The sequence below is a fragment of the Peromyscus californicus genome, unplaced genomic scaffold (assembly GCF_007827085.1).
Source record: "Peromyscus californicus insignis strain IS unplaced genomic scaffold, ASM782708v3 Scaffold_3__1_contigs__length_106647218, whole genome shotgun sequence".
Taxonomy (NCBI): domain Eukaryota; kingdom Metazoa; phylum Chordata; class Mammalia; order Rodentia; family Cricetidae; genus Peromyscus; species Peromyscus californicus.
Genome location: NW_026294551.1, coordinates 52,802,053 through 52,867,358, shown reverse-complemented (window position 1 = coordinate 52,867,358; position 65,306 = coordinate 52,802,053). Strand labels below are relative to the sequence as shown.

The following is a 65,306-nucleotide window of genomic DNA, read 5'->3' as shown; positions in this document are numbered from 1 at the left end:
GCTCCCATTTGGATGTTTCTCAGGTATAACAGGTGGGCTTTACTTTATTTTGTGTGTGGCGGTGGTGGGGCGGGGCTGGTGCCAGCAGAGACCAGAAGAGGGCACCATATCCCCTAGAGCCAGAGTTACGGGCAGGTGTGAGTTGCCTGATGTGTGGTTACTGGGAAGTGAACTTGGGTTGTCTGGAAGAGCAGCAAGTACTCTTATGTGCTAAGTTAGCTCTCTAGCCTTGGTGTTTAAATGCATAGAAAGTGGAATCAGAAAGCTGGGCAGTGGTGGCGTGCACCTTTAATCTCAGCACTCAGGAGGCAAAGGCAGGTGGATCTCTGAATTCAAGGCCAGCCTATAGAGCTACAGAACTGGTTCCAGGACAGCTAGGGCTGCATAAATAAACCCTGTCTTGAAAACAACAACAACAACAACAACAAAAGATTTAAGGTCCTTGTCACCAAATGTGATAACTGAGTTCAGTCCCAAGGACCCATGTTGTAGAAGGGAAGAACTGATTGCCACGCAGTTGTCCTCTGACCTTCAAATGGGTACCATGGTACACTTGTATGCACATGCATGCACACACACATACACAAAATAAATGAGTTCATTATAATAAACAAATAAATAGTGCTCAGCGGGCAGAGTGCTGCTGTGCACAGGCCTGAGAGCCTAAGTTAAACCCCTTTGTCCCACAAGGTGGCAGAAAAGACCTTTGGCCATGTGCCTGCCCTTGCATTCCTACACAAACACACAGACACACAGATATACATACAGACACAGATACACACATAGACACAGATACACACACACACAGACACACACAGATACACACACACAGACACACATACAGACACACACAGATAGACTCACACACAGACACAGATACACACATACGCACACACACAGACACACATACAGACACACATAGACTCACACACACACAGACACGCACATACAGAGACACACAGACATGCAGACACACAGACACATACAGATAGACACACAGACATACAGACACATACAGATAGACACACACAGACACACAGACACACAAATGAATGAATAAAATTTAAAAGACTGTGGAAAGGAGGGGATGCCTAGAGGGCTTGCCTAGCATGCATGAATCTCCAGCACTATGAACTATGGGCATGATGACACATCCTATAATCCCAGAGCAAGAAGCTGAAGGTCATACCTGACTACATAGCCAGGTCAAGGCCAGCCTGGGCTACATGAAACTGTCTTTTTTGTTGTTGTTGTTTTTTGTTTTGTTTTAGAGTGTTGGAGAAGCCAGGAGGTGGTGGTGCACACCTTTGATCCCAGCACTTGGGAGGCAGAGGCAGGTGGATCTCTGTGAGTTTGAGGCCAGCCTGGTCTACAGAATGAGTTCCAAGACGGTCAAGATTGTTACACAGAGAAACTCTGTCTAGGGAAAAAAAAAGTGTTGGAGAGGTAGAGGGTTCAGAGAGGAAACGATGAGAGTCGGGAAGGAGGAAAGAGCCTGGGAAGTTGGGAGAAGGGAATGACTAGTAGCGGATGGAAAAGGAAGGGAAGGGAGACACAGAAAACAGGGAAGCTCTGTGTGTGTGGGTCTTTTACGGAGACCTGGGCTGGTTTACAATGGGGCCCATTGGAGCTCTCCTAATCTTTGCTCTTTATCTTGGGGAGGTGATCCTGCAGACTTTTGTTGGGTAAACCCTGTATCTAGGTAAGGAGGCAAGAGACTGGCCTGCAGGAGAAACCCACGGTATTCCCCAGACCTGCCTCCAGCTCCCCATCACTGTTCAGGTTCACTTTGCTTCCAGCTCCTGGGTGGGAGGCGGAGCTTCACCCTGAGTTCCAGAAACATCCCCTCCTCCTCTCCGCCCTTCCTTCCTTTTTTTCAGAACATTTCTTTATTTTTCACTAAGTCTTTCCCAGAGGACATAACTAAGCTTGTCACTACCCCACTCCCCATAAAGGGTTAGTACACTCACTGCCAGAAAGCAGACACGAACAGTTTCCAGGACTGGAACCAACCTTAACTGGCAAAGAACAAGTTCTCTGAATTATCGTAAAAATGTTTAAGTAAAAAAAAAAAAAAAAGAAAGAAAGGAGCAAAGGGGCAATGGTGGTGTCAGAATGAAAAGACCATTCACTGTCATGTCATACATTCAATCTTGGCTTTATTAACAAAATGGAAACAGGGTTACTATCATACAAAATGTTCACTACTGCACAACGTATGCACCTGTTCCAAGCCCACCCCCAGCCCCTAATGCTTCCAACTCAACTACTTCCCAGCCTGTTGGGCCTGTCAACGAAGGAGCACGTAGATCTTCTCTTTGATCCAGTCTTTGTTATAAGGCTGGTAGTCTATGTATCAGCTCAGTAAACAAGACAACTGAGATCTGCCAGATCGTTGATAAAGTCAAACAACTGACTGATATCGTATGCGATGGAGGGCCTGTTGGGATTTCTCTTCAGATGTTCTTCGTACATTTTACAAACACCTTCCATGAACTCATTCACTCAACACTACCAACCAATCGGTCTCTGCCCTTTCTTGTGTTTTATTTGTGTGTTTGGGACAGATGCAGAGTACTGAACCAATAATCTAAGTTTCAAGACAGTGTCACTCTGTTGCCTAGGCTAGCTTGGAATTCAAGTCAGTCCTCCCCCGCCTCAGCCTCCAGAGTACTGGGATTCAGCTGTGAGTCACCATACCCATCACAGCACAATTAATGATTCGTGTCTTCATTGATCTATGTTTTGTTAGATTATCTTGTTTTTAGTACATTATTATTGCTGTTGTTGTTGTTGTTGTTGGTGGTGGTGGGGTGTGTGTGTGTGTGTGTGTGTGTGTGTGTGTGTGCACCATGGCACACTTGTGGAAGTCAGAAGACAACCGTCAGTGTTGATTCTTTCCTTCCAGGGCAGGATCCAGGTTGTTTGGCTTGCACAGAAGGAATTGCTTTACCTACTGAGCCATCTTGCCAGCCTGTTTTTCGTTTTAGAAGTGTATCTCCAGGTTGGGGTCAGGTTGGTAGAGTTGATAGCATGTATGAATCCCTAAATTCCATCCCCAGCACGTTTTAAAACAGGCAGTGTGTCACAGGCCTGAAATCCCAACATTCCATTCAGGAGGTGGAGGTAGGCTCAGCCTAACTCTATTTGGTGACATAGCCTTGTCCCAAAACACATAGTGGAGCACTCAGTACACAGAGGCGGGCAGGATCATCTTATCTCACCTGCTTATGATCCCATTCATGGTCTCCCCCGTCCCATCTAATTTCCAACCACAATGAATACTAATGTGGCCACGACTATTTTCTACTCAGTTCCTTCGGGAGCTTGGTCTGTGTCGTGACTGTGACTCTGTCTATATTTATAACTACCTGTGGAAGCAGGGTCGCTGAGTCATAGGGTGCTGCCTACTGTGATTCCATACTGTCCTGCCAGCTTTCTTCAGAAAGGCTGTCCCAGTCTCTCAGCAGCGCAGGAGGGCTCTGTCACCATTGTCCTCTTCTTCAGCATCCCCCAGGGTTGGCACAGTCTGGAGTATGACGGCTTGAGCTGAGCCCCAGCTGTGCTGCTCACTAACTTGGTGCCCTTTGGGAAGTGACCTGAGCTCCTCTTTTTGCTTTATTTACCTAGCTGGTAAAATGAGAAGGGCGATAATAATAGTAGCTGCATCTTCCGGCCCTAGTGAAGGTGAATGATCCATATTCACAGAGTGCAGAGAACGGGCCCAGTGGCAAAGCTAATTTGGTTTTCAAAGTAGATTTACTGAGATATAATTGACATTGAGCTGGGTGCTGGCAGCTAATCCCAGCACTCCGGAGGCAGAGGCAGGCCGATCTCTGAGTTTGAGACCAGCCTGGTCTACAGAGTGAGTTCCAGGACGGCCAGAGCTACACAGAGAAGCCCTGCCTCAACAGCATAGATATAATTGACATTGAAGCCATCACGTAAAGTATATAGTATACAGTTTGGGGTTATGACATAGGTATATGCCAGTGACCAGCTCCATAATCAAGGTGACGAACACGTTGATCACCCTAAAAGCTTCCTTAAAAGAATATATTTTATGTTTATAAGCATCTTGGGTGCATGTATGTAAGTGTAGCATGTGTACAGCCAGTGCCCAAAGAGGCCAGAAGAGGGCATCAGCTACCCTGGAACTGGGAGTTACAGCTAGCTGTGAGCCTGTCTGATGATGCTGGGAACTGAACTCCTCCATCTTTGGCAAGAACAGTACAGGCTACTCTCTCTTAATCCACAAGCCACTTCTCCAGCCCAATTTCTTTTTTTTTTTCTTTTTTCAAGACAGGGTTTCTCTGTGTAATTTTGGTGCCTGTCCTGGATCTCGCTCTGTAGACCAGGCTGGCCTCAAACTCACAGAGATCCACCTGGCTCTGCCTCCCGAGTACTGGGATCAAAGGCGTGTGCCACCACCGCCTGGCCAGCCCAATTTTTTTATTTTCTGTTTTCTTTTGAGACAGGGCCTCACATATCCCAGGCAGGCCTTGAATTTGCTATGTAGTTTAGTATAACATTGAATTTCTGATCCTTCTGCCTCACCTCCCAAATACTGGAATCACAGGCATATGTCATCACGTTTAGTTGACTGCATTCCTTCTTATTATTGGACAGTATTTTTTTTACTACATTTATGTATTTATCCTGGCATCTTTGTGTGCACATGAGCCTACCGTAGCGCACCATTTGAAGGTCAGAGGACAATTTATGGTAGTTAGTCTTCTCTTTCTACAAATGTGGGTTTTGGGGCTCAAGCTTGAGTCATTAGGCTTGATGGCAAGCACCCGTACCCACTAAACCATTTCTCCAGCCCATGAATAGTATTCTAATATATGAATATTTATTCACATATTTCACAATTTGCTTTCCCAGTCTCTAGTTGGGCTTATTACAAGTAAAGCTGTGAGAAGCATTTCTGCAGTTATTTGGATGGACATATGCTTTCATTTCTTCAGTGAAAAGCTGAGTTATGTGATAGGCATATGTGTAACCCTAGGAAAATTCCCAGCTGTTTGCAAAGCGGCTGGACCACTCCCCATCCCCACAGCATCATGTGAATTTCAGTTTCTTCACACCCTTACGGCTGTCATGTGGTCAAACTTTTACAGGCTTTAGTCAAAAAGGACTTCATAAAACTTTAATCAAATACATGAGAAATTGTTCATATTTCTTTTTTAAAAAATATTGGGGCTGGGGATTTAGCTCAGTGGTAGAATGCTTGCCTAGCAAGCACAAGGCCCTGGGTTTGGTCCTCCGCTCCGGAAAATTAGAAAAAAAAATTTTATTATTATTTATTTATGTGTACATGTGTATTTGTCCATATATGTGCATGTATCTAAGATTAGGGCCATCCCCTGAATCTGGAGTTACAAGTAGTTGTAAGTTGCCTGATGTAGGTGCTGGGAATTGAACTCGGGTCCACTGCAAGAACAGTACATGTTCTTAACCACTGAGCCATCTCTCCAGCCCTCATATTTCTAATATTTAGAGGTACAGTAGAAGCCAGGCATGGTGGCACACACCTTTAATCCCAGTATTTGTGAGGCAGAGGCTGGTGGACCTTGGAGTTTGAGGCCAGCCTGGGCTACAAAGCTATTTTTAGGCACTCAGAGATAGATACCTAGTGAGATCTTAAAAAAAAAAATCCCTTGATGGAGGTGGGGGTGGGTGGGGTGGGGTGGTACACGCCTTTAATTCCAGCATAGGCAGCTGGATCTCTGTGAGTTGGAGGCCTGCCTGGTCTACAGAGTGAGTTCCAGAACAGCCAAGGCTACACAGCGAAACCCTGTCTCAAAAAAACCAAAAACCAAAAAAAAAAAAATCCCCAAAAGCATCTAGGGAAGGTGGTATCTCCCTACGTTTTCTCTTGTTAGTAACACTTGTTAGTAATAGCTTAAACACCCTTTTGGGAGAAGGTGCTGGGGCTCAAACCCAAGGCCTTGCACGTACTAGTATGTGCTCTACCCGTGAGCTATGTCCACAGACTTTGTTTTTCTTTTTTCTTTTTCTTCTCTTTTTTTTTTTTTTTAAAGATTTATCTATTTATTATATATACAACATTCTATATGCCTGCAGGCCAGAAGAGGGCACCGGATCTCATTACGGATGGTTGTGAGCCACCATGTAGCTGCTGGGAATTGAACTCAGGACCTCTGGAAGAGCAGCCAGTGCTCTTAACTGCTGAACCATCTCTCCAGGCCTTGTTTTTCTTAAAACAAGGTCTTGCTTTGTGGCTCAGGCTGGTCTTTGATTGACTATGTACCGGAGACTGACTTTGAACTTGCATGACGGCTCAGGATTGTAATCCAAGCACTTGGGAAGCTGAGGCAGGAGGATCACTGAGAGTTTGAGGCTAGCCTGGCTTACATAGTTCTAGGCTAGCCTGAGCTACAGTGTGAGAAGCTGTCTCAAGTAAACAGACAACAAACAAACAAAAACCCTAACAAAACACCAAACCCCAGCCCAAACTCAAACCGTTCTAGCATTTTTTCTCTGATGCTGTGCTAATCACGATAACAGCACCTTGAAGGAGGAGAGACTCATTTGACTTACTCACAGTCCATCATCGAGAGACACCAGGACAGGAGCTGGAAGAGAGGCCCTGGAGAAGTGCTGCTAGCTGCCTTGCCCTTCCGCTTGCTCAGCTTATTTTCTTATAGCACCCAGGGCCAGCTGCCTAGGTGTGGTCCTGCTCACAGTGGGCTGGGCCATTCTACACCAGTCATTCATCAAGAAAATGTCCCCACAGACTTGCCAGTGGACAATCTGATGGAGGAAACCCCTCAATTAAGATTCACTCTTTCCAGATAACGCTAGTTTATGTCAAGTTGAGAAAAACAAACAAACAAACAAAAAAAGTCCATAAATTAACCAGCTCTCCTGAGGGTGCATACACACACACACACACACACACACACACACACACACACACACACACACACACACACTCCAAGAGGGTTAGGTATGTACTTCAGTTGGTAGAGTTATTGTCCATCATTCCTGAAGCCTTGGGTTTGATTCTCAGTACCACATAAAGCTGGATGTGGTGGCCCATTCATGAAATCTCAGCAATCAACAAATAGAGGCGGAAGGGTACAGAATTCAAGGCCATTTTTGGCTACATAATGAGTTAGAGGTCAGTCTTGATGGGTGTGGTGGTACGTGCTTATAATTCCACATTTGGGAGGCTGTGAGTTCCAGGCTTGTCTGAATCAACTAGTAAGACCCTGCCCCAAAAACTATAGGGCTAGATCGGTGACTCAGTTAAGAGTGCTTGATTTCCTCGAACTCTTGTGCCAGAGGCAGGTGGATCTCTGTAAGTTCGAGGCCAGCCTGGTCTACAAAGAGAGTTCTAGGACAGCCAGTGATGTTACACAGAGAAACCCTGTCTCAAAAAAACCAACCAAACAAAACAACAAATGAACCAACAACACTTTAGCAGCCTGGCCTAAATAAGACCCTATCTAAAAATAGAACCAAAAAAAAAAAACTTTTTTCTTTTATACTGTTGTCCTGTTTTATAGTTGGTACTGTTGATATATTAAAATATTAGTGATTCGGGGCTGGAGAGATGGCTCAGCAGTTAAGAGCACTGGCTGTTCTTGCAGAGGACCTGGGTTTGGTTCCTGTCACCCACAAGGCAGCTCACAGACATTGGAAACTCCAGCTCCAGAGGATCTGATGCCCTCTTCTGACCTCCTTGGGCATGAGACAGGCACATGGTATATGTGGTGTATACATGGAGACAAAATGCTTACACTCATAAAATAAATAAAATCTGAAAGTTTCTTATTGTGTTAGTGATTTATTTTTGGGTTTGGTAGGTTGATCTTGTATAGCAACCTTGCTGAATACACCTGCTGGTTCTAATGGTCTTTCTATCAATTTTATTTAGTTTCTTTTCTATTTATTAAGTTTTATTATTAGTTTGTGTTTATGTGCCTGCATATGCACGTGCACTCGGCGTGTGAGCACACACACCCACACACCACACACCCATACACACACACTGGAGCCTGTATGCACATGGTTTCTCTTTGTAGCCCTGGTTGTTCTGGAATTTGCTCTGTAGACTAGGCTGGCCTTGAACTCATAGAGATCCACGTGCCTCTGCCTTCTCAGTGCTGGGATTAAAGGGGTGCCACCACCATCCAGCAAGATTTCTTTTTTTTTTTTTTTTTTTTTTTGTTTTTGTTTTTCGAGACAAGGTTTCTCTGCGTAGCTTTGCGCCTCTCCTGGAACTCACTTGGTAGCCCAGGCTGGCCTCGAACTCACAGAGATCCGCCTGGCTCTGCCTCCCGAGTGCTGGGATTAAAGGCGTGCGCCACCACTGCCCGGCAAGATTTCTTTTTTTAAAGACAGAGTCCTACTGTGTAGCCCTTGATGGTACAGAGGTCCATCTTCCTGAGTGCAAAATAGATCAAAGCATGTACCACCACACCTGGCTGTTTATTTTATTGATTTTTTAATGTGTACGGATGTTTTGACTGCATATATGTCTGTGCGGCACGTGCATTCAGTGGCCTCAGAAGCCAAAACAAGGCTTTAGATCCCCTGGAACTGGAATTATTGACAGTCGTGAGCCACACTGTGAATGCTGGATTCAAACCTGGATCCTCTGGAAGAGCACAAACTCATTCCTCCAGTCCTCTCCTGCTTTTTGACAAATTTCCAACTATGGTACATTCCAGCTACCCATCCATTTGAATTCTTGGGTTCTTGCATTTAACTGTTTACTAGAGAGAGGGAAAAAATCCACAGTGATGTTCACTGGTAACACTAGAGTAGTAGTTCTTTTTTTTGTTTTTTCTAGATAGGGTTTCTCTGTGTAGCCCTGGCTGTCCTGGAACTCACTCTGTAGACCAGGCTGGTCTCAAACTCACAGAGATCCACCTGCCTCTGCCTCCCAAGTGCTGGGATTAAAGGCATGCACCACTGCCACCTGGTGACTTTATTTATTTTTTAAATATTTATTTATTTATTTATTTATTTATTGAGACTATATAGTCCTGGCTGGTCTGGAATTTGCAGTGTAGCCCAGGCTGGCCCTGAATTCACAGAGATCCTCTTTGGCTACATTCCCCAGCTCTTCTATTAGTTTTTCTAAAGTTTTTAGTTAGTTTGTTTCGTTCTTTACTTTCTGTCTCTAAAACATGCTATGCACGCTCTGTACTACTAAAGTGCTCTCTGTTTCTTGGGTATTCTAATCCATTTATCCCACTCACCTTCCTCTGTCCAGCTAACAAACTCTGTCACCAGTGAGTATCACTGTGCTTTTCACCCCCTCCCTCTGGTATACCCGAAGGAAACCACTGACTGAAAGAACACAAGAACCCAGATGGATAGCTAGAGTGTGCCACAGTTGGTACCTCTGCCTCCCAAGATGAAACAATAAAGGTGTGAGCCACCACTTCCAGCTTAGTGTCATCCTGAGGTGTGGCAGAGGGGTCTGGTGACATCTAATCTCACTAACATCATTAGATCTCAGGATGCTGTTAAATATACGATACCACCCACAACAGCAAAGACTTTCTAGCTCCTAATATCAACATTGGTAACAAGGAAATCCCTTTTTGCCTGATGGCTTGAGCCTGTAATCCCAGCACCAGAAAGGCAAGTGGCAAGAATGCTGTGGTAAGTTTGGGGCCATCTTACCCTACATAACGAGCGCCTGGCCAGCCAGGCATGCATGGTAAGATCCTGTGGCACACACCTTTAATCCCAGCACTTGGGAGGCAGAGGCAGGCGGATCTTTGTGAGTTCGAGGCCAGCCTGGTCTAGAGAGCGAGATCCAGGAAAGGCACAAAGCTGCACAGAGAAACCCTGTCTCGGAAAAACCTAAAAAAAAAAAAAAAAAAAAAAAAAAACCACCAAAAAAGCCAGGCATGGTGGTTCATACCTGTAATTCTAGCACTTGGAAGCAGGAGAGTCATGAAGTCCAGGCTGCCCTGGCCCACGAAACACGACCATGTCTCAAAAGAAAGTAAACAAAAGAAAACAAAACAAACATAATCCTGCTTCAAATCGATGACTGAATTCCAAAGAGGTGATCAACACTGGGCCTTTGCTCTTGCTCTCCTTACTTATATGATTCCCTCATGACTGACTCATTAACAGTCAGTTGCTCAGAAAGTCTCCCCGATCTCACTGGAGATTGGACCCAACCTTATACATTACCTTATTTCATTGCCTTCAAAACAAGCAGCAGTTTATGGCTTTATTGCCTTGCTTCCTCCTTTATTTCTGGTAGAAAATAAACCAGATGAGCACAGTGTCCTTATCTGTCTTGTCTACCAGTATATCCCCAGGGTTAATTACAGTGCCCAGTACATTTATAGGCACTCAGAAATCACAGAAGGGGCAGTGGATGAAGATTGTTTTCAGAATTCACTCATTGGTAATACAAATCTAGACACGTCTATACTTTACAGTGCAGCAGGGAACTTGATACTCAATCCATAAACACACAAAAGTAGTTTCAGACTATGATAAGAGTCTTGAAAGGAAAGTACAGGTAACCAGGGGAGCCCTGGGCAGATGACCTGACTCAGCGTGGGTGGGGTAGTCAGGCCAGGCTTCCTAGAAGAGAGTTGAACCAAATGCTGAAGGATGACTGTTAGCTGGGTAAGGAAGGTGGGTGGGGTAAATGGATGAGGGCACTCAAGCATAGAGAACAAAGGGTGCTGTCGTGGGGTAGAACATGCACAATACGTTTTGGGGACAGAGAGAAGGTCAGTATAGCTGAGGGAGAAGGTAGATCTGTCAGTAGTCGGGAGTGCCACTTGGGTGGTGTAGCTCAGTGGCAAGAACACTTGCGTGAGGCACTTGGGTTCAACCACAACAATGGAGAAAAAGAAAATCGGCCTCTGACTGATTTTTATTTTTAATATTTATTTCGTTATTTTTATGTGTATGCATCTGAGTGTATGTGGGAGCCGGAGGAGGTCAGAAGAGGCATTGGAACTTGGCATGGTGACACACTCCTCCTTCTTTTTTTTTTTTTTTTTGAGACAGGGTTTCTCTGTGTAGCCCTGACTGACTTGAAACTTACTCTGTAGACCAGGCTGGCCTCGAATTTATAACTCAGAGATCCAGCTGCCTCTGCCTCCCAGAGTGCTAGGACTAAAGGCATGTGCCACCACTACCTGGTAAACTCCAGCTCCTTTAATCCCAGTACTCAGTTGACAGAGGCGGGAGGATTCTTGTGAGTTCAAAGCCAGCCTGGTCTATATAGTCAGGACAGCTAGGGCTACAAAGACCTTGTCTCAAAAAGCTGAAAAAGTAAAATAATAATAATGATGATGATGATGAAGATGATTCTAGGAGAGGTGGTGGCGCACGCCTTTAATCCCAGCACTCAGGAGGCAGAGGCAGGCGGATCTCTGTGAGTTCGAGACCAGCCTGGTCTACAGAGTAAGTTCCAGGACAGCCAGAGAAACCCTGTCTCGAAAAGAAACAACAACAACAACAACAAAAAAAAAAAAAAAAAAAAAAGGAGGGAGGAGGAGGAGGAGGAGGAGGAGGAGGAGGAGGAAGAGGAGGCGTCAATGGATTACCTAGAACTGGAGTAACAGAGGACTGTGAATCACCATGTGGATGTTGGAGACTGAACTCTGGTACTCTGAAAGAACAGTAAACTCTCTTAATTCCTCAGCTATCTCTTAAGCCCCCCCACTGAGTGGCCTTTTGAAAAGAATGGCAAGATTTAAGTATACAGAAAGAGTACTCTGGGGAGTGAATTTAGGAAAGAGCAGAATCAGGGAGAGTGGTCTGGGGGCAGGTGTAGTCTCCAGGTAATAGCAGCTCGGCCTGTGGCTGTGACAATGATTGCTGGATATACAAACAAGGGGTAATGAGAAACATGGACTTCCAGAGCTGGTAGCCACTGCTCTTCTGGAAGGCTGGCTTTAAACTGTCTGTTCACCTCCCTCAGTCTTCCAAGAGCATGCACCAACCATATCCAATCAGGAAAGCAACCTTTAAAAAAAAAAATCTCGCCGGGAAAGCAACCTTTAAAAAAAAAAAATCTCGCCGGGCGGTGGTGGCGCACGTCTTTAATCCCAGCACTCGGGAGGCAGAGCCAGGCGGATCTCTGTGAGTTCGAGGCCAGCCTGGTCTACAAAGCGAGTTCCAGGAAAGGCGCAAAACTACACAAAGAAACCCTGTCTCGAAAAAAAAAAAAAAAAAAAAATCTCGGCTGTGCATAGGAGTTCACCTCTGTAATTGAAGCATTCCAGAGGCAGAGCCAGGTGACTTTCTTGTAAGGTCCAGGCTAGCCTAGTCTACATAGTGAGATCCTGTCTCAAAATTAACCAACCAACCATCCAAAACCAAAATAAACCACCCCACAAAACCAAAATCAAAAGGTCAAAAATGGACACAAATAAGAGCGTTCACAAAGGTCTGCATTTTATACAAAGGCAGGTTAATTAGCTGAACAAGAAGGATCTTTAAATATGTTTATTGGATAAATGAGGGGCGGATTAACAGAGAAATGTGTAAGGGGAAGGATGTGGGAAAGGTAAAGGGACTGACTAAAAGATAACAAGGAAGCCGGGCAGTGTGGGGGCAAGCCTTCAGCACTCTGAGAGGCAGAGGCAGGCAGATCTCTGTGAGTTCAGGGCCAGCCTGGTCTCCAGAGCGAGTTCCAGGACAGCCAGGGCTACACAGAGAAACCCTGTCTCGAACTCCCACCCCCACCCTACCCTCGCCCCAGATCAATAAATAATAGCAAGAGTAAGAAAGTTGAGTGACGGTCTGAGAGGGGGAAGGGGGTCGCAGGAGAGGCAGCCTGGGAGAAAGAGGTAAAAAGGGTTGGGGAGGCGGTGACAGGCACATCGGGTCATGGGACTACAGGATCTGGAGGGTGGACCCATGGACTGAAAGTCGGGGAGGAGGTAACCATACAGAAGGGAGGAATGAGAAGCCTGGAAGTCGCGTTGGGAGGAGGGATGGGGTCAAAGTTTGGGAAAGCAGGAAGGAATGTAAGGTTGAGACAGGGCTCTTAAGGGGTGAGCCAAAGACCACCTTGGGGAGTCAGATGCTAGAGTGGGTGGGAGGGGGCGTAGAGGGGCACACAGATAGGCCCCTGGAAGCTCAGAATGAGGAGGGAAATGTGTGGTTGGGGAAGCAGTTGAGGAGAGTGGAGGGCAGGTTTGAAATGACACCGGGAGGGGAATGTTGGGCGTGGCAGAGACTCTGCCCTAGGCCTTGCCCAACTCCGCGCCCTTGCAAAGGCTCTCAGTGCTTTCTCCCTTCAGGCAGAAGGAGCCTTGATGTTGGAGGAGACACTGACAGGCAGCTCAGGTATTAAATCCTGTTACCTAGGGCTGGGATGGCATGTGGGCGGTTAGAGAGCCGTAACTACGCGGAGGGCTTGAGCAGTGACCCAGAGGGTCGCTAGACCACATCTCTGCAGCAGAAATTCCTTGAAGGTTGTAGCGCGGGTGATTTTACCGTCCTGGGTTAGGACCCCTGAAGACGGGGCAGGCCATGGTAGGAGACTGAAGAAAAAGGAGCTAGGAGTGGAGGTGAAAGTCGGGCTAGACAAACAGTGCGCGCACAGTGCGCGCCGAAACCCGCAGGGAAAGGGTGGCAAGGGGCCTTCCCAGGGGCGTCTATGGGGACGGGCTCCGCAGCAACCGGGGCGCACCTGTATGGAGAAGAGAGGAAGGGGCCACCCGGAGCCTGCAGGGGACTGCGACCCCAGGGACTTGTGCGAAACCTTCGCCTACTTCCCATCAGCAGTTAGGGCCAGGCAAATGAAGGGGCGTGACACTGGCGCTCAGGTTTCTTCCTCTTCACCTGGACAAGGAGGGGGTGGGGGCCCAGACTTCCGGTTCAGGTGAGTGTCCCTTCGGTGACGTCAGGTCACCCTCGATTGCCCCTCTGGTCCCGCCCCGGCTCCCGCGCTCCCGTTGCCTGCGGGGGCGCGTCCCCGACGCCCTACATATACTCAGGTGCGCCGCACCTGCTCGCCCGCACCTGCCGCCTCCCGGCCCAGCTCTTCTCTGCCGTGCACCGCAGCCCGGGGCCCGGGGCCCGCACTCTTCCTGGGGGCCACGCCCGAACGGCCCCTCCGCTCCTCTGGGTCGTCTCTGAGCACGCCGGAGGGAACCCCGCCTGGCCTTCGGGGGCCTCTTTTGTCTGGAACCAGTCCTTCGGGCGAAGCCGGTTCCCTGTGCTGTGAGAGTGTCGCTTCACCGGAGGGGACGATTTGTGTTTACCTCGGTTAACAAGATTTGCAGTTAACCGTCCGAAAGCAAATCTTTTTCCTATCTCTAGGTGACTTAAATCTCCATCCAGTTTTTGTTGTTTTGTCTTTGTGTTGCTTCCCAGATTTTGTTTTACTGTCGGGTCGCCCTCCCGGCGCGTCCCATCTTTTCTGAGACGGAAATGGCCAATGCGGGCCTGCAGCTGCTGGGCTTTTCGATGGCCGTGCTTGGCTGGGTGGGCCTGATAGTGAGCACTGCCATTCCGCAGTGGAGGATGAGCTCGTATGTGGGCAGCATCGTCACAGCCCAGGCCATGTACAAGGGGCTCTGGATGGAGTGCTCCACGCAGAGCACTGGCTTGTCAAGCTGCAAATCCTACGACTCGGTGCTCGCCCTGCCGGGTAAGGCCGTGAGACCGACGGAGCGGACGTGCCCGGAGTCAAGGTGGCGGGGTTAGGTGTGGGGCTGGGCTGAGGCCGCACGGCCTGGAGCCCGGGGTTGCCAGGGAGGAGGAAGTGGACACCTTGAGCCCAGTCGGTGGGACCGGGAGACAGAGGGCCTGGGATCTGGCAGTGGCACGTGGGCCCACACCCCTCTGCCCGGCTTGAAGGGGGGAGTCCTGGGAAAAGGCACCCCTCACCCCCGGCCCTGGGCAGTCCATGGGTCTCTGTCTTCTCCTGCTTCTTTCTCCGGGACAAAGGGGGACCCGGACGGAGGTGCCTAGGGCCGCAGAATCGTGCCCTCGTTAGACGTGGGACCGTACTTGTGGCTTCTAATCTTATCCGCCGATTAGCTGAAGCCACAAACCCGGTGGCCTCGATAGCGGGGGCAGAGCTAAGACACGCGCCCGTCGGTGTGGCTCAAACGAGGGCCTGGCCGCCACCTGCACTTCCCTTTCGCCCCCTTTCTCCCTTCCCCCTACCTGGCGCGGTTTCATCGAAACCTCGGCGCCCCGGGCGGGTTCTGGAGCGCGGGGCGGGGCGGGGCGCTGGATGGCCGCGGTGGCGGGGTGGGGGCGGGAACTGTCTGCCCAAGGTCTGTCTTGGACCGAGGGGGCCCCAGGCTGGCGGTGGAGCCCAACTGGCACACTGCGGTCCCGGGGTTAGTCGGCGCTGTGTGCAGCACTTCGGCAGGCGCCATCCTAAGGCTACCATTTCCGCATTGACCTTCTCCTTCCTCCTCCTCTGCAGCGGCCTTACAGGCCACTCGAGCCCTAATGGTGGTGTCCATAGTGTTGGGCTTCATCGCCATGTTGGTCGCCACGATGGGCATGAAGTGTACAAACTGTGGGGGAGATGACAAAGTGAAGAAGGCCCGTATAGCCATGACTGGAGGCATCATTTTCATCGTGACAGGTGAGCCACAGGTCCAAGGTGGGACCAAGGGCTCTCTTCCTCCCAGATCACTGCCGAGGTCTTGGTTTGGACACCCAATACCAGAATCTTTCTTTTTCTAGGTCTTGCTGCCTTGGTAGCATGCTCCTGGATTGGACATGACATTATCACAGAGTTTTATAACCCCTATACACCCACGAATGCGAAGTAAGTCTTCTAGGGAGACAAATCCGTAGCCTTGGGACAGGGAGGAGGACATCAGACCCGAGTTTTGACTCCAACCCTTTCTCTCCACAGGTACGAGTTTGGTCCTGCCATCTTTATTGGCTGGGCAGGGTCTGCTCTGGCCCTCCTGGGAGGTGCCCTGCTCTCCTGCTCCTGTCCTGGTAGTGAAAACAGCACTGTATACCGTGCACCCCGCTCCTACCCCAAGTCAAATTCTGCCAAGGAATATGTGTGAGCTGCTGGGGTGCTCAGCCTGCGTGCGAGGTGTGGGACAAAGGCCTCCTGGTCACTCCGTCCCTGAACACCATGTACGGTTGGGGGGGGGGGTGCATCTAGGGGAGGGGAGGGCTTGGGAGAAGACAAAACATGGGGGTGTGCTTTTGTACAGTAATAAAAATTAAGTTTTGGAAATCAGGTGTCTTTCCAAGCCTCATTTCTTCACACTCAGATCCTTCCTTGAACAGGAGTTGGCACTATAGCGCCAGCAGGGCCCCTAGGCCTCTAGTCCCCATTTTGTTAGGCCTAATGCCTTGACTGTAGACTCAGGGTATTATCTATTCTCCCCTAAACTCTTTATCCTGTGTGGCCAAATGCTATATGGGTTTGTGTGTGTAGGTCAGAGGACAGCTTTGTGGAGTGGGTTCTCTCCTTCCACCTTTCTGTGGGCTCCAGGGATTGAACTCAGGTCATCAGGCTTGTGGCAAGTACCTTTACCTGCTGAGCTATCTCACCAGCCCCAACCCCCAACATCTACTCTTTAAGGAGTTACCAAGGAGCTTTTTCAATTTATATATGTACACATACATCTCTTTTATTAGAAATGGCATGGGAAGAGGGGGTTCTTATCCTCTTGCTATACACTATGCTCTCACCACACTTCTTTGCCCCAATTATATGGTACTCCTTGGCTCACAGGACAGGCCCTCCACAGACACAGCAAAACAGGGAGGGAGGGACCAGGTGAGGTCCCTGGCGAACAGGACGGTTCTGAGCCACAGTCTTCCTATTCCATTTGTCTAGTCAAACGTCTAGGTCATCATCTGGATCTTCTTGGTCCACGTCATCAAAAGCATCTGGCTCATAGAAGATGTGGCTAGTTGTCTGGCCTGGTCCAGGGCGGAGCAGAGCTTGCTGTCTGAGGAAGGAAGATGTGATGATGATGAGGGTAGGTGATGAGTCAGGTCTGGAGAGTGCCTTCTAGGCGACAGTGATACTCGCTTAGGTGACCCATCCCATGTCTCTGTGTCATTTTCTCGGTCTAAGTTCCAAGGCTCTTGAGAGCTCAAGCACCACTAGGTCCTGCGATGGGGATTGTCTTGTACCGCTCTAACAAAACCCAACTCCTGAGCAGCTGGAAGGCAAGGATTCCTCAGCCCTGGTTTCCATCCACCCACACCAGGCACAGAGCAGGAGCAGCTCCTGAGCCCTGGCAATCAGCGCTTGCCACACCCACAGACGTTAGCTTTGGCACTGGGGCCTGGAGAAGGGCCGTCTCCCCATCTGGTCCGGCTCAGCCAGGCCCCTAGCTCTACTGGAGAGAAGCACAGAGAGGTCCTCTATCATTGTGGGAATCCTGTATAGGTGGGTAGGGAGCCACTCCCTAGACTTGTCTCTGGAGGTGGACTTCAGCCCCTATAAAATCTTGAGGTTAATCAATAACCTGTCATCACCCCACCTTTCTGTGACCCAGATGCTGAGATCCCAGCCCAACCTTACTTTTCAGAGCTGAACTGGAAAGGCAGAGTGAGGCTGTCTCTGGCTTCTCTTTCTTTCTTGGATAAGTGAAGGTTAAAGGTCAAATGAGTCGTGGGATCCACCTGTAGGTAAAAGTGCTGTTGCTGATCAGTTCTACTTTTCAACCCCAGACCCCCAACATCTCTACGTTTTTTGTGTTTTTTTTTCCCCTTCTGAGACAGAGTTTCTCTGTGCAGGCCCGGCTGTCCTAGATCTGCCTGCCTCTACCGTCTGGCACTTTTTTTTCCTTTATAATTTTTATTTTATGTTCACTGGTGTTTTGCCCGCATATATGACTGTGAGGGTGTCAGAAGTGTGCATTGCCACTGCCTGGCTAATCTCCAGCTTTACTTTTTCCCTTGCCAGACTCTAGGCTCACACCCTTGTTCTGGCCCTGCTACTTTTAGATACCTGGGTTGTGTGAGGATCTGGGTGTAGTTCAGAATGGAGGGGAAGCCGCTCACGGAGATCCAGGCTGAAGTCAGGAAGAATGGAGAACCACCAAGTCTAGGGAAGAAAACATATACCCTCATTTATTTGCTATAAGACAGCATCCTTAACTGGTTATTAACAGGGTCTTTAAGTTTTTGGAGACAGATCTCTCTAGCCCTGGTTGTCATGGAACTCACTATGTAGACCAGGTGAGGCTCAAACTCAGATGTGGCTGCTTCTGCTTCCCAAGTGCTGGGATTAAAGGTGTGTGCCGCCATGGCTGGCTAGTTTATGGGTTCTTGAGTTGAGCAACCCTGAGTTCAAATCCTGGGTATTTCACTTGGTGTTTATTTAACTTAGGCAAGTGACTAATTTTAACATCTCTAGATTTTATTTTCCAGTCTAAAAAAACAAAGATAAAACAATCACTTCACAGGGTATCTGAGGACTGAATGAGGAAAGTGACAGAAATCACAGGGGATGCAGCTCAACGACTGTGTGTGTGTGCTGAGCATGTTTAAGGATTTAGGTCTGATCCTCCAAGCACCACAACGTATAAACAGGATGCTAGGCCTGGAGCTTCACGTCTTTTTTTTTTTAAGATTTACTTATTATGTATACAGTATTCTGCCTGCATACATCCCTGCAGGCCAGAAGAGGGCACCAGATCTCCTTACAGGTGGTTGTGAGCCACCAAATGGTTGCTGGGAATTGAACTCAGGACCTCTGGAAGAGCAGTCAGTGCTCTTAACTGTCTCTCCAGCCCTGGTGGTACATGTCTTTAACCTCAGAACTTGGGAGGCAGAGGCAGGTGGATCTCTGTAGGTTCAAAGTCTTTAAAAAAAAAAAAATCCAGTTCTAGGCTAGTCAGGGCTAGCTACAGAGTCAGACCCTGACCCAAACAAAATGAAATCAAACAAATCAACAACACACAAGTAATTAGATCAGCTTTCCTTGCTTCTCCTGAGACAGAATCTCAGGTTTCACATAGACCAGGCTGTCCTAGAGCTTACTAGGTACGCTGGAACTGCCGCTTCTCCTTCCTCCACCTGTAAGTGGACATCAGTTTGTACCGCTCTCCTGGTCATGCCCCCTGTCCTGTAAGTGACATCAGTTTGTATTGCTCCCCGTCTGTCATGCTCCCTGTCCTGGCTAGTTTCATGTCAACTTGACAGAAGCTAGTCATCTGAAGGGACAGAACTTCCATTGAGAAAATTCCTCTGTCTGATCCAGCTGTAGGGTATTTCCTTAATTAGTGATTGATGTGAGAGGGCCCAGCTCACTGTGGGTGGGGATCCCTTGTGTGGGTGGGGTCCCTCGTGGGCTGGTGGTCCTGGATGTTAACAGCAGACTGAACAAGCCATGAGGAGCAAGCCAGTAAGCAGCACCCCTCCATGGCCTCTGCATTAGCTCCTGCTTCCAGGTTCTTTGCCCTGTTCTGAGTTCCTGGCCTGACCTCCTTCAATGATGGACTACAACATGGAAGTGTGAGCCAAATAAATCCTCTCTTCCCCAACTTGCTTTTGGTCATGGTGTTTCATCACAGCAATAGAAACTCTGGCTAAACAGTGGCCCTTCTCTGATCCTAATCTCTAGTCTTCTCTGTTGTCTTTCCTGACCTGGTAAGTTGCACGTTGGTGGGGCCTTCGACAGAGGATGGAGGCTGAAGTCTGGCCCATTTTACCACTCAGAGTCACCTCTGTGTGAGCAAGGGTGCTCAGCGCTCCAGTGGGGCCGGGACCATGAAGATCTTCATGGATCAGGCCCAGCACACGTGCCTGCTCTACTACGGAGTCAGCACCTGGAGAGGACAAGAAATGAGATCATGAAGACACAAAGTAGCATTGAGCTGAAGACCTTGGAGTAAACAGTGAAGCTAAGAAAGGAGAGGGCCACATCCTATCACAATTAGACCTACCTCGGCCAATCTTACTATCCCACCATACTGCTCTGTGCCTTTACTAGCCCACAATTAATTATCCAATTCAGATCTGATCAAGGGACCACTGACTTCTATCTTTCAGCACGACATGAATACTTTTAGCATGTCTGGAAACTTTGCAGCCTCATCAATTACTGAGCTGCTTGTATGTTGTGGTTATCAGGTAGTGTCTTCCTTTCTCTCTGGGAACATTAACAGTGTGATACACTCTGCCAAACACTTTGGCACATTTTATTTTTTACATTTATGGGTGTTTATGTATACATGTGTATGTTCCATGGTGTGCATGTGCCATGGCATGCTTGTGGAGATCACAGGCTAATTTTTGGAAATCTTTTCTTCTTCCAACATGTGGAACTCAAGCGTTGAATAAAGGTCCTCAGACTTGGTAGGAAGCATCTTTACCCACTAAGTTGTCATGCTGGCTGGCCCAATTTGGCACATTTTATTTATTTATTTACTCATTTATTTTTGAGACAAGGCCTCACTAGATAGCCTTGGCTGGCATGGATCTCAATATATAGACCAGGCTGGTCTTGAACTCATAAGAGATCAGCCTACCCCTGCTAGGATTCAAAGTGTGTATCTTTCCACAGTCAGGTCTAATTTCTAAAAAAATGAGTTGTTTTGATTGATGTGTGTGGGTGTCCAGAGGCCAGAAGAGGGTGAAGAGCTTCACTTCCAGCCAGGTTTACTTCTTCGTGTCTTTTATGAGAACAAGCCTCTATAAGGCAATGGCCCAGTTGTAAGGTCAGTCTTGATTTTTCCATTATTTAAAACTGTACTTGAGGGGCTGGAGAGATGGCTCAGAGGTTAAGAGCACTGACTGTTCTTCAAGAGGTCCTGAGTTCAATTCCCAGCAACCACATGGTGGCTCACAACCATCTATAATGAAATCTGATGCCCTCTTCTGGCCTGCAGGCCAACATGCAAACAGAACACTGTATACATACTAAATAAAATTTACAAAAAGAAAAGAAAAAGAAATTCAAAAACAAAAACAACTGCACTTGACATTGCCCTATGTTTGTATTTGTAAAATAAGTGAATGAGGAGCTGGAGATGGAGCTCAGTTATTAAGCATGCCTGCCTGGTATACAAGCAGCAGCATATACACTCACTGTGCATGGTGGTACAGGCCTACACTTAGCCTCAGGAGGCAATGGCAGGAGATCAGAAGCTCAAGGTCGATCCAACCTCTTCGCCCAGCCAGATCCTGTACATCCGTCACCAGGATCTAGCTGCACTGAGACCATTACAGCAAACCATAACTGACCAAAATGCAGAGAACAAGTGACTGTGTGGTGGCCGCCCCCAACTGACTTATCTACAACACAACTCCTGAACCTGAGGCTCAGGGATCATCTTGGAAGAGGGACCGAAAGATTGTAAGAGCCGGAGAAAAAGGAAGTTCTTTTCTTTTTAAAGATTTATTTACCCCTGTATTTTATGTCTATGAGTGCTCTGTCTTCATGCACACCAGAAGAGGGCATCACATCCCATTACTGATGGTTGTGAGCCACCATGTGGGTGCTGGGAATTGAACTCAGGGCGTCTGGAAGAGCAGCGACTGCTCTTAACCGCTGAGCCATCTCTCAAGTCCTCTCTCTCAGATTTCATCTTCTAGCAATGTCAGAGAAGCTATACCCGTCAAGTCTCGTTAACATGGCTGCCTAAACAAGACCCAAACAAAGGAGACATCAGACATGCTAACATGGAAGAGGAAAAAAATTTCACAGGGCCTCTAGACAAACAACTACAGGCAACCAGGAATCCTGAGTGGGAGAAACAATCTTCCCAAGGGAAAAGCCCCCCAGTTTGTTACAGAATACCAAGTGGTCAGCCTTGAAATCATACACATATAAGTAACATTATATGAACTGAACAGCCTATAGTTATATAATTAGGAATATAGATCTATGTAACAATAATTAAAGAAAAAGAAGCCATGAATTTGAGGTGCGCATGGAAGGGAAATATGACTTAACTACATTTTTAAAAAAATTATTCAAATAATAAAAAAAAAAAAGAAACCTTTAATCCCAGAGCTGGGGAGGCAGACGTAGGCAGAGTTCTGTGAGTTCAAGGCTAGCCTCGTCTACAGAGAGAATTCTAGGATAGCCATGGATACACAGAGAAACCCTGTCTCAAAAAACCAAAACCAAAACTCAAAAACAGTAACAACAAAAAACCAAAACCAACCAAGCAAACAAAAGAAACCGTCTCAGTACACTGAGACTTAATGTAGAAAAAGAGCACATAATGTATAAAGATGTAATTTGTGACAACATAAAATTCTCAGGAAAAAAAAAGTTGTTTGAGGTCATCTTTGGCTACATACCAGGTGAGGGCAGCGTTGATTCTTCTGGCCATAAGGAATATATGAGACCTTACATTCAAAGAAGGTGGAGACCTAGAGACGGAACCACCCACAGAACAACAGGTACATAAAGAGAACAAAGCAGAACAGTGACGGGCTGGAGAGGTGCTCTGCAGGGAAGAGCACTGGTTGTTCTTCAGAGGACCTGAGCTCCATTCCCAGCAACCTCTTGGTGTCTTACAACCAACCACCCGTAACTTCACTTACACGGGATCCAGTGCCCTATTTTTGGCCTCTGCAGGCACCCGGCACCCACAATGTGCAGCACAGACAGACAGACCAAAAAAAAAAAAAAAAATCACATAAAGAAAATTAAAACAAAACCCTTGTACCTCTCTTACCTGGGTGTGGTGGTACAGTTCTAGCACCAAGGCTGGAGAGATGGCTCAGCATTTAAGGGGTCTTACTTCCCAATCCTAAGGACCAGATCTGGATCCCAGCACCCATGTAATAAGCCCAGTGTCCTGGTACACGCTTTAACCCCAGCTCCAAGGGGGACAGCTGGGGATTGCTAGCTTCCAGCCTAGGTGATAACATTCTAGTTGTCCCAGGTTCAGGGAGAGACTCTTCTTCAAAGAAACAGACAAAGAGTAACAGAGAAGGCAACCAATTCCCTCTTCTGGCCTCTATTTGCAGAGGTACATGAACCTGCATACACACATATGCATATAATCACAGGCATGGGTATGTATACTCGCAAAGATACAAGTTTTTTCTTTGCTTTTGTTTTTCAAGACAGGGTTTGTGTAGCCCTGGCTGTCCTGGAACTTGCTGTATACACCAGACTGGCCTCAAACTCACAGAGATCGCCTATCTCTGCTTTCCAAGTGCTGGATTAAAAGGCATGGGCCACCACTGCCCGGCCCCTTGTTTTTCTTTTTTGAGACAGGGTCTCACCATGTAGCTCTGGCTGTCCTAGAACTCACTATGTAGACCAGGCTGTCCTCAAACTCAGAGATCCACCTGCCTCCGCCTCCTGAGTGCTGGGATTAAAGGTGTGCCCCACCATGTCAAGCTAGACACAACACAGTCTTTTTTTTTTTTTTCCGAGACAGGGTTTCTCTGTGTAGCTTTGCGCCTTTCCTGGGACTCACTTGGTAGCCCAGGCTGGCCTCGAACTCACAGAGATCCGCCTGCCTCTGCCTCCCAAGTGCTGGGATTAAAGGCGTGCGCCACCACCGCCCGGCTAACAACACAGTCTTAAAACAACAAATCTCCAACAATCAACACTCCATCTCCCAATTCTCCCTAAAAAGTTCAGGAGATGGTAGAATATGGGACTGGAGATCCCTAGTACCTCTTGTTGGAGTGGAAAGGAAGGGGTGATGTTCTTTGGCGAGAGCTCTATGAGGGCACCTAACGAAAGGAGGAAGCTCACCTGGGGAGACACGTGGCTGGCTCAGAGCATGCAGGGTTTGACAGAGTGTGACACAGGGAAGGTGAAGCAAGAGCCAGCTCAGAGAATCCAGAGCAATGGTGACAGGGCCAGGATCCGTCCTTCTGCACATGGCCCTTAAGGTCCCCAGAGGTCCTTCAGGGACAGCTTCACCAGGTTTTGACCAGTTAAGAGGGTCTTTAAAGAGGTCATGGTAAACCAGGCTAGAAAGGGAGAACAGAAGACATGTTACAACCTTGAACTTCTTCCTGATTTATTTTTTCAGACAGGGTTTCTCTGTGTAACAGCCCTGGATATCCTGGAACTCACTCTGTAGATCAGGCTGGTCTCAAACTCACAGAGATCCACCTGCCTCTGCCTCCTGAGTGCTGGGATTAAAGGCGTATGCCACCCCACCACCTGCCTCTTCCTGATTTTTGGAAATTTCCCCCCCCTCAATTCTCACCAACACCTTAAATATTAGTGAAAGCTAATTACTGAAAGGATTTAGTAACTGACGGCAGACTTTGGTGTCTCATAACCTAATTCTAAGGTTGACTTTGGACCTCGTCCAGGGTCACCTAACTAGGAATTCTACCCTTTAAAGTCCTTTTTGACATTTGTTCTAACTCCTCTTCTGGGGGTTAGAGAGTTGGCTTAGTAATTAAGAGTGTGTATACTGTTCTTGAAGAGGACTGGAGTTCAGTCCCTAGTAGATTCACAACTGCCTATTACTGGACTTTCAGGGGAATCTGATGCCTTTTTCTCACTTCCATGGGCATTCACACTCGTGCACATATCCGCACACATACACATTATTAAAAAAGAAATCTTGGTGGGACAGTGGTGACTTATGCTTTTAACCCCAGCACTCAGGAGGCTGAGATAGACAGCTCTCTGTGAGCTCAAGGTCTGCCTGGTATATACAGCAAGTTTCAGGCCAGCCAAGGCTATGTTTTTTGAGACTCTGCCTCAAAAAACAAACCCAACCCTAACAACAAAAACACTCCCCCCCCCCCCCCCCCCCCCCCCCCCGCCCCCGGGGTCCTGCCACACGGAAGAGCTCTGTCATTTCCATTGTTTTCTACGATTTACTAGAGCAGGAAACCAGCTAGTCTCATCCACTGTTCTAGCACCAGTGTCTGAGCATAGCTCTTGGTTTTGCTCAGTACAGACTGACCTAGTGAGTGAACCTGGATACTGCACTAACTTTCCTAACTAGTCTCCACTTCCAGGCTGCCTTGTTTTGTTACATTCCCTCCATGGTAACCAATGGACTAGTGTTTCGAAGAGGCATGGTGTGACTAACTCTCCTCCCAACTGTTCTTGGCATAACATCTAAACCTCTATTGTGCTCTGTAAGACCTTTTTACAGTCAGGGACCTCTTTATCTACCTGACCTCTCATGCCTTGTCATATGTTATTCTGGTGTTCCCTTTGCCTTTAGGGCAAGTCCATTAGTACCCTGCAGTTAGTGCTGATGCAAGCCTGGATTCTATGACTGAATTATGCACCATTCAGAATAACCCAAAGGGCAGAGTTTATTTATTCTACCATCCAGTAGGTCCTCTAGTGCTAAGACACACTGTCCACCTTTTTACTCCCATTACTCTCAACTTCTGGGACCCTTTCTTGATTGTCTTAGCTGTCACCAATCCTCATCTCCACAGTTCCCATCAGCTCCCAACTGCCTAGAGCTCCAGCTTCAGGTAATCTGATGCTCCTAAAGATCAACTCGCTCCTTCAACTGCTGCTATTACTAGTTTTGGGGTTCAAAAGTGCTATGTGGTCAAGGATGACCTCAAATTGCTGACCTGCCTGTCTAAACTTTCCAAGTGCTGGGATGACAGATGTATACCCACACAGGTTTATATCATGCTAGGGATCAAACCCAAGGCTTTGAGCATGCCAGGGAAGCACTCCCATACCATACCAGCTGAGCCGTCTCTAGTCCCTAAAGTAAATTTATAATTTATTTATTTATATTTTTATTTGATATGCATTGGTGTTCTGCCTGCATGTATGTCTGTGTAACTGTGTTGGGTTCCCTGGAACTGGAGCTACAGTTGTGAGCTAACATATATATGCTGAGAATTGAACTCAGGCCATCTGGAAGAGCAGTCAGTGCTCTTAACCGCTGAGCCATCTCTCCAGCCCTATAAATTTATAATTTTAAAAAGCTTATCTCACTTTTAATTATGTATATATGTGAGTATGTGATTATGTGCAAGTGAGTATAGGTAACCAAGAAAACCAGAAGAGGACACCAGATACCCATGAGCTGGAAATACAGGTGGCTGTGAGCAGCCCTAAGCAGGTGCTAGGAACAAAATTCAGGTCCTCTGCAAGGGTAGAAGGCACTCTTACTTGCCAAGTCATCCCTCTAGTCCCTGTGATTTATTATCATTAATCTTACTATTATTATTGTTTTATTTTCTTTTTCTTTCTTTTTTTTTTTTTTTTTTTTTTTTTTGGTCTTTCAAGACAGGGTTTCTCTGTGTAGTTTTGTGCCTTTCCTGGAACTCACTCTGTAGACCAGGCTGCCCTTGAACTCACAGAGATCCGCCTGCCTCTGCCTCCCGAGTGCTGGGATTACAGGCGTGCGCCACCACCGCCCGGCTTTTTTTTTTTGGTTTTATCTGAGATTTTTTTTTTACAGAAATCTAAAAATTAATTTTTTTTAAAATTAAAAAAAATTAGCCGGGTGGTGGTGGTGCACGCCTTTAATCCCAGCACTTGGGAGGCAGAGCCAGGCGGATCTCTGTGAGTTCGAGGCCAGCCTGGACTACCAAGTGAGTTCCAGGAAAGGCGCAAAGCTACACAGAGAAACCCTGTCTCAAAAAACCAAAAAAAAAAAAAAAAAAAAAAATTAAAAAAATTTTGCCAAGTGTGGTGGCACATGCTTTTGATACTAGCACTCAGGAGGCAGAGGCAGGTGGATCTCTGTGAGTTTGAGGCCAGCCTGGGCTACAAAGAAAAACCTTGTCTTGAAAAACCAAAAACTAGCCATAACTGTCCCATTAGAAATCTGAAGATCATTTTTGCTATAAACACTGCCTCATCACTTGATTCTACACGTAATGAAAATGGGATGAAAGACTTGGTACTTCTGTCTTCATACTGTATCATTCTCTTTGTAGACATGTTGGTCATTTGAAAATCATATTGTCCTGAAGGGCTAGAGAGATGGCTCAGTAGTTAAGAGCACTTGTTGCTTTTGCAGAGGGTCCTGATTTGATGGTGGCTCAAATCATGTATAACTCCAGTTCCAGAGGATTCAACACCCTCTTCTGATTTCTGCAGGCGCTAAAGCATGCCCATGGTACACATATATACAGATAGACAAAACACTCATATACATAAGATCAAAAAAAAAAAAATCCAAAAAAAATTTAAAGTCATTTTGTCTTTTTAGCATATAGCCATGAAAGCAGTCTCAGGATACCATCATTTAAAATTTTAGATTTATCTTATTTGTTTTACATTTATTATTTATTTAGAAACAGGGTCTCACTATTGCTATGGAATGTCTTTTTGCATGCTGTGAATATGTGTTGCTGATTGGTTGATAAATAAAGCTGCATTGGCCTATGGCAAGGCAGCTTAGAGGCAGGCAGGAAATCCTAGAGAAGAAAGGAGAGGACAGAGAGAGACAGCCGCTGGGGTAGTAGAGCAAGACGCCAGCAGACCGGTAACGCCATGGCTCTGTGGCAAAACATTGATTAACAGAAATGGGTTATTTTAGGATGAAAGAGCTAGCTTGCTAGAAGCCTGCCATAAGCCATACAGTTTGAAAATAATATTAAGCCTCTAAATTATTATTCTGTAAGTGGTTGTTGGACCACAAAGGTGGGGGTGGGAGTGTGGGGTGTGTGTCCCCACTGGCCAGAGAAACATTTCAGCTACACACCATGTAGACCTGACTGGCCTGGAACACACAAAGATCTCCCTGTATTTGCCTTTTGAGTGCAGGGATTACAGGTGTGTACTGCCACAGTGGCCTTACAACATTGTTTTATTAAAGATATTTTATAAATTCAATGTGGCTTGTAACATAATCACAGCACTCAGAGGATGAGACAGGATTGATAAAGAGTTGGAGGCTATTGTGAGATCACATTTTTTTTTTTCAACAACTAAATTTTCTTTTCTGAGGATTGAAAAAATAAAAAGGAAAACGTTTTGTGTCCAAAGGTTAATTTACCCTATTACACTTTGGAGTTAGTACGCTCTTTTATCTTTTTCTTGTGTTTTCAACTCAATTCTAGCGTCTATAGTCCTAAGCCTTATAATAAGACCCAGAACAAAGCAACTGCAAGGATATTTATGAAAGATGACGGCATCACTATAAGAGAAACTGCGGTTTCTTGATTGACTATTTATTAACCTGCAAACATTAAAGCCAGAATGCTTATGTACAGGAAAATATCTTTACAGTCTACTCCAGAAAATATGAGTCTACTGCTCTGTTTTGTTTAGTGAGCTATGGTCTCATGATGTTCCTCTTCATCACTGTTGTATCCCTTTTCTCCAGTCAAGTCGGCCAGTTGAGGCTAAAGTCTCTACAACTTCGATAGTCTTGTTTATAATTTCTAGTGTTCCAAGTCATACGATCCCATTTCCACACAATCCGAGAGTCTGCGCTTTCGCTGAATAGACGCTCCTTATCAACTGTGGTCGGAATGAAACCCGTTGTAATTTCTACTTACCGGCTGTTGATATCAGAGCCAAAACCTTCGCGAAACTCTTCTTCACTCACTTCACAGCCCAGAACGTGGATTTGCTCCCCACTAAAGCAAAGATGATGGGGATATGTTGAAGAGTCGGGGCACCAGTGCCCTTCCCCGCAAGGACCAAGAGAAGCCGCAGGAAAACTCACCGAAGTGCAGATTTCTTGATAAGAGCCTTTAGGAGACTTCGCCCCTCCCACTCCACGGAATCTGTAGAGAGCCAAGCAGGTGTTAAATCCGACAGAGCCCTTAGGTCTCCGGCTTCATAATCCACCGCGACTTCCACCCCTAGCCAGGCAGCCTCAAGCCTTCCGCCCCTTCAGCCAGGCCCGAGGCTCCCCCCACGTGCCTCTACTCCTCACCTCGAACAAGCACCAAGCCACCGAGGGCCAACAGCGAGTCCAGCATCTCGGACGCTTTCGGACGCTTTCTGATGTCGTCACGGCCGAGGAGGCGGGGCACTTACGATTGCTCCTCCCCCCCCCTCCATTAAAGGCCCGCAAAGTCTGGAACGAGGGGTTTTTTTCCTTTTTATGTTCCGAGGTCTCAGCGGGGCTCCCTCGGAGGGGGCGCTCCAGAGTCTCTGTACCCAGTCGTAGAGAAGACATCCTCAGTCAGTTCTTGCCCCACGACTGGGGTGAGAAGGGCCGTTGGAACAGTTGTCGGTGCGATGGAGATAGGGGTCGCGCGAGCCCCACTCCCCCAGACAGTCCGAACCCGGGGGCCAATGACGTCACTCGGCCCCGCCCACAGCGCGGGAGGCTGGCTCCGGGTCCCGCCCAGCAGTAACCTTGCGCGCGTGCGCAACGCTGCATCCCTGGGTCTGGACTCCCTCCGCTTTCCCTAACTCTACCCTCCTTCATTAGAACGAGTTGCGGGCCCAGCCATCCCGGGGAAGTGACTACACGTCACTACCGGAAGTGCTGTCAGAGGGGAAGAGGAGGAGGGAAGCGAGGAGGAGGGAGCCCTTTGGGCGGTAAAATGGCGCCTGTCAGAGTGGGAAGCCCAGCTGCAGGACCTGCAGCCCCGCTCCTTAGCGGCTAAGAGACCCCGACCGCGGGGAGGGGGAGGCCACTCCGGCCCAGCGCTCCGCGCCCTTCGGCTCCCCCTCCCCCTCCTCCCCTGTTCCTGCGCTCAGAGGCCCCAAGAGTCCCCAAGAGTCGTCGTGGCCCAGCGCGCGCCGCTGCCCCCGCCCGCCCCCTTCCCGGGGCAGACCCCTAGCGCGCCTGCGCAGAGGGCCACCCTTCGCTTCCCCCTTCCCCTCCCATCTCCCTCCCTCCCTTCTCCCTAGCCCCCTCCCCCAGTGCCCCCTCCCCCAATTCTCCATCCCCTTCCCTCCTGGTCTCGGAGGACCCCGTCCTAGCCCGACCTGTTTCGGCCTGCAGCCCACGCGAAGCCGTCGCTGCCACTGCCCGCTCATGTGGGCCCCTGCGGGCTGCCCACGCCAGTCCCCCAGCTCCCGGTTCCGCGGGGCTTTCCCTTCGCTGGGGGTGGCTTTCTGAGCCACCCACTCCGTGCCCATCTCTGCAGCCTCTCCTGCCGCTCGGGGCCCCCGTTCCCCCTCCCGGCGGCGGGGGGCTGCCCCCGGGGGGCTGGCGGAGCTGGGCCGCGGGGGCCCCGGGGCCGGCGGTGCCGGGGTCATCGGGATGATGCGGACGCAGTGTCTGCTGGGGCTGCGCACGTTCGTGGCCTTCGCCGCCAAGCTCTGGAGCTTCTTTATTTACCTTTTGCGGAGGCAGATCCGCACGGTGAGTTTGTGTGCGTGCTGGCAGTGGTGGGGATCTCTGTCCGCGGTGCTCATGAAATTTTGGATAGTGTTGGGCCTCTGTTTGGGGCCTAGGAACGGAGTCTTGGTCAGAGCTTTACCCGCTGGAGAAGTAGGACACCTTTAAGCAGGGGTTAGACCCTTATAAAAGAACCAAGGTCTGTAGTGCTTTTGGTTTCTTTTTTTCATCTGCCTAGGTGGGATAGGATTTGTTTGGCAGCTCTTGGGGGCTAGAATGTTGCTCTCCTTAAGAAAGCTGGAGTTGTTGCTAAAGAAAGCAAGAGGCGGGGAACACCTGTTTGTTGGTAGCCAGAACTGTTGATGTGGGCTCTGGAAAGACCCTGCTGTTGAAAGAGCCAGGCTCCTTTGTCAGTGGTGGCTGTGTGTAGGAGGGCATATGTAGCAGGGATGGGAGCCTGGGGGGAAGAAAGCCTTGGTCGTGAAGGAACTCCTCCAAAAAGGCTCTGGAAACCTATGGCGTGTGTAAATGGGTTTGTTGAGACCCTAGGACTGAAAAAGATGCTTTTATAATGGGCATTTTTAGTTGTAAGAGGCAGCACATTAAGTTGGGTGTCTCGTTAGAAGATCTAGCTGTTAGCTGGAGAGCTTGCATCGGAAGGTGGGCATGTTTCTCCAGGAGACTCTAGCAATTATGAAGGGATACCTGGAGTGTAGAGACTGTTTGGATGAACCCAGGCATCTCTGGGTTCTCACCCTCAAGCTTTTCTCCAAGGTAAAATTTATTTCAGCTAACATCACTTGATCCATGTGCCCTTATGTTTTCATCACCCCTTTGAGCAAATCTTCTCAAGTCAGGTTCTGGGGAAGATGAGTGAGCTGGCTGTAATCTTTGGCAGCCTAGGTCAAAGAGAATTCTCAGAAAGACTTTGGTGCTTGTAGTAGACTTGACTGATTTCTTCCACTTCCTGGTTTAGGGTGAGGATTATTCTGGGTGGTGGTGGTTGTAAGCACACCTAGTCTAAGAGCAGTAGGATTCATGAAAGATTTGGGGTGTGCAAGGCTGACATAGTATGGGCCTAACTCCTGTGATTTTATGTGTTGATTTCTGCTGCTTATCCTTTCTTTCTGACCTTGTCCCGAGAATCCTCCCTCTTCTAACAGCTCATTTCTTTCTTTCTTGTTTTGAGTGTAGGGAGTAGTGCTCTAGTCCATGTATTGGAAGATTAGTTACTTCCTAAATTGCTCTTTGTACATCATTGACCCCACAGCCTTTTGTCCTGCCTTCCTTCCAGTCTGCTTCCAGTCTGCTTTCTTCCCCACGCCCTTTCTGGCCGATACTTGGAGCATTCCCTACATGCCCAGCATGTGCAACCCGAGATAGCAGGGCAGGACACCCGAGCTGTTGCAGCCCTCGTCACAGGCTCAGGGAGAAAAGAAGGGCAGATGCCTTGGGATTAAAGAAGAGAGGGCCTTTTGGTTTTCAAGTAGGGAATGTGTGGCTTAGGGCCTAGGAATGGACTGGAGAGCGTTTGTATGGTAGAAGAAAAGAACAGTGGGACTTGCCAGACTACATAGAAGCCCTGGGGGTTAGGAAATAGCTTCTAGAGACGCCTTGGAGAAGCAGAGCTGGAAAGCTTGAGTGATGTCCTTGTCCCCTTTCCCCTTTCCCCCACAGTCCTTACTCCACTTTGGCCTTCTCTATAGCCTGTGCGGTTGGCAAGCAGGACTTGACACTGCCTCTCCATTGCCCTGGGTACCAGGGTAAAAAGGCTCTTCAGAGATTCACTACAACTTGTGACTTGGCTAGTAGAAACAGAAGTGGACAGGTGGCTGGTTAAAATAGTCCTCATGGCCCCTAGCCAGAGGAACTTAGCTGACCTGACAAGCCCTGGATTCCCTCATCACTGTTGCCCTCGGTGATCCAAGGACTTCCTTTCCTGATTCCTAGTCTCTGCCCACAAGGGTCTGGGGTTCTTGGTTCCCAGTGAGAGATGAGGGGAATGGCCGTGGAGAGCCCCTGAGGTGAGGGTGGGGAGCCTGCATGTTTCTTTGTGCAGTGTGGCGGGATATGGTGTTAAGAGGACACAGGCTGCTATTAACTCATTATCCTTGCTGCAGTTTTTGAGGTACTGAAAAAATAGGCATGATTGAGAGGAAATTCATGTTCTCATGGAGTTTTCATTTTCATTAGGGAGATAAGTCTAGCTGTGCAGTCCTAGGCATGAAGATGTTTAGTCTTTGTTACCTATCTTACCATTTGTTAAACAAGGATAACTACATTATTACCTAAATTTTGTTTTATGGTGCTGGGCATTGAACCTAGAGTCTCTTGCCTGTTAGACAAGTGCTCTACCATTGAACTTCACCTTTATCACTATTAGGATTATACATTAGGTCCTGAATCTTTTCTTTTTTTTAAAGATTTATTTATTATGTACACAGTGTTCTGCCTGCATGTATGTCTGCAGGTCAGAAGAGGGCACCAGATCTCATTATAGATGGTTGTGAGCCACCATGTGGTTGCTGGGAATTGAACTCAGGACCTCTGGAAGAGCTCAGTGCTCTTAACCTCTGAGCCATCTCTCCAGCCCTAGGTCCTGAATCTTATATGGTAAATGTTTAGTATTTGCTATTATTATTGTCGGGAAAGTTTTCCTTATAAAGTGTTCTAATTTTTTTCTCTTGTTATTCTTAGGTAATTCAGTATCAGACTGTTCGATATGATATCCTCCCCTTATCTCCTTTGTCCCGGAACCGACTAGGTGAGTATGTTGGATGGGAAGACCGTCCTGAAGGTGAAGTAGGCTCCAGCTTTGGGCTCCAGGTCATTGGTGTAATTTCTTCCCATTGTGGTTCAGCCCAGGTGAAGAAGAAGATCCTGGTGCTGGATCTGGATGAAACACTGATTCACTCTCACCATGATGGGGTCCTGAGGCCTACAGTGAGGCCTGGAACACCTCCTGATTTCATCCTCAAGGTGTGTGGAGATGGGGAAATACTTACACCTCCCACTGTGTCCAGACATAAACTCTCTTTCCCAGTTTTAAGGTCAGGGCTTGGTAAGACCTGGCACCAGGATCAGCCAGAAGGAGAAAAGCAGGTGGTGGCATGGGGGGCAAGGTCTGCGGTGGTGCTGAGGACTTGCTCATCTTTTCCCTGTTCTTCTGCAGGTAGTCATAGACAAACATCCTGTCCGGTTTTTTGTACATAAGAGGCCCCATGTGGATTTCTTCTTAGAAGTGGTGAGTGTGCATGAGCTAATGGGAGTTCCCTGGTGAGAGAGTGGTTCTGGGCTCTGAGTCTTCAGGGAAACTGGAGAAAAGGGTGAGAAGTTGGCGTAGTAGTCAGGGTTCTCTAGAGGAACAGACCCAACAGAATATAAACATATAGATATATATATTATTCAGCTTACAATAAAATAGTAGTGAGCTGTCTCATATCTGAGAGGCTAAGAACCTGGCAGATGCTCAGTTCTTGAGGCTGGTGCTGAAAACTTGGAAGGTTCCTGAAGAGCTGCTGGTCCTTAGTCCAACGCTTCAAATGTTGGCTGTAACATTAGTGAAAAAGCAGCACAGCAGCAGGGTAAATCAGCACAGTGGCAGGAGGGAGGGTCAGACGACCAAGAGGCAAATAATCTTCTTCTGTCATGCTTTCTTACCTGGGCTGCTACCAGAAGGTTCTACCAACTCTCAAGGTGGGTCTGCCTATATCACTTAAAGCAGTCAGGACAGTTCTTTAATTGAGCACCCTATTTGGTGGTTCTAACAGGTTAGAACCTGTGGCAAGGTGACATTAAAACCAAAGTCATAGTCCATCCCTTGTCACTTGACAAAATAACGTGTCACTTTAAAAAGTGTAATCTTGGGCAGGAGAGATGGATGGATAGTGGTGGATAGTATTTGTTACTCTTTCAGAGGACCTGGTGTGTACAAGTACCCACATAAACATAATTTGAAAAAATAGAAAAAAATCAGAGGCTATAACCTTATGCAGGGACAGATACTTATATGCAAATAAATAAATTTTAAAAACCATAACTTTATTCCCCTGAGTCTCATACTTATTTCATAATATAAAATATAACTTTAAAAGTCCCCTAGTCTTTAAAAAATTCAACCACTTAAAAGTTCAAAGTCTCAGCCAGATGGTGGTGGAGGATAACCATAATCCCAGAACTCAGGAGGCAGAGGCAGGCAGATCTCTGTGAGTTTCCAGGCCAGCCTGGTCTACAAAGCGAGTTCCAGGTCAGCTAGAGCTGTTACACAGAGAAACCCTGTCTCAGAAAAAAAAAAGAGAAAAGAAAAAAAAAAAATTCTCTGAGGGCTATGGATGTAGATAGCCTATGGATGTAGATAGCCTACACCTATGGATGTAGATAGCCATAATTTGATACAAATTGCTGTTCCATCCATTTGGCTCTCTAAAAAAAAAAAAATAAATAGTTCAAAGTCTCTTTAAAATATTCAGTCTGTTAACTGTGTTAACTGTGGCTTCCTGTAAAATCGAAAACAAGTTACTAACCCCCCCACCCCCACTCCGCTCTCCAGACAGGCTATCCTAGAACTCTCTCTGTAGAGCAGGCTGGCCTCCAACTCATAGAGATCTGCCTGCCTCTAACCAACACCTCCACCCCACCCTGCTCAGATTAAAGGCATGTGCCACCATTGCCTGACACAAGTTACTTTCTTACTACTAATGAGAGAAGAACCAGGGCAGTTGCAATCAAATCATAGCAAAACCAACATCAGTGGTGTAAATCAAGTCTTCAGCTCAGTGTCTGACATTTGGGACTCACTTTGGTCTCCAGGGCTCCAGGGAACTTGGGCAGCTTCACCTCTCCAGTTCTGCCATTGGTAGCACACACAGCTGGTCTCATAGGCACAGGCCAGCTCTGCTGCACATCTGCCACTGCCGTCTGTGGTCATCTCACGGTCCTGGCATATACAATATGCTAGGGTCTCTGTGGCAGCTGAGGTTGCACTTTACCAGTTGCCTCCTAGCCTCTTTTTAGGAACTGACTCCCATGGTACCAAGCCTTAGCCTCACTTCATGACCTTTCAGTCCTGGAGTTTCCAGTGACTAAGGCTGTACTTTCACCAATGGCCTCTCCTGGCCTTTCACAGTGCCAAGCCTCAACTCTTCTCCATGACCCCTTTAATTCTGTAGCCTTCATGCCACCCAAACCAGTAGTACGGTGTGGGACTTTGAAATCTATACCAAGTTTGGCTGCCAGTTTTAGATGTAGCCTTAATTAAACCATAACTTATAACTTCTAGACCATAACTTCTGTGTACCAACCCTGAGGAAATACTTGAGATTTCACCTCAGTGATGCTGGTCTCCTCTTCATCACAGTTGATTCTCCATCCCTAGCTAAGCAGCATCCATTGTTCCATTGAAGCACAGGTTTCTCATCCACAGACTGCTGTTGTGTGAGACAGGGTCTCTCTGTGTAGTCGTAGCTGTCCTGGAACTCATTCTATAGACCAGGCTGGGCTCAAACTCACAGAGGTCCACCTGCCGCTGCCTCTCTGCCTCTGCCTCCTCAGCGCTGGGACAAAAGATGGGTGTGTGCCACCATGCCTGGCTTTGGTTCATAGATTCTCTGTGCAGCTCTGGAGCCTGTCCTGGAACTCACTCTGTAGACCAGGCTTTCCTGGAACTCACTCTGTAGACCAGGCTGGCCTCGAACTCACAGAGATCCGCCTGGCTCTGCCTCCCGAGTGCTGGGATCGAAGGTGTGCGCCACCACCCGGCCCATAGATTCTTCTTTTTAAAAGAGTTGTTTTATTTTTATTTTATGTATATATGTGAGTGCCTGCATGTATGTCTATATACCACATGAATGCCTGGTGCCCGTGGAGGCCTGGTGCCCGTGGAGGCCTGGTGCTGGAGCACCTAGAACTGGAGTTACAGGCAGTTAGTTGTGAACTGTCTGATGTGAGTGCTGTGTCCACAGATTGTGATTATTAATCCAGAATAGCAGAGTAGCACATAAATGGCCGGGTAGTCTTGGTTTCCCTCTGAAACTTCACAGGCCAGGCTTCCAGCCTTTGCATAGTTCTCAGCATTGTCTTTTTATTTATTTATTAAGGTTTGTTTATTCATGTATTTTATGTGTACACCAGAAGAAGGAATCTGATCCTGTTACAGATGGTTGTGAGCCACCATGTGGTTGCTGGGAATTGAACTCTGGACCCCTGGAAGATCAGTCAAGTGCTTTTAACCACTGAGCCATCTCTCCAGCCCCTCAGCATTATCTTCTAAGCTCTGCCCAGAACAGCCCATTAAGCAATAAGCATTCAGTGGCTTTTGTCCCAGCTCAAAAGTTTCAAATGCTTCCACAGTCCTCCCCCAGATCAACATGGTCAGCTCTGTCACAGAAGGATCCTATTTTCTGCTGCAAATTTGTAATAGGGTTCTCTAGAGGAACAGAACTGATACGATGAATATGTGTTAAAAGAATTTATTATTCAGTTTACGTTAAGATAGTAATGGATTGTCTCATATCTGCAAGGCTAAGAACCTAGTAGACGCTGTCTTTGTGGTTGGAGAAGTGGACAACGTGGTAGTTGTCAGTCCACTGAGGGCAGTGCTACCCCAGGGCAGGTTGTGCCATGTTGGGTAAGAAAACACACTGAGCCAGGCGGTGGTGGCGCACGCCTTTAATCCCCGCACTCGGGAGACAGAGGCAGGCGGATCTCTGTGAGTTCGAGGCCCGCCTGGTGTACAGAGCGAGATCTAGAATAGGCTCCAAAGCTACACAGAGAAACCCTGTCTCGAAAAAACCAATCAACCAACCAAACAAACAAACAAAAAACCACACTGAGCAAGCCATGGAAAACAAGCCGGTAAGCAGTGTTCCTCTGTGGTATCTGCTTCAGTTCCCGCCTTGACTTGCCTCAGTGATGGAGTGTGATCTCGGAGTTATTAGATGAAATAAATCCTTTCTTCCCCCGGTTGGTTTTGGTCAGTGTTTAATTATAGCAACAGAGTAGCAAACTAGGACAGTGGGTAAGGGCAGTTTTGTGAAGGAGGATCTATAGGGAGGTAAGGGAATGGCTTTGAGTAGCTGGGGTTCTTTTGTTACAGTGATAGAACTCTATTCTTTCACAGGCATCCTGCACTTCTGGGTTTATATCTTTGAATCTTGAGGGTGGTGGTTGCCTCAAACTGAGTTTGAAGATTGGCAGAGGGTCCAGATATTTTGCATTTTCACAGACATTTGATGTTACTTGAAGGTCAAAAGGACTAGTCTTAAAAAGAACCATTATGTCTAAATAAACGATTACTTTGTATGACATCTCTATTCCTCTCCAATCTACTTCAGGTAAGCCAGTGGTATGAGCTCGTGGTGTTTACAGCAAGCATGGAAATTTATGGCTCTGCTGTGGCAGATAAACTGGACAATAGCAGAAGCATTCTTAAGAGGAGATACTATAGACAGGTAAGGAGCCAGAATCAGGTCTGAGAGGCAGGTGGCCTGGGTCCTGGGTGGGGGTGGGGTGGGCATGGGGTGGGAGGTGCTCCATTGCCAGAATCAGGTCTGAGAGGCAGGTGGCCTGGGTCCTGGGTGGGGGTGGGGTGGGCATGGGGTGGGAGGTGCTCCATTGCCAGAATCAGGTCTGAGAGGCAGGTGACCTGGGTCCTGGCTGGGGGTGGGGTGGGCATGGGTGGGGGGTGCTCCATTGCCAGAATCAGGTCTGAGAGGCAGGTGACCTGGGTCCTGGCTGGGGGTGGGCATGGGATGGGGTGTGCTCCATTGCCCTTTGCCTTTCAGCACTGCACTTTGGAGTTGGGCAGCTACATCAAAGACCTCTCTGTGGTCCACAGTGACCTCTCCAGCATTGTGATCCTGGATAACTCCCCCGGGGCTTATAGGAGCCACCCAGGTACGGGCAGAGGTGGTGAGTCTGGCAGGACCAGGAAGTGGTGCTGAGGACTTTGAGTTTTGTTTCTTTTTTCTGAGACAGGGTCTCCTTATAGAACCAGACTGGCCTGACCTGACTTTGTTTTAGTGGTTCTGGGGATGGAGCCCAGGGCCTCTCACTAAATCCTAGGCAAGCACTATGCTGTTTAGCTCTACCCCTAGCTCCTTGACTCCTTGAGGGGTGGAATGCAAGGAGCTAGGAGGCAGAAGACCCCGGTCCTAGTCCTAGAGTTTGGACTCCTACTGAATTACAAGTCTGAATGTGAGTTGTTTCTCATCAAATGAGGTCGCCACACTTAGGTGTCTGTCCTATAAATGGAACTTTCCTATCAAATTCGATTCAAGTGAGGCACAGTGGCAGTGTGACCAGAACTCTAGCCTCATACTGTTGTGAAGTCTATTCATAATTCAGTTTGACATTTAGAGAGAAGTAAGTGTTTTACTTGGTTGGTGACTTTTGGTGGGTGAGGTATATGGGTTTTTAAGTAATAATATTAGGGACAAATTCACAGGCTTTCTTGAATTCTTCACCTCTTCTCAACTGTAATTTTACCCACCCTAGACAATGCCATCCCTATCAAATCCTGGTTCAGTGACCCCAGTGACACAGCGCTTCTCAACCTCCTCCCAATGCTGGATGCCCTCAGGTAAGGGAAGTCACCTGTATGTAGGTACTTCCTGATCTTTTTTTTTCTTGTTTTTTTTTTTTTTTTTTTCGGGACAGGGTTTCTCTGTGTAGTTTTGGTTCCTGTCTTGGATTTCACTCTGTAGACCAGGCTGGCCTCGAACTCACAGAAATCTGCCTGCTTCTGTCTCCCGAGTGCTGGGATTAAAGGCGTTCACCACCACCGCCCTGCATTTTTTCCTCTTTTTAAAAGTTTTTTTGAGACAGATTCTTTCTCTGTAGCCTCTGCTGGCCTGGAACTTAGTTTCCTGGCTTAGCTTCCCAATTGCTAGCTGGGGTTACAGGTGTACCACCATATCTAGCAACACTTGAGTGGCCAAACTAAGGAGCTAGGGGGAGTTTCAAAATAATTAGAAAAAAAAAAAGCCCTTCAGGACTTCAGGCCGGGTCTTTTTAACTAACTCCAGAGCTCGATGTTTGTGGTCATTTGGCTTCTATCCAGTTGAGCCTGTGTCACTGTTGGAAGTGGTTTTGAGCCCCCCAACTCCATTGTGAAGATATCAACTGTTAAGGTGCTCCACCAATGCAAGTTCCTGTCATTCCAGGTTCACTGCTGATGTCCGTTCCGTGCTGAGCCGAAACCTGCACCAACACAGGCTCTGGTGACGGCTGCCCCCCCTCCACCTGAGCTGGGGTGGGGGGGAAAGGGAGGGAGAACTCTTGGGATGCCGTCTGTTGCCCTGTCCAATGTGAGGACTGCCCGGGCAGGGTCTGCCCCTCCTACCCCTCTCTGCCCTCGGAGCCCTGCACTCCACTAATGGAGTCTGGATGGACACATGGGCCAGACGGAAGCAGCCTCACTCTTCGTGTTCACACTCCATGGACATGCCGGCCTGGACAGGGGAGGCCTTGGAGAGCTCAGCTGTCTGGTGGAGAAGGCAGGAGTGGCCTGAGTGACAGACGTGTCATCCCAGAGGCTCAACAGAAGCCAAGTCAACTTTGTTGTGATTTGATTTTTTAAAAACTCTTGTACAAAACCGATCTAATTCTTCACTCCTGCTCCAAGGGCTGGGCTGTGGGTGGGAGCCTGGGATTTTGGGCCACCGGATCTTCCTCAAACTTGTCCTTCCCTTACTTTTCCTCATTTTTTCTTCCCCCAAACTCCCTGATACCTGTAATCAACTTTCTCTTTTCTTTCTTCCTCTTTTAAACCATGCATTATAACTTTGAAACCAAAGTTGCCATAGGTCCTTCTCTGATGTTTTTGAAAGCAGAGGGAACTTGTTCACATCCGCCCTGCCCCAGAATCAGGGGGAAGATGCTGTTTGAGTTGTGGGGAAGTGGGATTCAGTAGAGATAATGTAGTTTGGCAGGAAAAGCCCCAGGGATAGGATGGGGGCTCTGAGGAACAGTGGAACAGTAGGACATAGAAGGCTGAAGATGAGAAGCCTGGATCCTCCAAAGAGCTCAGACAGCAGGAGGAAGGCAGGGCTTGGTCTGGGAGGCTGACGTGGACAGGCTAAGAGGGCGCTGCCTATGGGCCATTGGCACTCCTGCGGTAAGCTTGGGGCGGAACACTACCGCCTCCCTGACACCGCCTCTACAGAGCCGGACCTACTTTCTGGTACCCGCCACGTGATGCTCCGCCTTTTCTGAGATCACATGATTTTGTATGCGCCATCTCAAAATGTGTTCCTCCGCATTGGCGTAGTCCCTATCTTTTGGACTTTGTAGTTCCTATTGGTCCACTGAACCCCGATCCCTGGGCGTTCTGTACGTGTCTGCAAACCTCTTTCCTTTCTGCCCTTTGATTGTGGGGTCTGTATCCACGTCTTGGGTACTATTTTGTTTTGGTGTCAACGGCCGCCTTCAGCGTAGCAACCCGTTTCGTGAATACCTTGACTTGTAATTGTTTGCTTTCCCCTACGTAATTTACGAAAAGAACTGGAAACCCAAATCGCATGACGGCCACCTGCTACCCCATTTCGTCCTCAACTGCGTGCTGCGAGGCTACCGGAGAAAGGATTTTCAGTTGATTTGAAACGACTGTAACCTTCGCTGCGATGTCATCAGCGTAACCCACAAATTGATTCCAAAGCGGTTACGCTGAAGGCGTGAGAGGGCCGGGCAGCGGGTGGCGCTACGCCAACGGCGTTAGCAAGCTGAGCTAGTGGCGTACTTCAGCAGGCGGGGCCGCTCCGGATGGTCGGGGGCGGGGTTGGTGAATAGGGAAGTGGCGCAAATTGGTGGATCGCTCCGCTGAGTCTGTTCATCGAAGCCGCCGCCACCTCCGCCGCCGCCCCCTGTCCCGGCCCCCCCCCTGGGTTTCCTCAGCCCAGCTCGGTCCAGCCCGGTTCTCGGGAGAATGAAGTTCGTGTACAAAGAGGAGCATCCGTTCGAGAAGCGCCGCTCTGAGGGCGAGAAAATCCGAAAGAAATACCCAGACCGGGTCCCGGTAAGGACTGTATCCAGGGCCGAGGCTCAGGGTGCTGACGCTGACGCCACAAGCTAGGCTTGAGTCTGGGAAAGCGGAGGTCAGCCTCTAGTCTGTCGTGGGCTTAGGAATCTGAAACTGCTGTCTCTAATACCGGGGATGAGAAGCTCGTAGAAGTAGAGCTGGGACTGAGATGTGGACGGGAGAGAGAGGGAGAGACCTTGGCGTTTGTCAGAATGGAGGCCTTGGGGAGCTTGACAACCAGGACTTCCATGGCCATCCTCTCAGCTACTTAGATTTAAGGTAGAGTTTGACCCAAACAAGTCATCCTGATTCTCTGATGAAAATAGTTATTATGATGTGCCGTTCTGTGATCAGTACTTAAATATTTAGGTAAGCCAGTGAGGCCAGGATCTCTGGACTCAGTGCTGCGTGCACCACGTATATAAGAATAAAGAGAAACGAGGTTGCAGTGGGTTTCAGGACAGGGAATATCTTGACTTCTTCATCCATGTGGCTGTATTTTTGGCGTTTTCTCATTCTTTTCTTCTTCTTTTCATCAGGTGATAGTGGAAAAAGCCCCCAAAGCTCGGATAGGAGATTTGGACAAAAAGAAATACCTGGTGCCTTCTGATCTTACAGGTGGGAACGAGATGCCCGATGCAGGTTTCCTTCTGTGGGTGGGAATGCCATCTCTGTGGGAGGAGGCTTCACCTGGCAGCTGTTTTCTGGAGCACTGATGACCTCTGTGACTTTCTTGCATCTCCTGTTTTTGGCAGTTGGTCAGTTCTACTTCTTGATCCGGAAGCGAATTCATCTCCGTGCTGAGGATGCCTTGTTTTTCTTTGTCAACAACGTCATCCCACCCACCAGTGCCACGATGGGTCAGCTGTACCAGGTATAGTGCCTTGGGAGTAACGGGAGTGCGTGGAGAGGGGTCCCGGCCAGCTGGGATAGAAGGAAGCAAAGGTCAGCAGTCCCTGCACTAGCTGTCCTACTAGCTTTAAAATGTCGCTGTGGTCCTGAGTGGTTGGGATTTTAACAGCAGTGGGAGGAGAGAGCGAGCACTAGTTGGGAGTAGCTGGGGTTTTTGTTGTTATTTTCGAGACAGAGTTTCTCTGTGTGGCCCTGGCTGTCCTGGAACTCACTCTAGACCAGGCTGGCCTTGAACTCACAGCCTGCCCCTGCCTCCCAAGTGCTGGGATCAAAAGTGTGTGCCACCACCCACCGCCCGGCTTGGAGTAGCTGTTTTGATTGGGATTCTACTACCCAAGTCTCTTTCCCTCATCCAAGATGTCATAACAATTTGAGACAAGGTTCCTCTGTGTAGCCCTGGCTGTCCTGGAGCTCACTCTGTAGACCAGGCTGGCCTTGAACTCAGAGATTTGCCTGCCTCTGCCTCCAGAGTGCTGGAATTTAAGGCGTGTTTTGCCACATCTGGTTGAAGTTCCCACCTTGAACAACAGATGCATAGCGGTGCACACTTCCAATCCTTTAAGTCAGGAGGCAGAAGCCTGTCTCAATACAATCATCGTTGCTTCTGCACACAGTTTTAATCCCCTCACTCAGAAGGCAGAGGCTGGTGGGTCTCAGAAGCTGTCTCGGGCAGTCAGAGATACATATCGAGACCCTGTCTCAAAACAAACAACGTAAAACCACGGAACACACCTTCAGTCTTAGCACTCTGGAAGTAGAGGCAGGCAGATCTCTGTAAGTTTGAGACCAGTGTGGTCTACATAGGGAGTTAGAGGCCAGCTGGAGTTACATAGTGACACCCTATCTCAAAAGCAAAAGCCCCAGGGAACCCAAACACACACCAAAAATAAAATAAATGAAAACAAGCAAATAAACACTAAGGGCTGAGGCAGTAGTATCTTGAGTTGGAAATCATCTTGGCTACATAGTGAGTTTGAGGTCAACTTTTTTTTGTTTTTTGTTTTTGTTTTTTTTTTTGAGACAGGGTTTCTCTGTGTAGCTTTGTGCCTTTCCTGGAACTCACTTGGTAGTCCAGGCTGGCGAGGTCAGCCTTTCTTAAAGGAGAGAGGAAAATAAGAATGAATGGCTCTTCTTTATTCCTTTAGTATTAGGGTAGTTACCTTACAGATGATCTATTATATTTTAATATATTTCAAGTATATTTTGAATCAGGTTCTTAAGTTGCCTTGGTAGCCCCTAACTTTCAGTCCTTTCCAGAAGCTGGAATTACCAGACCATGCTTAAAAGAATGAGTCTTGAGGAATGTCTTGGTGGTAAATAGTTCAGGTAAATAAATCCAAGTTGTCATTAAACCCTTTTTGGTTTCATTTTAGGAACACCACGAAGAAGACTTCTTTCTATACATTGCCTACAGTGATGAAAGCGTCTACGGTCTGTGAAGCTGCCGTCCCTGAGGTGGGGGTTCCATTCTACAGAGAGAGGTGGCGCTCCTTCCTTGACATCCACTTCCTCCTTCAGGCGAAAACACCATCTCCCTTCTTCAGGACCTGCACTTACATGTTTGAGACTGTTTCTCCAGTCCCTCTCAGCCAGAGGGGTAATGGTGGACACAGTCTCTGTACATCTCCTCTCTCCCCCCTTTTGTCTGCCCTCCATTCCCACTCTGCTTTAGACTTCTTGATTGTCAATCTCTGTCACATCCGTTGATTGTTTTGGTTTCTATTCCCTTTCTAACTGCCCCGCAGGCTCAGAACCCCAACAACCCCTTCCTTTCACTGCCTTCTTTTTGGGGGGTAGATGGAAGGGATTGACATTGTCGGGGGAGGTAGGAGGCACATCAATAAAAAAGAAACCACCGAGCTGAATTGAATTGCCCTGTGTCATTCCACCTCCTGTCTGTCTCAAGTGTCATGAACATCTATGGTGGGAAAGGGAATGGGGATAGGTCAGAGAAACAGAAACACTTTGTTGCTATTTCCCTCTTTGGAAAAAGGTATCTTTTAAATGAGTGGAATAATGTGACCATTATCTCAAGAAACTTGGATTTTATATGTGTATATATTGGGTTTCGATGTAAACAAAGGGGTGGTAGGTTTTACTGGGTTGCTGTGGACAAAGTTTGAAAGTACTTTAGGTAAGCAGATCCAAATTTGTTACTTTGTACTAAAGAAGAGACGTTCCTGTTTGGGAGGTGCTGAAAGAACTGTCTTTAACTGGCTGTCACTTGCAGAGCTTGTGCCAGTGTATGGGATCCTGTAAAGTGGAATTTGAGAGAGGGCAAATACTGGGAGAAGGGTGCCATTATCAGTAGGAGAACTTCATCTCCCAGCAGCCATGTCTCCTCCTGGCCGGAAGTGGGGCGGTTCCCTGAGGGATAAAAAGGTACAAAACGAGGCAGTATGGTGGCCGAGAGTTCTAATCCCTTCTTCGTCTACTGTCTTAGTCCCGCCCAGCCTACACTTCCCGGGATTCAGTGCGCACTCTTCCGCTCTACCCCTCCGGCTCCTGAGCTCCCCACCACTCCCCTGGTGGGGCGGGGGGAGCCTGTTTATTGCGCCTGCGCCAGTCCGTGGCTTACTGGGAACTGAAGTTCCGGAGGATCTTGCAATCCTCTTCCGCTGCCCCTGCACAGACTACAAATCCCTTGGTGCACTGCGCGGCGGAGCCGGCGGGGAGGGGGAGAAGGGAGGGAGGAGAGAGGAGGAGGAGGAGGAGGAGGAGGAGGAGGGAGCAGGCGGCCGGCGGTGCGGGGGGAGGGGGCCCGGTCCGGGAGTGCGGGAGGCAGTGGTAGAGGGAGGTGGCGGTAGCGGACTGGAGTCTCAACCGCGCCAAGGCGGACACTTCGGCGAAGCGAGGCAGTAGGAACACGGAGCGCCCAAGGCAGCACCGGGAATCCCGGCTTAGAGGAGGGGGTCGCCGGACCGGGTGGAGGGGAGGGGGCGATGCTGGAAGCCATGGCGGAGCCCAGTCCCGAAGGTAAGCCGCTCCACAGGCACAGAGGGCAGGGAGAGGGTGAGGATTTAATTGGCAAAGTTGGAGGTCGAGCCCCGGCACCCAGCGGGGGAGTGCGGGAAGAGGGGTCGGGGGCCTGGCTCTTGAGGTTCCCGGGAGAGCGCCGAGTTGAGATACCTTGGAGAAAGAGGAGTGGGAGCCTGGGTCGGGAGAGTTAGACATCGGGCGCGGTGTGGATGGCGGTGGTGGGGTGTCCGGGGATAGGCGCTGGCAACCCAGCTTCGGGGGCTAGGGGCTGGAAAGGCCTCGGAGTGCTTGGCGCTCCGTAGCCGAGAGGCTGGGGGGAATCTGGTTGCCGGAGAGTAGTTGGGAGAGCCCGACGAGGATTGAGTGAGGGGCCCGGTAGTTGGCCGAGGTGGGGGAGTTTGTGACGGTGGCGCTGGAGCGCCTAGTAGTTGCCGCCAGAGATAGCTTGGTGATTGTTAGAGGGGTGGGCAGGTAGTTGTGGGGAGAGCAGAGAGTCTGGGTATTGTCTCCGGTAGAGCCCGATCCCGAGGGCCAGTTGTGGGGCCAGAGAGCTGGGGAGCAGGGCTAGCCCGGTACTTGTAGGGGCGGCGGGGCGAGGTGTGGGGGGTTAAGACCGGCAACTTGCGCGGCGGGAGCGGCGGCGGCGGCGGGGGGGGGGGGGTGGTTGGTCGGTCGGCTAGGGCCGGAGCTTGCGAGTTGTGGAGCGTATTGGGGGGCGGCGGCGGCAGCAGGGGGCTGCCCTGGAGTGTCTGGATGGGGGCCGGGGGCTGGAGTTGAGGGGTCCGTAGCCTAGGGACTCGCCGAGTACGGGGGCGGGCGGGGGGCGGCCGGAGAAGCTCGGAACTGGGCCCGGGGGCCCGGCGGGGAGCCCGGAGAGCTCGAGACGGGGAGGGGCCAAGGCCCCGGATGGGGGCGGAGGGACAGCGAAATTGTGGGGAGCGCGGCGGCGGCGGCGGCGGGGGGGGGGGGGGGGCAGGCGGGGCCGCGTCCGGGTCGCAGCTCGCCGCCTGTCCCGGACGCGAAGTAATGTTGGGAGAGTGTGCCCGTGTGTGTGTCGGGTGGGGGTAAGGGGCGCGCCCGGCCTCGTGTTCGAGGAGAAGCGGCCGGAGGGCGGGGAGCGGGTCAGCGTGGTCCTCCCGGAGCCCGGGGGCGGGCGGCGTGGAGGGCCCCGGGCAGTGGAGCGCGGCCGGTAGGAACTCCGGGCGCGTGTGAAGGACGGGGGCGGGCGGCGGCCCGGGCTCGCCCCGGGAGCGGTATGGCGGGGTGGGGCGCCAAGAGAGCCGAGTTGACTGGAGAGCGGGGAGGGGGCGGGGCGCTGGGCCTCGGGCGGGGGGGAGGGGAGCGCTATAGCGAGGCCGGGGAGGGCGCCGCGCCCGGGCTCCGCCCCTCGGGGCGGAAGGGGGAGCAGGGGCGGGTCCGGCACGGCTGGGGGCTGGCTGGCGGGGCCGGGCCACCGCGCGGTGGATGGGATGAGGTCGGGACCGCCAAGGTTCAGAGGTAGGATTTTCCAGACTCTTTTTTTCCTAGTGCCTTGACTCAGCTTTTATTGATTTCTTTCGCAGATCCACCTCCGACTCTTAAGGCAGAGACTCAGGTGAGCTGTCCCGTGCCTTTGACTAGTACACTGCCTGACAATTTGGGAGCCGGGTTGTTGGGAATGCCTCTCTTTAACCATTCGTGCCTGCCTTCCATTTGACCCACGTTTCCTTCCTTTTAGCCACCAGAGAAGCGGCGGAGGACAATTGAGGATTTCAACAAATTCTGCAGTTTTGTCTTGGCCTATGCGGGTTACATTCCTCCTAGCAAAGAGGTAGGAAACTGAAAAATAGCCGACTTGAGTCAGAGTGAATTACTTTATAGGAAGATCCTACTATAATATGTAAGAGTAAGAATTGGAAGCTTTTAGAGGGCTGTGGTGGGAAAGCTGGTGTGGAAGGATGAAATATGGCAGCTGGCTTGAACAGCAGTAACACAAATTTGGAGTGTTGGTCAGGCTTTTGTTTTAGGGGTCTTGAGTTGCTGTTCGTGGAAAGTTTTCAGGTAAATTGTAAGGAGATAAGTATGCTAGCAAACGAGATACAGAAACTGTTAAAGGAGTAGGCAGGAGGACTGGGGTGAAGGCAGACTTAGAGTACATGGCAGATCTGGGTAGGGACATGTCTAGTTCCTGGTTTTTGTGCTGGACATGTGTCAGGGCTGAGCTGTCCCTAGACTCCTGCTGACCCTAGTCTCTTCCTCCTTTTAAGGAAAGCGATTGGCCAGCTTCTGGCTCGAGCTCTCCATTGCGGGGTGAGAGTGCAGCAGATAGTGATGGCTGGGACTCAGCCCCCTCGGACCTTCGAACTATCCAGACTTTTGTTAAGAAAGCAAAGTCATCAAAGAGAAGGGCAGCTCAAGCAGGTCCTACCCAGCCAGGACCCCCAAGGTCCACTTTTTCTCGTCTGCAGGCCCCCGACAGTGCCACTCTGCTCGAGAAGATGAAGCTGAAGGACTCTCTGTTTGATCTGGATGGGCCCAAAGTGGCATCTCCACTGTCTCCCACATCCCTGACGCATACCTCCCGGTCCCCTGCTGCTCTCACCTCAGTGCCGCTTTCCCAGGGGCACCTTTCTCAGCCTCGAAAGAAGGACCGAAAGAACAGAAAGTTGGGACCAGGAGGTGGGGCCGGCTTTGGGGTGCTTCGGAGGCCTCGGCCGGCTCCTGGGGATGGGGAAAAGCGGTCTCGGATCAAGAAGAGCAAGAAGCGGAAGTTGAAAAAGGCGGATCGTGGGGATAGACTCCCACCTCCTGGCCCTCCTAGGGCACCTCCCAGTGATACAGACTCTGAAGAGGAGGAGGAAGAGGAGGAGGAGGAGGAGGATGAAGAAGAGATGACAGCAGTGGTGGGGGGTGACGTCCCTGTGCTCCCAACACCCCCTGAAGCCCCCAGGCCCCCTGTTACCGTGCACCCCGACGGTGCTCCCCCTACTGACAGTGAGGGCAAAGAGGTGGGCAGCACAGAAACAAGCCAAGATGGGGACGCCAGCTCCAGTGAAGGCGAGATGCGGGTCATGGATGAGGACATCATGGTGGAATCAGGTGAGCAGCTTAGGGCTGCCCAGGGTGGGGAGCTGGGAGGGTGGGTTTGGGGGTTCTTAGGAGCCGAGCTTTAAAGTTGAACACTAAACAAACATCCTTTTTCCAGGTGATGACTCATGGGATCTGATCACATGTTACTGTAGAAAGCCCTTTGCTGGGCGGCCCATGATTGAATGCAGCCTATGTGGGACGTGGATCCACCTCTCCTGTGCTAAGATTAAGAAGACCAATGTTCCTGACTTCTTTTATTGCCAGAAATGCAAGGAACTTCGGCCGGAGGCCCGGCGGTTAGGGGGTCTTCCCAAATCCGGAGAACCCTGACGTCACTCTTGGAGGCTGGAACTTCTGACGTTACTTGGGAACTGAGACTCAGAGTCTTCAGCCTCTTCCAGGCCGGATTTCCCAAGGGAGACTTGTTTGGAAATGAGTGTCTTCTACTCTGTCCTTCCTGCTCCGTGGACTTGAATTAGACCCCTTACAGCTGGGTCGGGGAGGCTGGATCTATAGACAAAATCTCTGTCCGGTGAACCTGCCACCCGTTCACTTTCAGGGCCAGGGCTCAAACTGGGATGTAATGGGATAGTTGTCTATAAAATGTAGTGTAAATACAGCACTCCCTCATGGTTTCTTCTCTTTCACTCCCGTTTACTTTCTTCTACACCAGTAATATTTTTAATTTTGAACTCCCATGTTTGAGCCTGGCGGTTGCTCAAAGGCGGAGTACCATACCTGGTGGAGTGGGGGAGGAGAGCAAAAAGGTGTCAATTATCACTAGCCTCGTTTTTAATAATAATTGGCTGGCTGCCTGTGTAGACAGCCAGTGTTGTAAATAAAGCAGAGTGGGCTCTTGCGTTTTACAACCCTTGTTGTCCTGTTTGGGGAGGGGATCTTTGGGAAACTTGGCAGATGGCTTGCTGGACTTGAGTTGGGGCTGAAACCGACTCAAGGTCCAGGGCTGTAATCCCACACCTTGGGACATGGCGACAGAAAATTTAGGGGCTAGGACTGGCTTCGACTATATGAGACCCTGTCTGAAGCCCCCTCTCTCCCCATCACCCTCACCCAAAGTCAAATCTTGAAAGGACTACCTCCCAGCTTTTTCAAACCAGAGGCCACCTTCGGGACCTAAGTGGGTTTGCAATTCTTGTTTTAACAATACCCCCCCTCACCCCTATAGTTGCACCCCAGGTGCCTGGAGCTCTGGACTTGGGGTGGGTAAAGCACAGCGGAGCCAGTTGCTAGCGTTCTAAGCCGAAGCCCGCTTGGCCATAGTACTTCGTGTGGGGCGGGGTACACGTTTGGGGGCGGAGTCACTTAGGACCGAAGACCGTTGCTCAAGGCAGTGATCACGTGAGTGTCTAGGAGGAGCTTGTAGTAACGTGACACAGGGGGGGTCACGTGAAGGGCCGTCTGCTGCGCAAAGTGGGCGGGCTTGTGTCACGTGGCATGGGGAGAGGTGGGCGGGGACCTTGATAGTGTTCGAGACGTTGGTGGTGGAGGTGGCCCTCGGCTGTGGGGGCCAGGGCTTTGGCTCCAGCTCGACGGCTCTAAGCGATCACCCCGCGGCTCCACGCCGGCCTCCTTGGGCGCGTCTCCCGCACCGGCCCTGCCCTGCCGGCGCTAGCACGTCAGTTTGCGGGTGTGCGCAGGCGCGGCGGGGGCGCTTGGCCCCGTTGGGTGGGCGGCTGAGCCCGGGAGCGCGCGAGCGAGACCATGGCGGGCAGCGGCGCGGGGGGCGGTGGTGTCGGCGAGACGAAGGTGATTTACCATCTGGATGAGGAAGAGACTCCCTACCTGGTGAAGATTCCTGTCCCGGCGGAGCGCATCACCCTCGGCGATTTCAAGAGCGTCTTGCAGCGGCCCGCGGGCGCTAAGTACTTTTTCAAGTCTATGGATCAGGATTTTGGGTGAGCGCGAGGCCTAGCCTGGGAAGGACGATGGGTGTGCTAGGATGGATTGAGCGATGTTGAGGGGCACCCGTCTGCCTTGGAATTTTTCTGGCCTGTAGTGGAACATAGCATATTGTACTATGCTAGGGTAGATCGGCCATCCCAAGACGGACAAGGTTTTCGTTGGACACAGAGAGCTTTAGGAGAACGGGCTGGACTTTAGTAAACCAGAGGCAAGAAAATTAGCTTGGAATAATGGGGCACTCTGGTTTGTTTGGCTGTCCTCTCCACTTGATTTTAGCCAAAAGGCTAAGAAGCGATGCTTGAGGATATTCTAGGCTGTGCTGAGATTAGATTCATCTATCTTTTGGTAGTCTGGTATGTTCTCAGACGTCTGCATGAGAATTATATAGAAATTCTGTAGTTTTTTTGTTTATGTGCGTGTTTTGATTTGTTCTTTTGTTTTGAGACAGGGCCTTACTCTTTGTATCCCAGGCTGGCTTCGAACTCCTGGAGTTCCTGCTTCAGCCTTGAGAGATGGAATTAACAGGTGTGAGCCAATATGCTGGGCATGCAGGTGTCAGTATGTAGACTGGGCTATCGTTAGACAGCTTAGGCTATCCTGGCTCATTAATTAGGTCCCATAGTATCATTATTTTGGGACAGTGTAATCTGCAATAATGCAGAGAGGTCTCTATTGGTACTTAGATATCTTAGGCTGTTTTGAAGTAGATTTTTTTTTCTGGCAAAGTTTGCACCATTCTAAACTCCAATGAGTTCTTCCTATTTTCTCTTAGACCTTTTTTTTCCCCCCTGAGGGGAATTGGAGGTTTGTTTGTCTTCATTTTAAAGAGATTTTATGTGTATGGGTGTTTTGTATACTAGCATATTTGTGCACCACAAGCATGCAATGTCCACAAAAACCAGAAGATGGCACGGGATCTCTTGGAACTGGAGTTATATATGTTATCCTCTACATAGGTGCTGGGAATTGCACTCCAGTCCTTTGGAAGAGCAGCCAGTGCTCTTGACTGCCGAGCCAGGATTTCATTCTGTAACTAAAGCTACCTAGGGCTCACAATGTAGAACAGGCTCACCTTGAACTTGTAGCAGTCTTGCCTCTACATCTGCATCCTGAGTGCCAGGACTAGAGACGTGTAGCACTATAGCTGGCCCAGACCTGGATCCACTGTGTCACAAGACGGGGGGACACACAGGCTGGTGGTGCCAGTATATACAGCTGTACTGGGGTATTGCAGTCAGTACTGGTGCAGACAGCTGCTTGTGGGGAGCCAAGGGGGCTATGCTAGAATAGATTGGGTTGTTCTAGGGTAATTTGGGACATTCTGGGTGATCCTGGGCTGGACTGGGACTCTGAGTGAGGCAGAGTAAGGCAGCCTTTTGTTTTGTAGCTATTGGGACTAAGCGTTCTGTGTGTCCTCAAGCTCAGGGTTTGAAGGTAGAGTGCATTAGGTTCTGATAGCCTGAGTCGGCATAAGCAAGGAGTTCAAGGTACTGGGGAGCCAAAGGTTCTCTGCCACCCGGGTCTGGGAGGGTCTCCTTAGCTGTGAAGAATCCCTGTGGTTCGAGCACATTCCTCATCAGCTAGAATTGAACAAATGACTCTCGCTAAAGATTGTTTGACATGGGCAAAGTGATACTATCTAGGGGGTTGTCTTGGATTTAAATCAAGGTTCTTTTTGCATTATAATTTTAGGCAATTTATTTAGCTTTTGTGCTTTGATTTCTTCATCTGTGGCATGATGATAATCATAGTGTAAAATGCTTAATTTAGGTGCACAGCACATGGTAAATTCTTGGTGGCTGGTAATTTTCATTTAGTATTGAGGCTAACTAGTTCATAGACTAGATTATAGTGATACAAAATTGCCTGCTTTGGAGGAGACTGGGCCATGCTGAGGTTGGGTTATGTTGGGAAGAGTTGTATACGCTGAGCAGACCAGTGGTGACTGGGCTATGTCGTCTTGACAGCAAATATATGAGGCATTTACCCTCAAAATGAGGCATATACCCAAGGCCCCCAGAGCATAGTTAATCAGCCAAGAAGTTTTATTATTTTAATTTTTTAGATTTTTTTTTTTTTTTTTTTTTTTTTTGCTTATTCTTATGTATGTGAATGTTTTGCCCGCATGCATGTATATACGTGCACCATGTGGGTGCCTGGTTCCTGTGAGCGTTCGAAGAGACCGTCAGATCCTGGAACTGGAGGTATGGATGGTTGTGAGCCATTGTGTGGGTGCTGGGAACTAAACCTGGGTCTTCTGCGGTAAGTGCTTTAACCACTGAGCCAACTCTCCAGCCCCGGACAAGAAGTTCTCATTTGGGGGTGAGGTATTATGTATGTGAAAGGAAGCCTCATGGCTCATATTTCATCACTGCGTATTTGCTAATGCTTACTAAGTGTCAAGGCTGGTGCTGCACACCCAGGACACATGTTGAACAGAACAGATGCTAATGATTTCTTGTGGGTATTGAGAAGGAACAAGTCTAGTCTGCTGCAGGAACCTGTGGGAGGCTGGCCACCAAGGCTGGGCTTCAGAATTTCTCAGGCTGAGCAGATTGTAGCAGGAAGCCTAGCTTCCCCTCTCCGTGGGAGCTTTCCTAGTGTGGAGTATTGTCGTTGCCTCTAAGGGTGTTTTTATCCTGCCAAGGCCACACATCTGGACAGACTCTGGATGTGAGTTAGGGAGAGCTAAAAGGTGGTAGAGCAGCAGAGAACCACATGAGGACCAGAACCTTTTGTGGGACAGGTGTGTCAACCAGAGAAAGGTTAGCAAGGCTCCTAAAGCTGGTGGAGCAATTGGAAAACTGTCCCGAGTGGCGCTTCCAGGTTTGGATCAGGTGCGAAGAATCCTTTGGAGCAGCGTTGTATCCCCGGGGTGGGAGAGGGTGAAATAAGGAGGAGACTGGAGTTGTTTTCACGTGTGAAAGTAAATAGTTTCACTGTAAAAGCAGAAGAGCCCAGGTGCCATGGTGATGGTGATGCGTGCTGGGCGTGGTGACATGCCTTTGGTCCCAGGAGGCAGAGGCAGGCAGATCTCTGTGAGTTCGAGGCCCATCTGGTCTACATAGTGAATTCCAGGCCATCCAGGAATACAAAATGAAACACCCTCCCCCTAAAAAAAAAAAGGGGGCAGAGGATTGGGTCTGGAGAGATGGCTTGGAGGTTATGAGTGCTAGGTCCTCTTTCAGAGGACCTGAGTTCAGTTCCCAGCACCAAAATGGTAGCTCAGCACTACCAGTAACTCCAGCTCCCAAGGATCTAGTGCCCTCTTCTGTCCTCTGTAAGCACCCTCCCATGTTAACATGTGTGACAGTCATACACACCTATGTACATTTAAAAAAAAAACATAGCCGGGCAGTGGTGGCGCACGCTTTTAATCCCAGCACTCGGGAGGCAGAGCCAGGCGGATCTCTGTGAGTTCGAGGCCAGCCTGGGCTACCAGGTGAGTTCCAGGAAAGGCGCAAAGCTACACAGAGAAACCCTGTCTCGAAAAACCAAAAAAAAAATAAATAAATAAAACATAAAGAGGACTAGCCAGGGCAGCAGTGAGTCAACATGCTTGGATTGGATGGAGATTGGAAGAGACTTTGAATAAGATTTGGGGTCTCTGGGTCTTCCTTTTTTTGATATACATATATAATTTATATTATTTTATGTGCATTGGTGTTTTGCCTGTGTGTGTATGTCTGTGTGAGGGTGTTGGGTCCCCTTGACAGTTGTGAGCTGCCATGTGGTTGTTGGGAATTGAACCCAGATCCTCTGAAAGAGCTGTCAGTGCTCTTAACCTCTGAGCCATCTCCCCAGCACCTCTCTGGATTTTCAAGATAGGGTTTCTTTGTGTAGCCATGGCTGTCCTAGAACTCACTCTGTAGACCAGGCTGGCCTTGAACTCAGGTCCGCCTGCCTCTGCCTCCTGAGTGCTGCTGCTGCTGCTTCTGCTTCTTCCTCCTCCTCCTCTTCTATTATTATTATTATTATTATTATTATTATTATTATTATTTGGAGACAGCATCTCTCTACGTAACCCTGGCTGGCTTCAAGTTCACGGAGCTCCTCCTGCCTCTGCCTCCACGTATTAGAATTGAAGATGTGCATGTCACACCTGCCCTCTTACTGACCGCTCTGCTCTCTCCACAGGGTGGTGAAGGAAGAGATTTCAGATGACAATGCCCGCCTACCGTGCTTCAATGGAAGAGTTGTCTCCTGGGTAAGGGGAGTCATTACCAAGCTGCTTCCAGCCTCAGTCTCTTTCTGCACCTCTCCCTGCCCATTGGTGGCCCTGGCTTCTCTACGTGCGGAAAGCGGCATTCCTTAGCTTTCTCTTTCTGCAGCCTCCCATACTGGCTTTCCTCTGGGCTGTCCCCCAGGTCCCTGAGACCCCGTTCTCTTGCTCCTTTTCCTTGGTCTTTTCACGTAAGCCACTACCCAGTGGAGTCATGTTCTCTTGCACTCTTTTAGCTGGTGTCCTCAGATAACCCCCAGCCTGAGATGGCTCCCCCAACCCACGAGTCTCGCACAGAACTGGTTCCTCCACCTCCACCATTACCCCCCTTGCCACCAGAAAGGACCAGTGGCATTGGGGACTCGAGGCCTCCATCTTTCCAGTGAGTCCTTTACAGTCTTGAATCCAGGGGAGGGGAGTGAAGAGGGAACCCAGTGCCAGCCCTTGGGGAGGGGAGACTGAGGATTTGGGTCTCTGACCTACTGACATTGGTTGGAAACTCTCTACCTGTGCAGCCCTAATGTGTCCAGCAGCCATGAAAATCTAGAGCCTGAGACAGAAACCGAGTCTGTCGTGTCACTGAGACGAGAACGACCTCGAAGGAGAGACAGCAGTGAGCATGGCGGTGAGGGCAGGCCTGGAGGCAGGGTAGCCTGGCAGCGGGCAGCGGGCAGGGGAGGCAAGCCTCAGCATGAAGAGCACCAAGAATGGGAGGCCTGGCCCCTGAGGTTCTCCTTTATACCTAGCTGGTGGCCACAGGCCCAGTGGTACCTCAAGGCTGGAGCGCCACCTGGCTGGGTACGAGAGTTCCTCCACCCTCATGACCAGTGAGCTGGAGAGTACCAGCCTGGGCGATTCGGATGAGGATGACGCCATGAGTAGGTATGGTTCCCCACATCTCTCCCCAGGGCTCCCTCCCCCCTTCCTCCCTCTAGTCAGTCTTGTTGCGTTTGGCTCCCTGACCACTTCTACCTCCAAACACCCTGCTTCTTCTCAATTGCTGTCAGATTCAGCAGCTCCACCGAGCAGAGCAGCGCCTCACGCCTCCTCAAGCGCCACCGAAGGCGGAGGAAGCAGCGGCCACCACGCATGGAAAGGGTGAGGGGGCTTTGGGTGAAGTGGGCCTTAGTGACACAGAGGCTTGGGGCTTGTCTCCGTGTTGTTGAAGAGCAGTTCACCCCTCTCCTGTCTCCCTGCCACAGACCTCATCCTTCAGCAGTGTCACCGATTCCACAATGTCTCTCAACATCATCACAGTCACACTCAACATGGGTATGGACGGTCCTGACGAGAGGCGGGAGGAGAGGGTCTCCAGGGCTTCTGGGGCCTAGTCCCTCACGTGGACTCTCTCCACAGAGAAGTACAACTTCCTGGGCATCTCCATTGTGGGCCAGAGTAACGAGCGGGGTGACGGAGGCATCTACATTGGCTCCATCATGAAGGGGGGTGCTGTGGCTGCGGACGGGCGCATCGAGCCTGGTGACATGCTTTTGCAGGTGTGCTGACAGGTTGGCTGCTGGCTTGGGCAGGCGCTCTCAATCTCTCACTGCCTCTGACCCAGTTCTCCTCCCTCCAGGTGAACGATATGAACTTCGAGAACATGAGCAATGACGATGCTGTGCGGGTGCTGAGAGACATTGTACACAAGCCAGGGTGAGCCTCTGCCGGGTGCTGGTCCTCAGGCCTCTTGGTTTTAGTCCTTTTGTCTTTGTTTTGCAATTTACGAAAAGGAAGTGAGCCGGGCATGGTGGCACACACCTTCAGTCATAGCACCAGGGAGGCAGAGACAGGTGACTCTCAGATTATGAAGCCAGCCTGGCCTACATAGTGAGTTGCAGGCCAGCCAGGTCTCAAAACAAAACAAAACAAAATAACAGATCTAAGTGGCTGTACATGTCACTCCAGCCTAAATCATGAAACCAGAGTGGTGAATGCCTCAGAACGCCCACCCACTGTGCACCCCTTCCCACTCCCACCCCCCTCACTGGTGGTAATTACTCTTGACTTCTTTGGTCAAGAAAACCTTTGATGGTTTTTCCACCCATGCCTGAATCCTGGAACAGGATGGTTCACTGTTGGCTGTTTCACGCTTCCTGTGAATTGTGCAGCGTGTTCTCCCTTGTTTCCCTCAGCAGTGTTTTGAACTTAGCCGTGTCGGTGAGTCACCCACATTGTGAAACCCTGCACTCTCGCTTTCTCGAGCCTGGTTATGCACATGCTCCTTTCTTCTCCGTCTGTATGTCCTTAGTCCTCCTTGTATCGGGCCTTGGTCCTCCCGAGGCCTCTCCCTCCTACTTGCTTGACTGGCCTTCTCTTCCCCACAGCCCCATCGTGCTGACCGTGGCCAAGTGTTGGGACCCCTCTCCCCAGGCCTACTTCACCCTCCCCCGCAGTGAGTGATGCTCAGGCAGGGGTCTGAAGTTAAGAGATGTGGGGAGCTTGGGCATGGTGACTTAAGCTTGGAATCTTGGCACCTGGGAGGCTAAGACAGGAGGCTCTCCCGGAGTTTGAGGCCAGCCTGGGCTACAGAGTGAAACCCTGCCTCAGACAAACAAGAACACCAGAGACTGGATGAGCCAGAAGATGAGGCTGGGCTTCTGGTTGTAGGGAATGGGTTCAAGAAGGTCAAGGGAAGGGTGGAACTGGATTTTTAATCCTGGAGCAGACAGGGCTAGTTTTCTAGGGTTGAGCAGTGATGATCTTGGTGATTATTTTTGTACCAGATGAGCCCATCCAGCCAATTGATCCTGCTGCCTGGGTGTCGCATTCTGCTGCGCTGACTGGCACCTTCCCTGCTTATCCAGGCTCTTCATCCATGAGCACTATTACATCCGGCTCCTCCCTGCCTGAGGGTGAGTCTCAAGCCCCTCCCCACCTCCCTGTTTCAGTGGACCTTTCTTCAGTTCTCTCTTGTCTCTGTCAGGCTGTGAAAGCCGGGGTCTCTCCATCCACATGGACATGGCCTCTGTGACCAAGGCCATGGCAGCCCCAGAGTCTGGGCTAGAAGTCCGGGACCGCATGTGGCTGAAGATCACCATCCCAAATGCCTTTCTAGGTATTGCCAGGCCCTGAGCAAGGTGGCATGGGAAGGGGAGGAAGAGACCAAGGCTGGGACAGCGCAAGGCCGAGGGTAGGGGTTTGGAGGAGAGTCTGACTTTTCCCGCTGGGCTTGCTCTCAGGCTCAGACGTGGTCGACTGGCTGTACCATCACGTAGAAGGGTTTCCTGAGCGCCGGGAGGCCCGCAAGTATGCCAGCGGGCTGTTGAAGGCGGGACTCATCCGACACACTGTCAACAAGATCACTTTTTCTGAGCAGTGCTATTATGTCTTCGGGGACCTCAGTGGTGGTTGTGAAAGTTGTAAGTCACCTGCCTGCCCTGGTGTGGGAGAGCAGGTTGTCCTGCCTTGTTCTGCTGTCCGGCCCTAGACCTGGCCCAGAAACTGTAGCCAGAGCCACCAGGGTAGTCAGGGCCACACTTGGCCTTGCAGTGGCCAACCATGGGGGCTAATAGGTGCCCATATGCTGCTGAGTAAGCTGGGTGCCAGTTGCAGAGCTATATACCGAGGGAAAGAAAGACTCATGAGTCCCACAAAAGCATACTGGACTAGTGACGGTGGCCCTGGTTGTGTCTCTGCCCCAGAAGCAGAGTTTTCTGTTCCAGGCTCATAATCTCTTCGTGAGTGGCTCTGGGGAAATGGTTCCCGGTTTCTCTCTGTTCTCAGGAATCCTGGCCCCTTAAAACAGGGACCTTTCTTCCCTTTCCTTCCAGACCTAGTTAACCTGTCTCTGAATGACAACGACGGTTCCAGTGGGGCTTCTGACCAGGACACCCTGGCTCCTCTTCCTGGAGCTACCCCCTGGCCCCTGCTGCCTACCTTCTCCTACCAGTACCCAGCCCCACACCCCTACAGCCCACAGCCTCCACCCTACCACGAGCTTTCATCGTATACTTACGGTGGAGGTAGTGCCAGCAGCCAGCACAGTGAAGGTGAGTCACCCCGCACATCAGATACAGCCAGGGCATGAGGGCAGAGTGGAGGGACTCAGGGAGGAGAGGCAAGAGCAGGGGCTGGGGGGTCCAGAGGCCTCTGGGCTGAGCTTCACTTACCCCGTACCCCCCTTCCCCCCCCAACAGGGAGCCGGAGCAGTGGGTCAACAAGAAGTGATGGGGGGGCCGGGCGCACAGGGAGGCCTGAGGAACGGGCCCCTGAGTCAAAGTCTGGCAGTGGCAGTGAGTCCGAGCTTTCCAGCCGAGGAGGCAGCCTTCGGCGGGGTGGGGAACCTGGTGGGACTGGTGATGGGGGCCCCCCTCCATCCAGGGGCTCAACAGGTGGTACTCCTAATCTCCGAGCTCTCCCAGGGCTCCATCCCTATGGCCCTCCCCCTGGCATGGCTCTCCCCTATAACCCCATGATGGTAGTCATGATGCCTCCTCCCCCACCCCCTGTCTCCGCTGCAGTGCAGCCCCCTGGTGCTCCTCCAGTCAGAGACCTGGGCTCTGTGCCCCCAGAACTGACAGCTAGCCGTCAGAGCTTCCACATGGCCATGGGCAACCCCAGTGAATTTTTTGTAGATGTTATGTAGGGCCCACCTTGAGGCCACATTGGGTCCGTGCCCTGGGGCTGTCAAGTTTCAGCTTGGTGCTCCTCATAGTGCCTGGGTCCATCCTGGTGCTTGGTACCTACAAGGTTTTTGCCACTGTGACTCACCAGCAGTGCCTGGTCCTTCCCCTTCCTCAGGGGTAGTCGGGGACCTTTGGTTATTTTTAGCTTTATTTTTTATAAGCCTTTTTGGGGATTAAAATAGACTTTCTTATATTTTGGGGAGTATTTTTGTAATAGACATTTTCTCTTTTATATGAAGAATCCCTTCATATAAAATTTCCTGGGTCCCTTCTAACCCCGGAATACGACCACCACCTCCAGTTGTCTAGTTAGTTGTGGGGTGGTGGTTACTGGTACCCTGGGAAGAGGAAGGGGGCGCTGGGTACCCTAGACAGCAGTCCAAGGAAGCTGGTGGTGTACTTGGGGACTGTGTAGCTGCCTTTGTTACTCTATTTATTTTAGTCACTTGTATAAAACACCAAATAAAGCAATAGAGGCCAATTCCCCAAGCCTCTGGCTCCTTTCTTTGGGAGGTAGGCAGTGGAGAAGAGGGGCTGAGGGAGACACAGAGGGACAGTGAGGTACAGCAGTAGAGGGTGGCCTGTCAGAAAGTCGGGAGGGAAGCAGGCTGTGGAGAGGAGCGCTGAGAGGCAGCAGCAGGGGGTGGCTTGTCAGAAAGTTTATTGTTCTTAAGGCAGTAAGTACTCCAGAGGACAAACAGGAGGAACCAGGGCCCCATAAAGGGGACCTGGGTTTTGGCGTAAAAGAAGGCACGATACGATGTTGGGCCTGACTAGGAGTATTCAGACTCGAAGGGGGTTCCTGGTGACCACGCCCCCACTCTCCACCATGGCCTTGGAGATGCTTTTGAAGTTACGGAAGAGCTGTGGCTGGTGAGGGTTGGATTGCAGGTTAACCATGTTTTCTCGGATGCGGGCTGCAGCCTGGGGAGATGGAAGGAGAGGGTCGGCCTGTGTCTCCATCACCCCCTGTCCTGGGGAGCTCCAAGGCTCACCTCAATACACCAACTATCACAGAGCATTTTCTCATGCTGTGCTTCGGGGTGGCCCTCACTCAGGGATCTTGAGGCTCTGTAAGGAAGCAGGAGGTTAAGGTGATCGTGAGCTGTGGCGCTGGCCCAGCTACTGAGGTTCAAACCTCCCAAGCTTCCCACTGTGCCTTCTTACCTGGAGAGAACCACCACCATGGCATAGAGGTCAATGGCTCCATCTGCCAGCCGGTGCAGCAGGAACTGTTCATCTGTCAGGTAGATGAGGGTGGGGGTTGTTAGTCTGAGGGAGGGCGGGGGGGTGGCAGGAGGTAAGGGGGGTGGCGACAGGAGGTAAGGGGGTTGCGGAGCTCACTCACTGACAATCCCTTTCTTGTGCTTTATCAGCTTGGCCTCCACTACAGTGGCAAACTGCTCCAGAGCCTGTACTGTCTGAAGAGACAAGAGTCACAGCGCAGAAGCGGGCAGTCCCTTGCTGCAGGCTCTGTTCTAAGGACTACTCACCAGTTCACCGCTGCGACTTAACTCTGGGTGAATAACCCCCGAGAGACTCAAACCACTGCCAATCCCTGTCCGCCTGGAAAACAGTGCAGGAGTCAGGGGCTGGGTAGCTGCTGCATACCACCTTGTCTTTCCCTGACCTGTCCCTGGCTTACCGCCTCAGCTGCTTGCCTGCTTCTCCTATCAGGAGACCAACATTGGCAAGAGGATTCTTCAGGGCATTGCCAAGCCCAGTGAGTTCCTTTCCTTTGTCCTGTGGGGGAGGAGGGTCCAACAGTCAGGACTCAGTGTCCTTCACAGTTTCTCCGCCTCCCTCTCCTTCCTCTTACCATACAGCCCTGCAGAGCCACAAACAGTCGAAGAATGTCATTTGTCCCTTCAAAGATCCGGAAGATTCGAGTATCTCGGAGCACACGCTCTACCCCGGGTTCCTAGCACAGGGGAAGACACAAACTTCTGTTGCAAGGTGCCTGTCCACTCCGTAGGATGCCCGCCCATGCTGAGGGATACTCCATACCTTCATGAAGCCCATGCCCCCCATTATTTGGATGCACTCATCTGTCACTCTCCAGGCTGCTTCCTAAGGACAGACCCAGAGGAGTTTGGTTGGGGAGCTGAGTTCCGGAACTGAACTCTGCCCTTCCATCATGCCTGGGTCCTCACCGAGCCAAAGATTTTGCTGATGGCGGCCTCTATCTGGAAGTCTGTGAATCCCTGGTCCATGTTGGCACTCAGCATGTAAGCCATGGACTGAGAGGGCATAGTTGGGACATGGGGAAGAAAACAGGAAGAGGCTGTGTGAGACAGGGTGGTTCACACTCCAGGCTGCAAGACCAGCTCTGCTCTGCTCCCCCCAACCCTTGCATTCACTTTATCGAACTCCCTGGTCAGGTCAGACAAGTCCAGTATGTGTTCCTCTGATTTGGTAAGCCAGGCTTCCAGGCCTCAGACTTGAAGGGGTGGGTTGGAATTAGTATTTGGTATCGCTGGGAAGCACTTAGGGCAGCATCACTCCTTCAGAAGCTGAACTGACTATGCCTCCTCGCATCCCCTAGGGCATTGGTGTAAAGCTGGAGACCCACTGCCCCAGGTGCTGCTGGGGGTTGTAGTCTGACCCAACTGTGAAGAAAGCCATAGGGCTCCAGGGGGAGGGGCACAGGAAGCCCTTACCTCAGTCACATACTGCAGAATTGCCATCCGAGCCAGCTTTTCCTGAATCATCCCAAAGTTATGAATTTTGTCCCCAAACTGGGTACGGTTAGTAGCATGATCAACCTGAAAGGCACATGTATCCCACTGGTGATTCTGCAGTCTCCATTGGGGTGAGGACTCGAGAACTGACCTAGAAGATCTGGAATTTGTGTGTGTGTGTGTGTGTGTGTGATGGAGGGAGTCCCCGCAGGGTAGTTGGGGGCACGTGCAGAGAGTGATTCCTTCAGGCTGGCTAGGGACTGGGGCAGGACTCACCGCCTTGGCAATCATGGCTTTCATGGTGCCTGCTAGGGTTGCAGCCATCCCAAATCTTCCATTGTTGAGGATGTTGACGGCAACCTTGAAGCCGCTTCCTACCTCTCCCAGCACGTTCTCTGATGGCACCTGAACGCCATCAAAATACACTTCTGCTGTGTTAGATGCTTTGATACCCATCTTCTTTTCAGGGAGCCCACTGAAAAGGCAGGGCAGGAAAGAGGAGGTGTGAATAGGATACCTTGAGGAATGGCCTTCCTGGTCCTTATGATCAGGGAGGAACTCCCCAGACTTAGGATACAGGCACTGCACGTGTGCCCTAGGGCTGCGGAGGTCCGGCTCTGGCCTGTTACCCGAGTTCTCCCAAGGAAACGAACTGCCTACTTCCTCTGGCTCTTGTGCATGTCCCAGTGTGACCTGTAATGACTGGTTTTGAGAGCCCAGTGCTGCCCCCTTGATTCTACCTTGTCTTCTCCATGCTCACTCACTGGGTAACACCTCCGAAGCTCCTTTCCACTACAAAAGCTGTGATCTTCTCTTTCACAGCCCCCGTGGCTGCATCTTTAATTGGTGTCTTGGCAAAGACAGTGAAAATATCTGCGATGCCCCCATTACTGTGGAAGAATGAGGCATTAGTAAGTGGTGTGTTTCAGAACAGTGAGGTTAGGAGATTGGGCTGAAGGGAAGAAGAGAAATGGAAGATTGCCTGATCCAAATCTTGGTTCCATTGAGAGTATAATACTTTCCACAGGGGCTGGGTACAGCTGAGCATCGGATGGAGGCTGCATCTGACCCACTCGAGGGCTCTGTTAGGCAGAAAGCGGCCACAGCTTGCCCTGTTGGGGAGAGAACTGGTTAACCTGGGATGGCCGTCAAAGTTGTGTCCCTTCTATACTACTCCCAAGCAGTTCCTGTAACAAGATGAGCAGTTTCACACTCCTTACCCCGAGGTCCCTTAAGGTTGTCTTACCAGATGCCACTTTGGGGAGGTATTTTTCTTTCTGGGCCTTTGTGCCATAGAGCAAGATGCCTTTGAAACCGATGCTCTGATGAGCTCCCAGGGTAACACTAACACCAAGGTCATGCATGCCTACGATCTCTGCCAAGCGAGCATACTAGAGGGGAAGAAGGCATCTGGGAATGTAACAGGCTGCATTGAAAGAGAGTGGGCAACAGGGTGAGCCTGACCTGGGTCATCTGTACTGTGAGCATGTAAAAGTAAAGTGGGATCATAAAAAGGCGTGGGGAGGGCTGGTGATGTAGCCCCGTGGTAGAGTGCTTGTCTAAGCACGCTTGAGGCCCTGGAACGCTTCCTTAAGAAAACAAACAGGGACATCAAAGGTCCTAGATCTTTTGTTTTTTTGTGACAGTCTCACTGTGTAGCCCTGGTTAGCCTGGACCATGATAAATAGACCAGGCTGGCCTCAGACTCTTGAGGTCTGCTTGCCTCCGCCCCCAGACGTGCTGGGATTAAAGGTATGTACTGCCATGCCCAGCTCTCCCTGGTCTTGACGTGAATATTGCTTACTACCCTGTTGCCACAGGTCCCTAAAGACTTGGGTTTCAGGCTAGGTCCTTGGTCCTAGTAGGCTGCACATAGCTCATGTTTTCAGGGGAAGATGCAGACAGGTGAGAAATAGAGCAGGCAGATAGTATCCCTGGCTACTTGGCCCCAGTGATGAGGAAGCTGGAGCAATGTGGGTTTTAGTAAGTTAACCAGGGGAATCCTCTTACCTGGGTATTGCAGAGGCCCAAACCGCCCAGCTCACTGGGCACTTGCAGACCAAATGCCCCCAGTTCCTTGAGGCCCTGCATAGTCTTCTCCTCCACCTGCTCTAAGGAGTCATTCTTGGCAGGATCATTCACTTCCTGGGCAGGGAATAGGACCTCATATTCAGAGGCTCCTCTAATCAACATTTGCCTTCCCCAAGAGGTGCTGTGCCCGTCACTTACCTCAAAGAACCGGGCCACTGGCCCCACCAGCTCTTTGAGAAACTGTGTCTGGTCCTGACTGAGCACTGCAGGATGGGGAAGAACAGGCCAGTCAGGTGGGGAGGCTGCCCTGCCCACACTGCCACTCACTACCCCCTTGCTTACCAGATGGGTATGGGAACACCTGATCCGTGGTGAGCTGGCCTTTGAACATCCCGGCGGCAAAGGACTTAGATTCCTGGGCAGGGAAGAGAAGTTTCAGGCCACTGGTTCGGTGCGTCTCCTGGCTCATAAGGGTCAATCCAATTTCCGGGTCACTTACCGCCTTGGCTGGTTTCTCTCTGGTAGAAGCATCGGAGAGGGTATCTGGCTTGTCCAGAACCGCCTGGGGAAAGGAGGCGATCACTTAAATAGGCTCGCGATGGGTCTTAGGGTGCCCCAGGGAGAGCCCGGGGAAGCGCTGGCTCTGGCAAAGTGATCAGCGTCTTTTCCCCTCCTTGCTCACTAGGGCACCCTGGCTTGCCCTTTCCCCTAGTTTCGGTGCCAGAGCTGTCACCAGGTGACTGGGATGAAGAGAGGCCCCTGTTGGTCGCAGGCTAGTGGGAGCCGACAACTCCCACTCCTGTGCCGCTGTCACTTACCTGAGCGGCCTCACTAGCATAAAGTCGCTGGACAGAGGTGGGCCGGTTTTGTCCCAGAAGCACAGTAGATCGTGAGCTGTAAGGAGTCGGGGTTCAGTCCTGCCCTGGTTTCCAGACCCACTGTCCCCCTGCCATATACAGACCTTCGGGACCCCAGCCGCAGCAGCTGCCGCCCCACACTCGGGGTCATCCGAGCGGACTGCATCTCTAAGCCGCCGCGGAAGCCTTGACCGCTGACCTCTCCTTACGTCCCCGCCTGCCTGAGGGTTGTGTGTCTGGGCCCTGACTCATGCTCCACAATGCTCTGCGCGGTAGGCGGCGTGGTCGTTCAGGCCCGATGCATGGTGGGAACTGAAGTTCCGGCGTGCACCCGGTCCCTATATTCTGACTGACCTAGAGTAATCAATCTTCAAGCGATCCGTTTTCTTTCCCAAACTCTTTAGTGCAGCAGGTCCGAACTAAAGTCTAGTTCAGCTAGAGGGATGGAGGTAGACTGGATCGAGTTAGAAGGGAGAGGTGGGAAAAAGGACGGTAAGGTAAATGTCAAATGCAGAGGCATGGAATATTTGGAAAATGTCTCCAACAAATAAAGAGGGGAATGGGGTGGCAGAGTCAAGCTGGGGTGTGCTCTAAGCAAATTCTGAGACCTAAGAGGTTTCACCAGCTCAAAACATCTAAAAGCACATAGTAGGAGCCTCTGGTCTCTTTCAATGGACTGGGAGAGACTGAATCAGGAGGATCATCGTGAAAAAATTTTTTTTTGGTTGCGGGGGTTCGAGACAGGATTTCTCTGTAGCTTTAGAGCCTGTCCTGGAACTCGCTCTGTAGTCCAGGCTAGCCTTGAACTCACAGAGATCCACCTGCCTCTGCCTCCCGAGTTGGGAGGAATTAAAGGTGTGCGTCACCACCAACCAGCCGGGAGATCATC

General features: G+C 50.1%; 7 protein-coding genes across 13 annotated transcripts; 5 read left to right on the top strand and 2 right to left on the bottom strand.

Annotated features, from left to right (window-relative positions):
- The first annotated feature begins 12,673 nt into the window (after positions 1-12,673).
- Positions 12,674-16,448, top strand: Cldn7 (claudin 7). Its single transcript, XM_052756563.1, has 4 exons — positions 12,674-14,629; positions 15,419-15,583; positions 15,685-15,769; positions 15,860-16,448. Exons 1-4 carry the CDS (start codon positions 14,410-14,412, stop codon positions 16,020-16,022), a joined length of 633 nt encoding a protein of 210 aa, XP_052612523.1. The 5' UTR covers positions 12,674-14,409; the 3' UTR covers positions 16,023-16,448.
- A 124-nt stretch (positions 16,449-16,572) lies between these two features.
- On the bottom strand, positions 16,573-28,906 carry Elp5 (elongator acetyltransferase complex subunit 5). 4 transcript variants are annotated; one of them, XM_052756556.1, is made up of 8 exons: positions 28,743-28,906; positions 28,530-28,590; positions 28,360-28,440; positions 23,654-23,874; positions 19,573-19,754; positions 17,933-18,028; positions 17,504-17,604; positions 16,573-16,922 (listed from the first exon to the last, which is right to left on the bottom strand). In XM_052756556.1, exons 1-8 carry the CDS (start codon positions 28,786-28,788, stop codon positions 16,808-16,810), a joined length of 903 nt encoding a protein of 300 aa, XP_052612516.1. In that variant the 5' UTR covers positions 28,789-28,906; the 3' UTR covers positions 16,573-16,807. The 4 variants fall into 4 exon arrangements, with proteins under 4 accessions (XP_052612516.1, XP_052612517.1, XP_052612519.1 ...); XM_052756557.1 differs by lacking the exon at positions 28,360-28,440; XM_052756559.1 differs by lacking the exons at positions 23,654-23,874; positions 28,360-28,440; positions 28,530-28,590; positions 28,743-28,906 and adding exons at positions 21,334-21,568; positions 22,237-22,558.
- A 798-nt stretch (positions 28,907-29,704) lies between these two features.
- Positions 29,705-39,897, top strand: Ctdnep1 (CTD nuclear envelope phosphatase 1). Of its 2 annotated transcripts, none has more exons than XM_052756560.1 (8): positions 29,705-30,128; positions 32,802-32,868; positions 32,965-33,083; positions 33,277-33,348; positions 37,436-37,552; positions 37,886-37,997; positions 38,598-38,682; positions 39,266-39,897. In XM_052756560.1, the coding sequence occupies exons 1-8, from the start codon at positions 30,027-30,029 to the stop codon at positions 39,324-39,326; spliced, it is 735 nt and encodes a 244-aa protein (XP_052612520.1). In that variant the 5' UTR covers positions 29,705-30,026; the 3' UTR covers positions 39,327-39,897. The 2 variants fall into 2 exon arrangements, with proteins under 2 accessions (XP_052612520.1, XP_052612521.1); XM_052756561.1 differs by having other exon boundaries at positions 29,709-30,128; positions 32,965-33,087; positions 33,281-33,348.
- A 1,008-nt stretch (positions 39,898-40,905) lies between these two features.
- On the top strand, positions 40,906-43,895 carry Gabarap (GABA type A receptor-associated protein). Its single transcript, XM_052756562.1, has 4 exons — positions 40,906-41,115; positions 41,658-41,736; positions 41,874-41,992; positions 43,404-43,895. Exons 1-4 carry the CDS (start codon positions 41,026-41,028, stop codon positions 43,467-43,469), a joined length of 354 nt encoding a protein of 117 aa, XP_052612522.1. The 5' UTR covers positions 40,906-41,025; the 3' UTR covers positions 43,470-43,895.
- Positions 43,896-44,797: 902 nt separating this feature from the next.
- Positions 44,798-48,725, top strand: Phf23 (PHD finger protein 23). 2 transcript variants are annotated; one of them, XM_052756307.1, is made up of 5 exons: positions 44,798-45,006; positions 46,572-46,603; positions 46,727-46,819; positions 47,256-48,087; positions 48,194-48,725. In XM_052756307.1, exons 1-5 carry the CDS (start codon positions 44,973-44,975, stop codon positions 48,406-48,408), a joined length of 1,206 nt encoding a protein of 401 aa, XP_052612267.1. In that variant the 5' UTR covers positions 44,798-44,972; the 3' UTR covers positions 48,409-48,725. The 2 variants fall into 2 exon arrangements, with proteins under 2 accessions (XP_052612267.1, XP_052612268.1); XM_052756308.1 differs by having other exon boundaries at positions 44,799-45,006; positions 47,457-48,087.
- Positions 48,726-49,553: 828 nt separating this feature from the next.
- On the top strand, positions 49,554-59,332 carry Dvl2 (dishevelled segment polarity protein 2). Of its 2 annotated transcripts, none has more exons than XM_052756554.1 (15): positions 49,554-49,994; positions 54,139-54,208; positions 54,460-54,605; positions 54,739-54,836; positions 54,970-55,105; positions 55,231-55,321; positions 55,426-55,495; positions 55,580-55,719; positions 55,800-55,876; positions 56,548-56,615; positions 56,947-57,075; positions 57,147-57,278; positions 57,403-57,582; positions 57,994-58,212; positions 58,360-59,332. In XM_052756554.1, the coding sequence occupies exons 1-15, from the start codon at positions 49,801-49,803 to the stop codon at positions 58,806-58,808; spliced, it is 2,199 nt and encodes a 732-aa protein (XP_052612514.1). In that variant the 5' UTR covers positions 49,554-49,800; the 3' UTR covers positions 58,809-59,332. The 2 variants fall into 2 exon arrangements, with proteins under 2 accessions (XP_052612514.1, XP_052612513.1); XM_052756553.1 differs by having other exon boundaries at positions 54,739-54,848.
- A 160-nt stretch (positions 59,333-59,492) lies between these two features.
- Positions 59,493-64,675, bottom strand: Acadvl (acyl-CoA dehydrogenase very long chain). The gene is made up of 20 exons (XM_052756555.1): positions 64,522-64,675; positions 64,379-64,454; positions 64,060-64,122; positions 63,903-63,975; positions 63,759-63,823; positions 63,540-63,674; positions 62,776-62,920; positions 62,512-62,641; positions 62,294-62,419; positions 61,806-62,004; positions 61,509-61,613; positions 61,002-61,088; positions 60,856-60,918; positions 60,668-60,769; positions 60,494-60,591; positions 60,342-60,414; positions 60,197-60,269; positions 60,016-60,088; positions 59,844-59,919; positions 59,493-59,772 (listed from the first exon to the last, which is right to left on the bottom strand). Exons 1-20 carry the CDS (start codon positions 64,581-64,583, stop codon positions 59,632-59,634), a joined length of 1,965 nt encoding a protein of 654 aa, XP_052612515.1. The 5' UTR covers positions 64,584-64,675; the 3' UTR covers positions 59,493-59,631.
- Positions 64,676-65,306: the final 631 nt, after the last annotated feature.

Coding starts and splice junctions, on each gene's coding strand:
- Acadvl (XM_052756555.1), bottom strand. CDS start 64,583: ATGCAGTCCGCTCGGATGACCCCGAGTGTGGGGCGGCAGCTGCTGCGG. Junction 60,415..60,493: donor GCAGGCAAGCAGCTGAGGCG/GTAAGCCAGGGA, acceptor ACTGTTTTCCAG/GCGGACAGGGATTGGCAGTG. Junction 60,089..60,196: donor GCACAAGAAAGGGATTGTCA/GTGAGTGAGCTC, acceptor TCTACCTGACAG/ATGAACAGTTCCTGCTGCAC.
- Gabarap (XM_052756562.1), top strand. CDS start 41,026: ATGAAGTTCGTGTACAAAGAGGAGCATCCGTTCGAGAAGCGCCGCTCT. Junction 41,116..41,657: donor AATACCCAGACCGGGTCCCG/GTAAGGACTGTA, acceptor TCTTTTCATCAG/GTGATAGTGGAAAAAGCCCC. Junction 41,737..41,873: donor GGTGCCTTCTGATCTTACAG/GTGGGAACGAGA, acceptor TGTTTTTGGCAG/TTGGTCAGTTCTACTTCTTG.
- Ctdnep1 (XM_052756560.1), top strand. CDS start 30,027: ATGATGCGGACGCAGTGTCTGCTGGGGCTGCGCACGTTCGTGGCCTTC. Junction 32,869..32,964: donor TTTGTCCCGGAACCGACTAG/GTGAGTATGTTG, acceptor ATTGTGGTTCAG/CCCAGGTGAAGAAGAAGATC. Junction 33,349..37,435: donor TGGATTTCTTCTTAGAAGTG/GTGAGTGTGCAT, acceptor AATCTACTTCAG/GTAAGCCAGTGGTATGAGCT.
- Dvl2 (XM_052756553.1), top strand. CDS start 49,801: ATGGCGGGCAGCGGCGCGGGGGGCGGTGGTGTCGGCGAGACGAAGGTG. Junction 55,720..55,799: donor CTGGTGACATGCTTTTGCAG/GTGTGCTGACAG, acceptor TCCTCCCTCCAG/GTGAACGATATGAACTTCGA. Junction 55,877..56,547: donor GACATTGTACACAAGCCAGG/GTGAGCCTCTGC, acceptor TCTTCCCCACAG/CCCCATCGTGCTGACCGTGG.
- Elp5 (XM_052756556.1), bottom strand. CDS start 28,788: ATGCTGGACTCGCTGTTGGCCCTCGGTGGCTTGGTGCTTGTTCGAG. Junction 28,591..28,742: donor TGGCTTGGTGCTTGTTCGAG/GTGAGGAGTAGA, acceptor GGCTCTCTACAG/ATTCCGTGGAGTGGGAGGGG. Junction 28,441..28,529: donor ATCAAGAAATCTGCACTTCG/GTGAGTTTTCCT, acceptor TCTTTGCTTTAG/TGGGGAGCAAATCCACGTTC.
- Cldn7 (XM_052756563.1), top strand. CDS start 14,410: ATGGCCAATGCGGGCCTGCAGCTGCTGGGCTTTTCGATGGCCGTGCTT. Junction 15,584..15,684: donor CATCATTTTCATCGTGACAG/GTGAGCCACAGG, acceptor TTCTTTTTCTAG/GTCTTGCTGCCTTGGTAGCA. Junction 15,770..15,859: donor TATACACCCACGAATGCGAA/GTAAGTCTTCTA, acceptor TTCTCTCCACAG/GTACGAGTTTGGTCCTGCCA.
- Phf23 (XM_052756307.1), top strand. CDS start 44,973: ATGCTGGAAGCCATGGCGGAGCCCAGTCCCGAAG. Junction 45,007..46,571: donor GGCGGAGCCCAGTCCCGAAG/GTAAGCCGCTCC, acceptor TTTCTTTCGCAG/ATCCACCTCCGACTCTTAAG. Junction 46,820..47,255: donor ACATTCCTCCTAGCAAAGAG/GTAGGAAACTGA, acceptor CCTCCTTTTAAG/GAAAGCGATTGGCCAGCTTC.